Source organism: Lissotriton helveticus, chromosome 2_2, assembly GCF_964261635.1.
Source record: "Lissotriton helveticus chromosome 2_2, aLisHel1.1, whole genome shotgun sequence".
Classification (NCBI taxonomy): Eukaryota; Metazoa; Chordata; class Amphibia; order Caudata; family Salamandridae; genus Lissotriton; species Lissotriton helveticus.
This window is the reverse complement of record NC_136060.1, coordinates 518,630,896-518,702,984: the sequence shown is the minus strand read 5'-3', so window position 1 is coordinate 518,702,984 and position 72,089 is coordinate 518,630,896.

The following is a 72,089-nucleotide window of genomic DNA, read 5'->3' as shown; positions in this document are numbered from 1 at the left end:
GGAGGGCTGGGGGTGTGTGTGGTGAGAGAGGGAGGTGACAGGAGGGCTGGGGCCGGAGGGTGGTGAGAGAGGGAGGTGACAGGAGGGCTGGGGGTGTGTGTGGTGAGAGAGGGAGGTGACAGGAGGGCTGGGGCCGGAGGGTGGTGAGAGAGGGAGGTGACAGGAGGGCTGGGGCCGGAGGGTGGTGAGGGCTGGGGGTGTGTGTGGTGAGAGAGGGAGGTGACAGGAGGGCTGGGGCCGGAGGGTGGTGAGGGCTGGGGGTGTGTGTGGTGAGAGAGGGAGGTGACGGGAGGGCTGGGGCCGGGGGTGGTGAGGGCTGGGGGGGGAGGGGGGTGAGGGCTGGGGGTGACAGGAGGGCTGGGGCCGGAGGGTGGTGAGGGCTGGGGGTGTGTGTGGTGAGAGAGGGAGGTGACAGGAGGGCTGGGGCCGGGGGTGGTGAGGGCTGGGGGGGGAGGGGGGTGAGGGAGGTGACAGGAGGGCTGGGGCCGGAGGGTGGTGAGGGCTGGGGGTGTGTGTGGTGAGAGAGGGAGGTGACAGGAGGGCTGGGGCCGGAGGGTGGTGAGGGCTGGGGGTGTGTGTGGTGAGAGAGGGAGGTGACGGGAGGGCTGGGGCCGGGGGTGGTGAGGGCTGGGGGGGTAGGGGGGTGAGGGCTGGGGGTGACAGGAGGGCTGGGGCCGGAGGGTGGTGAGGGCTGGGGGTGTGTGTGGTGAGAGAGGGAGGTGACAGGAGGGCTGGGGCCGGGGGTGGTGAGGGCTGGGGGGGGAGGGGGGTGAGGGAGGTGACAGGAGGGCTGGGGCCGGAGGGTGGTGAGGGCTGGGGGTGTGTGTGGTGAGAGAGGGAGGTGACAGGAGGGCTGGGGCCGGAGGGTGGTGAGGGCTGGGGGTGTGTGTGGTGAGAGAGGGAGGTGACGGGAGGGCTGGGGCCGGGGGTGGTGAGGGCTGGGGGGGGAGGGGGGTGAGGGCTGGGGGTGACAGGAGGGCTGGGGCCGGAGGGTGGTGAGAGAGGGAGGTGACAGGAGGTTTCTTTCGAAATATCGATGTCTCCACTTGTGCAGCTGGGAAAGGGGGATGAACCTACTTTTGATTTTCAAGGGAAAATGCGGCTGCCCGAGGCCACGCAGTGGCCATCAGGAGGGCGGCCCCTTAGACACAGAGGGCTTCCCCCCCGCCCCTCTCTAGCCTCTCTCCTCCCCCGGGCAGGCGGAGTCCCGAGGGGAGCTAGGAGGAGCTGAGGGTCACGTCCAGTGCGGCAGGCAGGGCGAGGGGTACTTAAGCCCCCCTCGCCATCTTCTCTGCCTCTTTGCCGCACCGGACGCGTCGTAGTGTCCTCGTGGGGACACACATTTTCCCTCCCGACCTCTCACCCTGTGTGTCAGCTTGTGGAGGACAGTTTGAAAGTTTTAATGTTCTAATTTTCGTTGCAGGCGGAGTTACAGGGCAATCCGGAAGCAGAGAAGTTCAGCACTGGACCTCAGCGGGCACATAGGGGTGCCAGAGCCTAAGACCTGGGGCCTCAGGGGAGCTTCCGGGAACACGTGCCGGCGCCCCATTCGTCCTTCGGGCGGTTGTGGGCCTGTGCAACCGGGGGTTTGCCTAGTACGCCCCGCAAGGGGCGTGAGTATTATGTTTACCATAAGGGGCAGCACATGGTGGTTCGCCACGGTGCTGACTGGCTCATCAGGCGGGCAGGTGGCGAGAATGCGGCCTGCCCTTGGATTGCCCGTAAGATAACCCACTATGATTACATAACGTTGTATGTAATAAAATAAACCTGCAGCAGTTTTCTTCCCAATCTAACACTGGTGTCTAGTGTGTTATTTGCGGGATGCATGCTAAGTGTGGGGTGGGGGGTCCTGTTGCCCTGAAGTGTCTATAAACACACTCAAAAAACCAAATGCTTATCTCCCGAGTGGAGCAGGTTAACCATTTTAAGAGTATTGTAGCAGTGTGGCCACAAGTGCGCTTTCGCCCGTTATTGCAGGGAAGCCATCTGGTGGTGTCTAATAAAGCCTCACTGGGGCATTAAATCGCTTGTTATTTCATTATAGCTGTGTGAAGAAAAAAAGGTTGCACGGAAAGCAGTAAAGAAAAAAAAGAAACTTGCTCACATTGATTTAACAAGACCCTTCTCGCCTCCTAACCAAGCTGAGCTGGAAGATAAGAAAGATATTCTGTGCTCCAAGTTTGAGGAGTTGCAACTTTAGCTTCTCCTCCTCGCTGGTTGGAGGAGGCGGCTGGTCGTGATTCTCGTCCAGGTCGGCGGGGAGGGGCCTCCGGGGGTACTTAGGTTACTGCACCACGTTGGAGGGCCTCTTTGCCGCCCCGGACGCCGTCGTGTGCTCGTCGGGACACTCTTTTGAGGTGAGCGAGGCCTTGCCCAGCCTATCCTTCCCCCCCCTTCCCCTCCGCCTGCTCCCTCCGCTGGAGTCGTGAGCCTGGCGAGGCGGCCCATGTTGTGTGGGCCGCTGTGGGGGGGGACGTCCGTTTCCCCGATGTGGCCTCACTCTGGAGCTCGTCGGGTTACTCTTTGGAGGTGAGCGAGGCCTTTCCCGGCCTATATTTCCCCCCCCCTTCCCCTCCGCCTGCTCCCTCCGACGGAGCGTGAGCCTGGCGAGGCGGCCCATGCTGCGTGGGCCGCTATGGGGGGGGACGTCCGTTTCCCCGATGTGGCCTCTGTTTCCTGCCCCCCCTCCCCCCCTCTTGGTGCGGGTGGGGTTTAGCGGGCCGGCCTTTAATTTGTCGGCCTCGCTGCGGCTTTTGCGGCCGTGATGATGGAGTGTCCCCAGGCCGGGCTACCCGGAACGTTGTCCCGTCCTACCGCAGTGGCGACGCTTGTATCCGTAACTTCGTCGCGGTGGGGGGGGGAAACCTTTGGTGGCGGGGTCCAGGGGCACGTTAAACTATGGGTCGTCTCCCTTAGCTCTGGCAGCGGAGTGCTCTCTCAACCCACCCCCCCCCTCTCTCCCACCCCACCACGGTTTTCGACGGTCCCAGCGGCCATTTTAGGAGGGGGAGTGTCGGGCGGCCATGTTAGCGGACACGTGGTCGGGCGCCCGCCCTTCGCTTAGACATGTGAAAGTTTAGCATGGGTGCGTGTTTCAATTTTGTTCTTGGTTTGCTGTTACCCATTCTGTGTTGCCTGTCTAATTTTGAGTTCCGATCCAGGCGGGTTTGGGACACGAATGCTTCAGGTAGTGTTTACAATTGTGCTGTTGCGCTTATTTTCCTGGTGCACAATGAGGTATTCTGGCAATGTTTTCGTATGCCAGGAATGTTATGTTGTCGATGCCCGAATTTAATCGAGTGCTTTCCCCCCCCTACCCCTCCCCCCCCCGACGCGGGCATTCTTGATTTTTACGGCGATCCATCCCTGGCCTCTCCGCACACAGGGTAAGAGTGTGGAGGCCAACCGGCGAGCGCACTGTAGGTGGCTCGGGCTTGGGGGGGGGGGGGCCAGTGGCCCCAGCGTTTAGGCACCTCGTGTGCACTCATGGGTGCCGTGCTGAGGGGTTGAGTTCGGAACGACAGAGAGACAGCCCCTCCATGGCCCACCCATGGGTTCCCCGCGTCTGGCTGCCGCCTGCCCCCGCGCATGGTCAGCGGCGTATTCAGGTTGTGTTTCCAACATTGCGGTTGCGCATATTCTCCTGGGGCCCAATGATGTATTCGTAATGTTGCTAATCTAATCGAGTGCTTCCAGCCCCTCCCCGACAGCCGCGGGCATTCGAGCGCATGGTAGTTGGCTCGGGCTTGGTGGGGGGGGGGGGGAAGGTGGCCCCATCGTTTGGGCACCTTGTGGGCACGCAAGGGTACAGTGCTGAGGGGATGTGTTAGTAACGAGAGAGAGACAGCCCCATCATGGCTCACGCATGTGTTTTCCCGCGTCTGGCAGCCGCCTGCTCCGGCGCAGGGTCAGCGACGTATGTAAATATTTAGGTTTTATGAATGTTGCGTTTTCCTTTAGGAATTGCGTTGTCGCCTGGGATAGGCACTCACTTTACCGTGCCATTGATAACGTGGTAAGTTGCCCGCTGTAGGAAGGTGGCTACCTGACTATGGTTACCCCAGATTTTTTGCCTGTGTTTAGCTGGTTTTTTGACTTAGTTGACCTGGTTCCCTGCTAATCAGGGCCCCAGGCCATCTGCTCTCTCTGTAAAATGGATTCCATGTACCCTAGGTACATACCAATTGGAAATGGACTCCTTGTCAGCCCCTGTAGAATGCACTATAGGTGCACAGGGCACAGGAGCCACTAAGGCCTACCAGGGGCTGCAGCATATCTTTTGCCACCCCTGGCTGGTTCTTAAATTGACACAACTGGCTGATCACTCAGCTGGGGTAAGGTGGTGTACACACCCCTTGCTTAGATATAGTATACCTATGTCTAAACCTATATCTGGACACATGTAAACCTGTGAGCCACTCCTATAGACAGGCCTCACCAATCCTGGAGGCTGGGTGCTTGGTTTTTATGTGAGATGGAGCTCTAGCATGAGCTGAGCCTGTCTGCAGCCGTCGGGAACAAATCCCTAAGCTGTTTCAGGATAATGCCATACCATATACTATTAAGTGCCTTATAATCCTCGCGGTTATTTAGCAACTCTGGTTTGGCTTTATCAAAACATGTCGTGTAAGGTGTCATACGCTTTGGAATACCATCCCCTCGCCAGTTCTGGCGACGGGGATGGCATTCCACCCCTCTAGAGGGGTAAGACATGTTACTTCACTTTAATGCGGTTGATTTCTCCAAAGGCCTTAAGATCCACAAAATGGATGCCTCTGCCACAGACAAATGTCTGGACCCCTGGAGCTGACCGAAACCCAGTCAAGGGGGTCCTGGACAAAGGGTTTCCTGTCACAGGAGGGTGTCACCGCCCTCCAGACAGGAGATAGTGTATTGTAGCAGGGAGGTTTGAAAGAAACCAGACACTGCCTGGGGCGCACAAGGCTGCCCCTTGCATAATCCGGCCAAACCGGTTCTGGGGCACTCCAGCCCTCGTGCCAGGGCGGCCTGGATCAAAGGAAGGGGGTGTATCCACCCACTTCCTGGGTCCCACCCATAGGAGGGGACCTAGCAGGTAATCACGCCCACCAGATTCGAATAAGAGTGGGAGCAGTGCCAATGCACATCAGATTTCCTGGAAGAAACATTTGAAACGATATTCTGGACCCTTCGCCCTCCATCTCAACGTGGAAGCCCGAAGAATCTCCCTTGTGGTCAAGGAGTGACCACCCTGCAGCAGCAGGCACCATCCAGCCCTCGACGTCTACTTAGTTGCAGTTCCCGCCGGAACTCGAGCGACTGAGATCGACGAGATCAAGCCTGCCCAGCTTCTAACAGCCCGATCCACAGTCCCTGCAAAGCTGAGACCCGTGGAGGCGACCGGAAGCGTGGGGCACGCCATCTTGAAGTGACCACGAGACGCTGACCGTGCAGCCCACGAGTGACCCTCGAAGCTGTACACCGGGGTTTGAGAAGCCCCCACCCTGAGCTACTCCTGAGCCGAAGTTCAGCCCTCCACACTCGACGAGTGCTGCGTGGGGCCCTTTGGCACGATTTGGCTCAACGCGTTGGCCCGGTCACTTGCCAGCTGGCTTGTGGTCCCTGTGCCGACGAACTACAAAAGAAGACTCGTGATTCTGGTTGCTCCAGATCCACACCAGCTCCCCTGAAAGGGAGCCCCGACTCTGACCTTCCTGGTCCGAGTGAGACGCCATCTTCCAATCCCACGTGGATTGCTCTTACCAAGGCTTGTTTGCTCCAAACCGGAAGCCGACTGCACCGACGGTGAGAGCCTGCGTGGGACAGATCGTGACCTGCTCCTGGACGTCGCAGATGCCCCAGAGCCCACGTGACAGCGAAGAGAAGCGCCTCGACGACCACCTGATTGCGCCCGACATTGCCTGGTTCCGTCCTGGTTCCACCCTGGTCACTGCTGAGTGACCCAGACTCTGTCCCCTCTGCTTTCAGGTACTCTACAACTTGAGTCCACCCTTGGACTCCACCGGACACTTCGTCTTCACCCTGCCTGCAGCCCTTTCAGCTTCAAGCACCAAGAGCCTGCGTGTCAAAACCCGACGCCACTTCGACCCTGTGCACCCACTTCCTGTGGGTGAGGTAACTTTGCTCCGCCGGTGTTCCCACACTGGTGCACACCTCTAGGGTCTGTGTGTTAAGTTTTGTTCCTCTAGGTTCAGCGGAAGTGTCCTTAAACTTTAACTATTTGACTTTTACGCACCATTGGTTAACATTGGTGCATGCGTGCGCTTTCCGCACATCTCCCGAATCCCGAGGGCCTTTCCCGACTTCAGCATTGCTTGTCCTGACTGCTCCCAGCGATTCCCTAGGCCCTAGGCCTAACCACTGTTCGAGTGGCCTCCCTTATACCACTTGTTTAGTATATGGTTTGAGTGGCCCCCTGCCCTCATCCATAATTGTGCAACTTTGTATGTTTAAACAGTGCTTTTGATTTAACGCTTGTGCCCCTTTATTCATAAAGAATACTGGGGATTGTTTTTAGTAATAAACACATATATTTTTATAATATATACTTGTGTGGTGTCCTTTCATTTGGTATTACAGGATTGTATGTGGTAAAACAGCTCGCTTAACACGACCTCTTAAGTTAAGCCTTTAGGCTGCTTAGTCCATGCTACCCCTAGGATAGCTTGTCTAATAAGGTTGACTTACAACCAGACACCATAAGGGGATTGTTTGGTCAGGTAGTAGGTGGTTCCAGAATTGGAAACATCCCCTACCAGGCCAACTTCTCACATTGGTGAGCAGCGGTGCGGATTTGAGCTTGCTGTTGTTTTACCATTGCAATCTTTATATCAAATTGAAAGATCACATCAAGTACCTCTAGGTACATATAAAATCAAAAGCTTAGCATATTAAGTTCTACTGAACTTAGTAGTTGTAGGTTGAAGGGAGTAGCACACCCCTGACTACAACTCACTAGCAAGGTCCAGTAGGAAAACACTTAGTGTAGGTAAGTGCACCACTTACACCTCACTAGTAACCATGTCCGACACAGGAAAGGCCTCAGGGTCTAGTCCTGTGACAGTTGACCCTACCCAGGCAACTTCTGGATATGACAAACTAACCCGCAGAGACTTGATTGTCTTGTGCAAAGCAAGAGGGTTAAAAAGGGGCAGAAGCCCCACCTGCCTAATCCTGATAGGACTCCTAGAACAGGATGACTTAGAGAGGGCAAAAGCAGCTTCCCTAGATACAGGAACTGAAGGGAACCCCCCTGCAGTTGATCCCCCTGAAGAGGAGGATGATGATGACTTGGATGAGGACTCAGAAGTTGAGGACTTAGAAGTACAGGATCAGGGTAGCCAGGTTCCAGTTGGTAGGCTTAGCCAGGCCAACTTGGACCTACTGGGGAATGGAGAGGGCCAGCACCTCCCCAGAACCCAACATATGATTCCCCCAGGCAACAGAAGAGTGAGATCTCCCTCAGGAGACTCTCATCTTTCTAGTGCCTCCAGGGAATCACAGAGAGGCATGAATGCTTCTCAAAAGTTAGAGCATAGGGCCAGAATGAGGGCTGTCAAACTCCAGATAGAGAGGGAGGAGGTAGCCTTGGCTCAAGCTAAACTTGCCTTGGCAAGAGAGCAAAAATTGTGTGGCTTAGATGCCACTGGTGGCAGCAATATTCCTAAAGAGAAACCCAGGTCCTATGATAGTAGAAACCTGACAAAGATTGTGCCCCCCTACAAGGAAGGGGATGACATCCACAAATGGATGACTGCTCTTGAGAGAGCCTGCATGGTACAGCAGGTTCCTGAGGAACAGTGGGCAGCAATCTTATGGTACTCCTTTTCAGAGAAAGGGAGAGACAAGCTCCTCACTGTTAGACATGAGGATGCAAACAATTACAAAGTCCTGAAGAGTGTTCTGATAGATGGGTTTGGCTTAACCACTGAACAGTACAGGTTCAAGTTCAGAGACACCCAGAAGACACAGACTCAGGACTGGACTGATTTTGTAGATTGTGCTACTAAGGCTCTGGAGGGTTGGCTACATGGCAGCAAAGTACATGACTTTACAGGATTGTATAATTTGATTATGAGGGAGCAGATCCTAAGTAATTGTCAGAACCAGCTCTTACACCAGCACCTGGTAGACTCTGATCTGACCTCTCCCCAAGAATTGGGAAAGAAGGCAGACAAATGGGTCAGAACCAGGATTAGGCCTAAGAATCAGGACAGTAACCAGAAGAAGGAGTCTACCAAGCCTCAAGATAAGGGTGGGGATAAAAGTAAAGAAAAGACTTCCCCAGGGCCCCAAAACTCCAAGGATGGGGGTGGGTCCCAAGACACTTCTTCAACTGAGAAAAAACCCTATTGTTATCCCTGTAAACAGGTGGGGCATTACAAAACAGACAGCTGTTGTCCCAAGAATAACAATAAAGAAAATATACCTCCAAAGCCAGCTTCAACACCTCCTGTTACTGTCAGCAGTAATCCCCCAGGAAGTGGAAGCACACCCAGGAATCTGGGTGGGTTTACTTTTGGAAATCAGGTGGACCCTGGCCTATCCAGGTCCCCATCACCCAATGATCTTGTTTATGAGGCTGGCATGGGGTTTGCCAACTTCTCTGCTTGCCCAAATACTTTGAGCAAGTATAGACAAGAACCCATCATCAATGGTTTAAGAGTTGAAGCTTTTAGAGACACAGGGGCTAGCATCACCATGGTGGCTGATGGCATAGTCCCCTCTAAGCAACTTTTACCTGGTGCCACATACCAGGTAATAAACATTGATGGCATCCAAACAAATCATCCCATGGCAGTAGTAAGTCTCAGCTGGGGAGGTGTCACTGGCCCAAAGAGAGTGGCAGTGTCCCCAAACTTGCCTGTAGACTGTCTACTGGGTAATGATTTAGAAATCTCAGCCTGGGCTGGGGTTGAACAGGAAATCCATTCTAGAATGGTAAATTCCAATGGAAAGGTTAGTGGGGCTGTAATGGCTACAGCCCCAATTCAAGATGTCCTTCCTGAAAAGGTTGGTAGGGCGGAGATACTCCCTGCCCCATCTTTAGCAAAAGCTCTTCCTGAACAGAATAGCAAAGCTGTTATGATAACAGCAGAAACCCAAACTGAGTCTCCTCCTGAAAAGGTTGGTGGGGCTGTGATGGCCACAGCCCAAACTCAAACTGACACGTGTGTTGTGAAACCTGAAATGATGGATAACTCCACACAAACTGAGAGCATGGAGGAGGAAGAGAAATCTCCCCCTCACCAGACTTTAGGACAGGATCAGCCTCCTCAGGGAACTGATCTTACCCCTGATGAAGGAACTGCCCCAGAGGTGGTTGGGCCTAGCCTGACAGAACCTCTGATGTCAGTGGACCCTTCTCAGGTGGGACCCAGTCTGGAGCAGGTAACCTGCCCCTCTCTCCCTTGCCTTAGCCAGCCCAGGGCTGCAGAGGACAAGAAGGACAGTGAGACCCAGAGGGCCCCCTGTCAAATAAAGCACCCCCATCAAAAGATTAGGTGCACCAAAACTAGTAGCCCTAGTAAGGTGAAAACTTTAAAAACAGTTAGGGACCTCCCCCAGATGGATTCTGTTGGGCACAGCCAAACCTGGGACCCAAAGGGCCCAAACCTGAACTGTCCCTCCAGCAAGCCAAACAGAGGGACCCAGCCTCCAGCTTTAGGTAGCCAGAGGTTGACCCTGAGAGCACAGTGCAACTCAGTTAAAGAAAGAAAGGCACACATGGTGGAGGATAATTGGAGGAAGCTAAGCCCTAAATTAGTAGAGCCTCACTTCAATACTCCATATCCAAACCAGCCTTTAACTTTGCATAAACACACCCAAGGTAGTGATTCCCTATGGTGGAGACCCTCTAATACCCAAAGGGTGAGGGACTGCTTAGTGGACCATGAGACAGGGGGTACCCATGCTAGTGCAGGTACTTCCTTATATGGCCACTCAGGCAATATAGGCTTACCTGGCCAAGGATAGCCTTATCTCCTTTCGTTTGGGGGGGGGTTATGTAGGAAGGTGGCTACCTGACTATGGTTACCCCAGATTTTTTGCCTGTGTTTAGCTGGTTTTTTGACTTAGTTGACCTGGTTCCCTGCTAATCAGGGCCCCAGGCCATCTGCTCTCTCTGTAAAATGGATTCCATGTACCCTAGGTACATACCAATTGGAAATGGACTCCTTGTCAGCCCCTGTAGAATGCACTATAGGTGCACAGGGCACAGGAGCCACTAAGGCCTACCAGGGGCTGCAGCATATCTTTTGCCACCCCTGGCTGGTTCTTAAATTGACACAACTGGCTGATCACTCAGCTGGGGTAAGGTGGTGTACACACCCCTTGCTTAGATATAGTATACCTATGTCTAAACCTATATCTGGACACATGTAAACCTGTGAGCCACTCCTATAGACAGGCCTCACCAATCCTGGAGGCTGGGTGCTTGGTTTTTATGTGAGATGGAGCTCTAGCATGAGCTGAGCCTGTCTGCAGCCGTCGGGAACAAATCCCTAAGCTGTTTCAGGATAATGCCATACCATATACTATTAAGTGCCTTATAATCCTCGCGGTTATTTAGCAACTCTGGTTTGGCTTTATCAAAACATGTCGTGTAAGGTGTCATACGCTTTGGAATACCATCCCCTCGCCAGTTCTGGCGACGGGGATGGCATTCCACCCCTCTAGAGGGGTAAGACATGTTACTTCACTTTAATGCGGTTGATTTCTCCAAAGGCCTTAAGATCCACAAAATGGATGCCTCTGCCACAGACAAATGTCTGGACCCCTGGAGCTGACCGAAACCCAGTCAAGGGGGTCCTGGACAAAGGGTTTCCTGTCACAGGAGGGTGTCACCGCCCTCCAGACAGGAGATAGTGTATTGTAGCAGGGAGGTTTGAAAGAAACCAGACACTGCCTGGGGCGCACAAGGCTGCCCCTTGCATAATCCGGCCAAACCGGTTCTGGGGCACTCCAGCCCTCGTGCCAGGGCGGCCTGGATCAAAGGAAGGGGGTGTATCCACCCACTTCCTGGGTCCCACCCATAGGAGGGGACCTAGCAGGTAATCACGCCCACCAGATTCGAATAAGAGTGGGAGCAGTGCCAATGCACATCAGATTTCCTGGAAGAAACATTTGAAACGATATTCTGGACCCTTCGCCCTCCATCTCAACGTGGAAGCCCGAAGAATCTCCCTTGTGGTCAAGGAGTGACCACCCTGCAGCAGCAGGCACCATCCAGCCCTCGACGTCTACTTAGTTGCAGTTCCCGCCGGAACTCGAGCGACTGAGATCGACGAGATCAAGCCTGCCCAGCTTCTAACAGCCCGATCCACAGTCCCTGCAAAGCTGAGACCCGTGGAGGCGACCGGAAGCGTGGGGCACGCCATCTTGAAGTGACCACGAGACGCTGACCGTGCAGCCCACGAGTGACCCTCGAAGCTGTACACCGGGGTTTGAGAAGCCCCCACCCTGAGCTACTCCTGAGCCGAAGTTCAGCCCTCCACACTCGACGAGTGCTGCGTGGGGCCCTTTGGCACGATTTGGCTCAACGCGTTGGCCCGGTCACTTGCCAGCTGGCTTGTGGTCCCTGTGCCGACGAACTACAAAAGAAGACTCGTGATTCTGGTTGCTCCAGATCCACACCAGCTCCCCTGAAAGGGAGCCCCGACTCTGACCTTCCTGGTCCGAGTGAGACGCCATCTTCCAATCCCACGTGGATTGCTCTTACCAAGGCTTGTTTGCTCCAAACCGGAAGCCGACTGCACCGACGGTGAGAGCCTGCGTGGGACAGATCGTGACCTGCTCCTGGACGTCGCAGATGCCCCAGAGCCCACGTGACAGCGAAGAGAAGCGCCTCGACGACCACCTGATTGCGCCCGACATTGCCTGGTTCCGTCCTGGTTCCACCCTGGTCACTGCTGAGTGACCCAGACTCTGTCCCCTCTGCTTTCAGGTACTCTACAACTTGAGTCCACCCTTGGACTCCACCGGACACTTCGTCTTCACCCTGCCTGCAGCCCTTTCAGCTTCAAGCACCAAGAGCCTGCGTGTCAAAACCCGACGCCACTTCGACCCTGTGCACCCACTTCCTGTGGGTGAGGTAACTTTGCTCCGCCGGTGTTCCCACACTGGTGCACACCTCTAGGGTCTGTGTGTTAAGTTTTGTTCCTCTAGGTTCAGCGGAAGTGTCCTTAAACTTTAACTATTTGACTTTTACGCACCATTGGTTAACATTGGTGCATGCGTGCGCTTTCCGCACATCTCCCGAATCCCGAGGGCCTTTCCCGACTTCAGCATTGCTTGTCCTGACTGCTCCCAGCGATTCCCTAGGCCCTAGGCCTAACCACTGTTCGAGTGGCCTCCCTTATACCACTTGTTTAGTATATGGTTTGAGTGGCCCCCTGCCCTCATCATAAGGGGATTGTTTGGTCAGGTAGTAGGTGGTTCCAGAATTGGAAACATCCCCTACCAGGCCAACTTCTCACACCCGCCCTGCCCCACCCAATGACGGTGCGTGGGTCCAAGCTCGGGTGGGACCTCATTCTGTTAGCAGTGTGAAGAGTTGTTTCCGCCCAGGTTGTGCACAGCGCTGTTTTAACGTTCATTTTCTTCAAGGTGTGTGGGGCCGTTAATGCATAGGCGAGTGCGTTGGGTGACATTGTCGAACTTTGTTTTGCAGATTCTGTCGCGAATTCGATTTACGCATCGTGGCCCCCCCCATTTTCAGAGCTTCAGCCCGAACCCCCCCGCCCACAGGGCTAGCGCAAGGTATGTACGTCTCAGAGAGGTGGGCGCTACTTCATTCATCAAAGGATAATGCCCTTCCGTGGGGCACGGGAGGGGTGGGGAGTCGCCTATCGGCCAAATTGAGTGCTGTCATGGGCGTTTGCTTCACGGTTACGGCCGGTACAATATGTTAGGTCCAGTGTTTTATTTTCCTTTGTCTCACACAGTGCACTCAGCCATTGAAGCAGATCCCAGGGCACCCCCTCAGTTCGGACCTTGTGAGCTCTCTCAGGAATAGCAGTTGAGGTATGTACGCATAAGAGTGGGCCTGAACTAAGTATGTTCTTAGATACCTGCGATATCCGATCGTTTCCCAACAGGTACCGAGCGTCCATTTCTCCCCCCTTGGTGGGAGAATACATGGCGGTTTGGGGGGGCGGCCAGTCATTGGGTGGGGCGTGTGTGCTTTCGTGACAAAGATGTTGGAGATGGTGGCTCATGGTTATCTCTTTTTCAGGATACACTTGAAGGCACCATGGAGAGTCAGGGGTCCCCATTGCTCTTTACGCAGACGTCCCAGGTTGACGACTCGGGTCTAGGACCTTCCCAGGACCCTCAGATGAAAGTCTTGTTGGACATGATAAAAGCTAATGGGGTGGCGTGGGCCAGTGAACTTTTGTTGGCCAACCCCCCGAAAGCCCCCGGGCCACCCCCCGCCCCACAGATCTCTGAAATAGAGGTGGCAGAGGACCCGGCCACTGGGAGGCCTAAGCGCACTAGGAAGCCGACAGTGAAGGACTTCCCGGCAGAACCCCCCACTAAGACCAGGGCAGCGGACCCTGTCAGGAATGTCATTGTGCACGCCCCGGCATCCCCCCCAGCGGTGATCCGGGTGTGCCCTCCGTCACCCCCTCGCCCGGCGGTGCCTACTGTGGAATTTGCTACCCGGGAAGATCTGGGTAAGATTACAGACTCGTTGGCTTTGTTCATGTCGGAAATCAGAGCCGGTCTGCGCGCACCTCCTGTGCAGTTCCCTCATTTAATGCACTCTCAGACTGCAGCTCCGTCAGTTGCGGCGCCACCTCACGCCGCTGGGGAGGCAGACGTGGCACGGGTGTGGGGTGGGCTTACAGTTCAAGGGGGGGACACTGCCAGTCCTTTGTCAGGTGTGGTTTTTCTGCCTGACAGCACGCCACCCATCATTGTGTCCTCAGCGCTTCCTACCCAAGTGCTCCCATCGGCCCCAAGTGTGTCCCAGGAGGCCCTTACTCCCGCGGTGGCCCCGGCCCCGACACAGGCGGTGTCCCCGGCTGCTCCTCCCCCTTTGGCACTCAGTACTCCCGCGGCCTCCTCGACTTTGGGGGTGGCCCTTCCTGCGCCCACAGTATTGATGACCATGGCGCCCCTCCTGTCAGGCAAATGTTCCCTAGCCTGGCTAGTTCCGCAGGCAGCGAAGGAGGGCATATGGCGTAGAGAGTTTATAGACATTTTTTCCCTGTTGATGTTGGGGGCGCAGGGGTCGGATGTGACAAGAATGGGCTCCAAGGAGGAGGTCAAGAAGGCCCGATTTCAGTCATGGCCAGAAAAGACAATAAAGAACTGGCGTCAGGCATTCGCTATTCTGGCAGCGGTAATCACAGAGCGCTTCCCTGATCAGGCGCAAGGTTTATTCCAGTATAATAGTATCATAACCAATGAAGCTGAAGCAGCCTCCGGGATGGGTGGTACTCATATGACTGTGAGTTCCGCAAAAAGATGTCTGTCTGTCCAGAACTTGAGTGGGACCAGATTGAAGTTAGACTGTGGATCGTACACATGGCTAAAGGAAAAGCTGAGAGTGGTGCTAATAGTGTTGTCCAAGTTAAGAAGTCAGAAAGTGATAAGTCTTTTTCTCAGAGAAAAAATAATTTCAGGCAGCCCTTTCGAGGGGGGCGTGGGGGGGGAAGTTTCAATAGACAGTATGCCAAGACGAATGTCTCTTCCACTTGCAGGTTGTTCAATGCAGGTAATTGCACGTGGGGGAAAGCATGTAGATTCTCACACGCTTGCAACAAATGTGGTGGCTCCCACCCAGAGTCTTCCTGTGAGAAGCGGTCTTCCTCAGCCAGCGCTGCCAATAAGGATAAATAATGACCCCGAGATCCCATCCCACCTCCCTGGCTCCCCTGCTGTGTCCCCCCCCTCAGCTTTGCCTTCCGCTTCAACCCCCTGCGAGGGGGGTTCAGTCGCTGTGCTGCCTTGTGGGGACCCCCACCCCCTTAGCTCAAAAGGCCCGTCTCCAGTCATCATCCACAGCCTGTTGCGCCTGTTGCGAGCTTATCCCAATGAAAAGGATAGGGAGGTCCTGACTTCTGGTTTCCTGGACGGTTTCAAAATCCCATATCAGGGTCCCCGGGTCAGCAGGGATGCAGAGAACCAGAAATCGGTCAGGGAGCTCCCTGAGGTGGTTGACAAGAAGATTAGCAAGGAGGTGGCCTTAGGGAGGGTGGCGGGCCCTTTTCCTTCCCCCCCTCTTCCTGACTTTGTGGTGTCCCCCTTGGGTGTGGTCCCCAAGAAAGAACCTGGGGCTTTCAGGCTGATTCATAACTTGTCTTTTCCAGAGGGCAACGCTGTCAATTCATGGCTTCCAGAAGCGGCCTGTTCTGTCTCATACTGTTCCCTAGATATGGCCATCGACTTAGTGAGGAGAGCTGGGGAGGGGGCCTGGCTAGCAAAGGCGGATATTGAGGCAGCATTCCGCTTGTTACCTGTACACCCAGACAGCCAGCATTTGCTGGGTTTCAAGTGGAGAGGGGGGTTCTACTTTTATAAGTGCATGCCAATGGGTTGCGCTGTCTCGTGCGCCTTCTTTGAGGCCTTCAGCACCTTCCTACAGTGGGCCCTCACAGAGGAATACAAAGTGTCAGCAGTGTCACATTACCTGGATGACTTCCTCTTCATTGGAAGGGAGGGCACGCAGGAGTGTCAGGAGGGTCTGGACTGTTTTGTTGACCTAGCTAGTCGCTTAGGTGTGCCGCTGGCGCCAGGTAAGACGGAGGGTCCTGCTCAGGTGCTGACCTTCCTGGGTATTGAGCTCGACACAGTTCAGGGAGTGTCTCGTCTCCCGCCGGAAAAGGTGGTGGGTCTGAAGAACGATATCCATGCTTTGCTAGGTAGGGATAAGGCACCTCTGGGGGTCATTCAGAGTCTTCTAGGCAAGCTGAACTTCGCGGCCAGGGTCATTCCGGTGGGGAGAGTTTTTGCGAGGCGCCTCGCCAGGGCTACCACCAAGGTCCACAGACAGTATCACTTTGTTAGGTTGACCTCGGCACTCAAAAAAGACTTGCTAATGTGGGATGATTTTCTCTCTGATTTTAATGGTACTGTGATTTGGAGGTCCCCGTGGGTGGAGAGCCCAGAGTTGAATATGTACACTGACGCTTCTGGTCGCAAGGGATTTGGTGCTATTCTGGGAGAGTATTGGTGCGCGCAGGGATGGCCCAATGCTTGGCGCAGGCGTGGGATTACTGCTAACATCACTGTCCTGGAACTCTTTCCCATTGTGATTTCTCTACACCTATGGCCGGATACCCTGTCCAACAGGAAGGTTTTGTTCTGGTCGGACAATATGGCAGTCGTGCAGGCAATCAATGGTCTATCGGCCAACTGTCCGCTAGTGCTGTCTCTACTCCGGGAATTGGCTAGTAGGTGCTTGCGCTGCAATGTTGAGTTTAGAGCTAGACACATTGCGGGGGTCACGAATGTCGCAGCTGACGCTCTTTCTCGTTTACAGCTGGACTGTTTTCGGGCGGCATGCCCCCAGGCGAGAGAGGAGATGACCCCCTTTGCACCAAGGCTCTGGCACATCTTGGAGTGGAGCAGCAATTGAGAGAATTAGGAGAGAAATCTTTAGCACTGGGTACAAGAAACGCTATGCGAGTCAACGTGCTACTTTCCTTAAAGTCATCGCTGACTTAGACTTGCAGGCCCTGGCATTGGAGGTTAGAGTTCAGGCGTTCATTGTGTGGGCTAGGAAGCAGAAAAAGTCCCACTCTTGGGTTTGCGGCCACTTAGCGGCCATTAGTCATGAGGCTAGGTTGTGCGGTAGGAGCGATCCAGCCAATTCCTTTGTCATTAGGGCTGCCCTGAAAGGGTGGGCTCGGGAGGATCCAAGGGTCCCGGATGACAGGTCCCCCATTGATTTTCCATCGCTTCAAGCTATGCTACAAGTGTTGCGCGCAGTTGTGCACTCCCAGTATGAAGCGGCCTTGTTTTCAGCAGCCTTCTGTCTAGCATTCTTTGGCGCATTCCGGAGTTGCGAGTTGGTTGCCCGCTCTAAGACAGATGTCTCGGGGGATGCGCTGGGAGTGGGGGACATCGCTTTTGGGGATGTGTTGTCAATCACGCTCAGGCGGTCCAAGACTGATCAGGCTGGTAAGGGGTCTGTTATCAGGCTTTCCCCCCTTGGGGATCCTCGCTTCTGCCCGGTAGCGGTCCTACGGGCCTTTTTGGCTATGCGGCCCGCTGGGCCGGGTTACCTGTTTGTCCATGCTGACCTCAGCCCCTTGACTAAATATCAGATGGACAAAATAATGCTGGCCTGACTGGACAGGGCTGGTCTGTTAGTTCAGGGAAAGAAGTTCTCCAGCCATTCCTTCCGCATAGGGGCGGCCACATCGGCCTTCCGCGCCGGCATGCAGCCAGTACAGGTTCAGTCGGTGGGGCGCTGGGAATCTTCTTGCTATAGACGTCACATTAGGCCTTGATTACGCTACATAAGGATGAAAAAAATGTCATGCTTTGATTGCTGTATTGGTGTGGCGTTATTTGTTTTACTTGTGATTTACTCAATAAAGACCCTTGAACTTATTGCGTCTTTTCTTGGCAGGTTCGCAAGTATGGGTCATGGGGCATTCCATGGTCGACAGATTGGCCCGATGGGCAGAGGTCAGGCAGTGGACCAGCACCTTCACAAGTATCCACTGTGTGTGGTGGGGTTTCCCGGGCATGCGCTGGCATAGTCTCCTCTTCAGACTTCGGGAGGCCCTGGCCCGGGGTGGTCCACCTCCCCGCCACTTGATAATCCACCTGGGTGGCAATGACATTACGTATTTGGGGAAATCCACTCTTTTACAAAAAATGAAGACTGACTTGGGCATTATCAGTGGCCTTTTGCGGGAATGCGAGATCTGGTGGTCCGAAATAGTGCCCAGGAGATCCTGGCGGGGTGCTAATTCCTCTGAGGCAATCGAGAGGTCTAGGAGGCGGATCAATGCTGCCATGAAAAAATTCTCCCAGCGCAGAGGCCTAGGTTTTATCAAACATGAAATGATTCAAGATAAAGTGAAGGGTTATTTTGAGGAGGATGGTGTTCACCTCACGCCTGTAGGCTTAGACCTCTTCCTGCTGGACTTGAAGGAAGCACTCATGAGCAAAGGTTGCAGGTAGTAAAGGTAGCAAAGGTGGGGGGGCCTGTGCGGCAGCGGGTACCACCGCACAGGCTGTGGCGGAGTTACTGGGCGATCCGGAAGAAGAGAGGTGCAAACGATGTACTTCAGCGGGCACATGGGGGTGCCAGAGCCTAACCTGTATCCTCATGGGAGGTGCAGGAATTCGTGTCGGCGCCCCAGTAGTCCTTCGGGCGGTTGTGGGCCTGTGCAACCGGGGGTTTGCCTAGTCACGCCCCACAGGGGGGCGTGTCAGTATTTATAATTTTATTATACAGCAGTTGGGTGCTTTGCCACTGTGCTGTTTGGCTCAACAGGCGGGCAGGTGGCGAGAATGCGGCCTGCCCGGGATCGCCCGTAATGTTTACCCACCATCATTACATATGTTGTATGTAAATAAACCTGCAGCAATTTTCTCCCAAACTAATACGATGTCTGTGTATTATTTTGCACGTTTGGGGAACTAGGGGGCGGGAGACTTCCTGTGGCCCTGATGTGACTATGTGTCATGCCCGCTGTTGATCTCACCAAATGCTTTTACAAGAAGAAAGACAAGCTAGGACAGGGCCATTCTAGGGTTTAAGCTCCCCGTGATGACACTGCCAGGGGTTGGGGGGGGGGGTGTGCAGGAGCACACTCAAACTTTCTCCTCCACAAGGACTCAGACTCTCCTGCGAACAAATAAAAGGTGTAGCCAGTCACCCAGACTCTACCCTTCACAAGGATAAAAGGCGGAGTCACCTTGGCGCTGTCATCCACAAAGAAAAAACGTGAAGTCACATTGGCCCTCTCCACTATAGGGAAAAAGGTGGAGTCACCCTGACTCTTCTCCACACGGATAAAAGGTGGAGTCACCCTGACTCTTCTCCACACGGATAAAAGGTGGAGTCACCCTGACTCTTCTCCACACGGATAAAAGGTGGAGTCACCCTGACTGCTCCACACGGATGAAAGGTGGAGTCACCCTGGCTCTCTTCTCCAAGGGGAAAATGGTGGATCTCTTTGGCAACTTACTTAACTATGTCTCGTTTCCAGCCATGGTTTGAAGTAAGGCTAGGGCCATAGGTGATGTATTTAGGGGCACCAGGGGTTAAAGTCCAAGGGTAATGGGACAGAAGAGGGGCATATGCCCAAGTGGTCCCACGTCACGAACTCGCCCTCTCAGCTGGCCCTGACTTTAGTTAACTCTCTGTCAGGGCAGGAGCGTCCGGTCCGCGGGTCTTACGGACAGAAACTACAAGACCCAGAATGCAACGGGGTTATAGTGACAAAAGAGAGTTAATCCTGGCAGCAGAAAGGGGGGCTTCGTGGGTGCCTCATCCCCCTACCTAACTCCTAATGGAAACTACAGAAACAGAGAGCAGAGGAGGGACTGCAGGCCGATGGATGAGGGTAGGGAGAGGGGAGGAGAGACAGGAGGGCTGGGGCCGGGGATGGTGAGGGCTGGGGGGGGTGTGGTGAGAGAGGGAGGTGACAGGAGGGCTGGGGCTGGAGGGTAGGAGGGCTGGGGGTGTGTGTGGTGAGAGAGGGAGGTGACAGGAGGGCTGGGGCCGGGGGTGGTGAGGGCTGGTGGGGGAGGGGGGTGAGGGAGGTGACAGGAGGGCTGGGGCCGGAGGGTGGTGAGAGAGGGAGGTGACAGGAGGGCTGGGGCCGGGGGTGGTGAGGGCTGGTGGGGGAGGGGGGTGAGGGAGGTGACAGGAGGGCTGGGGCCGGAGGGTAGGAGGGCTGGGGGTGTGTGTGGTGAGAAAGGGAGGTGACAGGAGGGCTGGGGCCGGAGGGTGGTGAGGGCTGGGGGTGTGTGTGGTGAGAGAGGGAGGTGACAGGAGGGCTGGGGCCGGAGGGTGGTGAGGGCTGGGGGTGTGTGTGGTGAGAGAGGGAGGTGACAGGAGGGCTGGGGCCGGAGGGTGGTGAGGGCTGGGGGTGTGTGTGGTGAGAGAGGGAGGTGACAGGAGGGCTGGGGCCGGAGGGTGGTGAGGGCTGGGGGTGTGTGTGGTGAGAGAGGGAGGTGACAGGAGGGCTGGGGGGGGAGGGGGGTGAGGGAGGTGACAGGAGGGCTGGGGCCGGAGGGTGGTGAGGGCTGGGGGTGTGTGTGGTGAGAGAGGGAGGTGACAGGAGGGCTGGGGCCGGAGGGTGGTGAGAGAGGGAGGTGACAGGAGGGCTGGGGCCGGAGGGTGGTGAGGGCTGGGGCCGGAGGGAAGGACTGTGGGTAGACAGGGCGGGAGCAATATAGGAGCACAGCAGGTTTATATGTAGTTGCTTCTGAATTTAGAACTTGTTCAATTGTTGCCTGTTGCGCTTTGCGAGAGACAGATAACAGCCTTCTTTTACCTGTATCCCTGCGGAAGTGTTCCAAATAGTAACTCGCATACCGTCTGCAAATGTAGTTATATAAGTAATTAAAAACTGATCTCACGTCTTTCCATTTGCAACCGGAATTAGGTAATTCATTGATATGGGATTAAGTGATTCGCCCAGAATCCCAGGATGATTGAGCCTCCCACCAGACTCGAACCCGCTGCCCCAGCTTCACAGTCGGCCGCCCTAGCCGTTAAGCCACACCCACACAAGGGCGCGTGCCACCGCCGAACTCGAGCCTTTTTTCCAAATTTGTAATCTGGCCTGATGCTGCTGCAGGATTCAGGTCAGAGACAGGACTGAACATATGAATGTCAACGCTGTACACAATCCCAAAACATAAATATAGCAAGGTTGTGCTGGGGCTAGAAAATATAAATGTTCCTTCTTTGGAATAATTCCAGTAAAATCACATTAATTGGTGCAGAGCGTATTTATTGGCACATCAAGTGAGCAGCCAACACGTGTTTCACCCCTGAGCGGCCAGCAGGCCTGGGGCTTCTTCAGGGCGATATTGATATACTTTTATAGTTCCTGCTTTTAGCGTGGTCATGAAAATAAACAGTTAAATCTTTTTAGTCACGGCGCAATGCCTGGTTACTTCAAAATCGGGTCGGATAGCAAGTCATAAATATGTTTATAGTAAAAACGAAAGCAGTATTCACTAATAACACCCGACAAAACAGCTGCTGAAGTGTGGGAAACATCATTTGCTGTTTTAACTCTCCCCTTCTCCAAAGCGCAGCTGTGTCTGTTGTTCTGTTGCTTTAGAGTTCAGACCTTGTTACACAGTCGGTCTGTCCCAGCGCATCCCAGGTAATTGCGCACGCGGCTCCGAGCAGACAGATTGGAACTGGCAGTTTCTGAATATTTACTGCACCGAATTGGACGTTAATGTTAAACTCACAGTTGGAGACAAAAATAAAACACAATACTAGGTGTTCAAACTGTACTGTGCAGATGTAATTCATATGGAGGTTCCACACAAGCTTTCTAATCTGAAAATCCATTACCCTTGGCGAAGCAAGGACGGAATTTAACTCCGATGTTCTGGGGCACTTTGGATGTGAATTGCTTATTTCATATTCTGCTGAAATGCGCGCAGCAGGGGGAGGATGGAACGGCAGCGTCTTTGAAGTGGGAGACAGAACCGTCCTCATTTTTTAAATTCAACAACGTGTGAATCTTCCAATGATGTGACAGCCAGTAGTCACCACATACAGCAGCTAAGCGTGTCTCCAACACTTCAGAATTTTATTACTTCTGATGGAGGGGGAGCTTCATTCCATTGGTAGCTGTCACTCTCCCAGCTGCTTATCAGGAGGGGATGAGTGATAGTAAATACACTTCTATTTCTGAACATTTATGCAGTTAATATGTTGTACTCGACAGTGACTGAGCCCGGGCACCACGAGCTCGCCCTTCCCTCTGCCTTGGCCTCTGCGGCGCTCCGTCAGCCTGGCCCCCGCTCGCACCGTGCGCCTGGTGGTGCTGGGGCAGAGCGCCGTGGGAAAGACAGGTAACTCGCTGCCTGCCAGCTGCGTGCCTTCATTGTGTGTGTTGAGCTGAGGCAGCATGGCCGCTGGAGAGGGAGGGAGGGGTGGGAGCCCGGGGGAGCGACGGAGGAGAGTTGCGGCAGAGGGAGGGGGGAGGCGAGAGCGCGACAGAGGAGAGCCGAGGGAAGGGGGAGGCGAGCGGAGCCGAGCAGCTCCTGAAAGCAGAAGGGAAGGGATGCGAGCAGCTCCGGAAACAACACCACGTTTCTCCGATTCATGGCGGAAATGCCTCGGAGAAACACACAGCCATTTTCGGATTCGGGGGCGTGTTTTTTTGCTGAGTGACGGATGATGTCACTGATTAAAAAATGCAAAAAAACACGCCCCCGAATCTGCTCAAGCCGGGGCCAGAACTGAGTGACGCCCGTCTCCTCCAATGGCTGGTCAGCATTTACGAGGCCAGCCAATGGAGAAGAGGGGCGGGTTCAAGCCCCCATACTGCAAAACATAAAATCTCGGACTCCGCCCACTGCGTGGGATGGTAGTCCGAGACCTAAAAAGAGTAAAGCCATTCACAACAAGGCAGGGAAAAAGGAGATACCTGCATAGCTTTCTCTTCATCTTGTTGCGACAAATGATTGATGATCATGTTGTCGGGCGTAGACCAGTATCCAGGCAGAAACCAGGCTCCTCAGAAGTGTAGTGTTGGACAGGCCCCATGAAGGGCTCGCTCCCTCCCCGCATGACAGGCCCCTGGTACCGGCCTTCCAGGTACTACCCGCAGAAGCAACCCCCAACCCGTCCCCCATGGGACGTCTGCTCCTGGGAATCCCTGTGTCCCGGGCCTGGGCCACCGTCAGCACCCTTGCCCGGGCCAGCCGCCATCTTAGACACTGCGCCACGAGGCCGCGTGGCCTCAGCTCGACCCCAACCCCGGGCCTGGCCAGGTCCCGACATCCCGGCACCACCATCCACCCAGGAGGTGAACGGACCACTTGGCAGGTCAATGGGAGTAAGAAGTGTCGATGGCTCTCTCCCGCCAGGTGCCGATCACCCCCAGCCCCCCCGGGCGCTGGCTCCACCCCCCTGCTGGGTGTCTGGACTCCCTCATCCCGGACCTCCCGACCTCCAAGAGCGAGGGTCCGGACATCAAAGAGTGCCAGACCTATAACTGAGGCAGCCCCAGAACAGGAAGGCAGTTGTATCCTGGAGTCGAGAGACACCGCGACGAACTCATCCTTGACGGACTGCTGGCGCTGCCGCAGCCCTGCCTTGTGAACTATTGTCCTGCCTGCTGGCGCTGCCGCGGCCTTCTGCAACCTTCATCCTCGTGGGACCTGCTGGCGCTGCCGCGGCCCGTTGTAACCTTCATCCTCGTGGGACCTGCTGGCGCTGCCGCGGCCCGTTGCAACCTTCATCCTTGTGGGACCTGCTGGCGCTGCCGCGGCCCGTTGCAACCTTCATCCTCGTGGGACCTGCTGGCGCTGCCGCGGCCCGTTGTAACCTTCATCCTCGTTGGGACCTGCTGGCGCTGCCGCGGCCCGTTGCCACCTACGACCTCTTCGGGACCTGCTGGCGCTGCCGCGGTCTGACCCGTCCGAACACCGAGCTCGAGGATTGTGAGCTATCACCGTTCCACCGCCGTACCTACGGGTACCAAGACTGTCCCGCTACCCCCTTCCCTAATAGAGACTAGAATCGAGAGGATCATCGTGTCCTGATCTCATTGTATCGTACTACCTTACTTCAAGAACTGCCTATAAAAGGTGTTAATCTGATCTTCGTGTGGTGTCCATCTGTGGGGGGGAAGTTACTTGTCTGTACGATCGCTGGGGACGGCCCTCACCGGAGGCCTCTCCCCTTGTGCTCGGCCGACCCTCCAGGTCCCCGTCTAACATTGGTGGCCAGCGGCGCGATCCGAACCAACGCGTACCGTACAGATAGTAACTCACCCTACGACTAAACTACAATGACGACCAAAGAGAGCGGATCGGCAGAGAAGTTCCAGATGGAAAAGCTGGAGGAATACAGCCACCGAGAGCTAAAACAATTTTGCATGGACTTAGGCATTGCTACCACCGGGCTAAGCACAAAAGAAGACTTCAAAAACGCCCTAGAGGCCTGGACAGAGACGAATACTGCCACACCCCGGGACCTCGAAGCCCCGGAAGTCAACACCACCCTGACGGAAGAACGGAGAATAGGTCCCTCCCGAGAAGAGATCCAGGAGCGGGAAAAAAATAGACTACACGAGCTAGACTTGGCACGGCTCAAATTAGACGGAGAACTGAAGCTGGCGGAACAGAAAATAAACTTAGAACACTTACGGCTCAGAGAAGAGCGAGAGGAAAAACAGAGACAGAAAAAAGACTGGCATACGAACACGAGTGCAAACTAGCAGAGCTAGAAATACGCAAACTGAACACAAACCTAGGGGTGCCCGAGCCACCGCGCTCCCCGGGTACTACCGAACAGAAGGTCCACATCCCCAAGGATGTGGTCCGAGAATACCACCGGAACGACGACATACAGCAGTGGTTCAAGGCCTACGAGATCGCCATGACGGCCCACCGGATCGCTCGAAGTGACTGGGGAGCTGGGCTATGGGGAAGATTCGTCAATGAGGGCCGTGATGCCCTGCTGCAGCTTCCGGACCATCAAATGACGTCCTATGACCACATGAAGGCCGCCCTCCTCAGCCGATATGGGCTTACGCCCGAAATGTACCGCCAGAGGTTCCGCAACTGCACCCGGATCCCAGGTACAACTTGGTTGGAGTACGTAAACTATTTCAGCCGAGCCTTCGAGGGGTGGATCAAGGGTAACAACGTAACCACCTACGAACAACTCTTCAATCTCATTGTGTGGGAGCACCTCTCCAACAACTGTTTCGTCGAGCTCAGGCAGCACCTCCTCGACAGTAAATTGACTGAACCCCGGCAGCTCGCCACCGAGGCGGACCGGTGGGAGAGCACCCGAGTGGCCCGGAGTGGGCCGAATGAGCAGAACAGATCCAACCAAGGTCATCATCATCCTCGAGGAGGAGGAGGAGGAGGACCGGGCCGGGGCAGAGACGCTGTCCCGGTCACTCCCGCTAACACCACCCCGCCCCCAGCCGGCCAGGGAAACCCCCCGATGCGCCCGGGTTTCCGAGCCAACGTTACGTGTCACCGATGCCAGCGAGTCGGCCACTACGCCAGTGACCCGACCTGCCCGAAGAACCCGGCTCCCGGGCCCCGCCAGGTGGCGGCCGCCGCCCTAGGAGAAGAACAAGTCTCCGAAGACACTGAAGCATACGAGTCGGAGCAGTTCGAGTGGGAACCTGCCGCCATGACCCTGGCCTGCCTAGGGGGAAGAGACATGGTCCCGCGGACTCCCCTGCCAGCCAACACTCGGAAGTACAGCCAATGGGTGAGCATAAATGGGCGCAAGGGCGAAGCCCTGCGTGACACCGGGGCCAGTGTGACGGCCGTCCGCTGTCACCTGGTGACCCCAGAACAAATCCTGCCAAACGTTCTTTGCCCCGTCCGATCGGCAGACAATTCGGAGAGCCTGTGTCGGATGGCCTGCGTCCCCTTCGAATGGGGAGGAGTGTCCGGCATGCTAAAAGTAACTGTCCGCGACGATGCCCCCGTGGACTGCCTCCTGGGGAACGATCTCGAGAGCTCCCCGTGGGCAGCTGTTGAAAGAAGAGAGCATCTGGGGATGTTGGGTCTCCCGGACTGGGCGTGCGTGACCACCCGGTCCATGGCCACCCGCACCATCCCTAGACCGGAAGAACCCGAATGGTCAGCACCTCCTCCCCCGATCGCTCCCGAAGAAGACTCCATCCATACCGACCACCCGGAACCAACCCCAGAGGGGTCCGCACAGCCCCCCGAACTTCCCGACCTGGCTCAGTGGCGTCAAGAAGGGGGGCCCACCCAAGAACAATTCCGGCAGGAGCAAAAGACCTGTCCCTCCTTCGAGGGACTGCGACAGCAAGCGCTCGCCCAGGGCCAAGGAGACACCACCGGGGCCCACTGGGTTTATTGGGACAATGATCTCTTGTACAGCGAGCAGAGAATCGCAGAGCTGGGGGCCGGTCGAGTGCTGGTGGTGCCCCTCCACTTCAGAGACTTCCTGTTGAACTTGGCCCATGATGTCCCCCTGGCTGGGCACCTGGTGCAAGACAAAACCTACCACCCCCTGGTGACTCACTTTTTTTGGCCCAAAATGAGAAATGACATCTCCAACCACTGCCGGTCCTGCCCGACCTGCCAGGCCAGCGGGAAGAGCGGCCGCAAACTCAAGGCACCCCTACAACCATTCCCCGTGGTGACCACCCCGTTCGAAAGGGTGGGAATAGACATTGTGGGGCCCCTGGACCCCCGAACAGCACAAGGGCATCGCTTCATCCTGGTCCTGGTGGACCACGCCACCCGCTATCCTGAAGCGGTCCCCCTTCGTACTATAACAGCCCCAGTAGTGGGTCGAGCCTTAATGGGGATCTTTTCTCGAGTGGGCTTCCCCCGGGAAGTCGTCAGCGACAGGGGTACGAACTTTATTTCAAAGTATATGAAATCCCTCTGGCAGCAGTGCGGGGTCACTTACCGATTCACAACCCCCTATCACCCCCAGGGAAACGGACTGGTCGAGCGGTTCAACCGCACTCTCAAGGGGATGATCATGGGGCTAGAAGAACCCCTACGCCGCCAGTGGGACGTGCTACTACCGTGCCTCCTCTTCGCCTACCGAGAAGTCCCCCAGAAGTCCCTCGGCTTCAGCCCCTTCGAACTCCTGTACGGACACCCCGTTCGCGGGCCTCTCAGCCTAGTGAAGGAGGAATGGGAAATGGCCCCCCTAAAAACCCCTCCAGACGTCTACAAGTACCTCCTGACCCTCCGCAATCAGACCCGGAAATTCAGGGAGATCGCCAAAGCCAATCTTGAGGCCAGTCAAGAGGACATGAAGAAGTGGTACGATCAACATGCCTCCTCCATCGAGTTTGAACCGGGTCAGCAGGTATGGGTGATGTCCCCCATCGAACCGTGTGCCTTGCAGGACAAATGGACAGGGCCCTTCAAGGTGATCGAGCGCAAGAGTCCCGTCACCTATCTCATCGACCTGGAGTCCCCCCGGAACCCCCTCCGGGTTCTCCACGCCAACAGACTCAAACCCCACTTCGTGCGCTCAGAGCTCAGCCTGCTGATGGCTACCGACAGTGGCGCAGAAGGAGACTCCGAGCCCCTCCCTGACCTACTGAGGACCCGTGAAAGAGATGGTTCGGTGGACGGGGTCCGACTCTCCGAGGCCCTGACCCCAGAGCAGCGTCAAGATTGTCGGGCCCTCCTGCTGCCGTTCGCAAACCTGTTCTCCCTCGCACCCGGAGTCACCTCCTGGTGCCTGCACGACGTGGACACTGGGGACTGTCCTCCTGTCCGACACCGGGCGTACCGAGTACCGGATCGGGTACGTACATGCATCCAAGAAGAAGTCTCCAAGATGCTCGCCCTCGGGGTCATCGAACCTTCGGACAGTCCCTGGGCCAGCCCGGTCGTCCTGGTCCCCAAGGCCGCGGCCCCGGGCACCACACCGGAGCTCCGATTCTGCATCGACTATCGGGGTCTGAACGCGGTCACCCGAACCGACGCTCACCCTATCCCCCGAGCAGATGAACTAGTCGACCGCATGGGGGCAGCCCGCTACCTAAGCATCTTCGACCTGACAGCGGGCTACTGGCAGATCGGCCTCACCCCCAGGGCCCAAGAACGTTCCGCTTTCTCCACCCCGGATGGGCACTACCATTTCAGAGTGATGCCATTCGGCATGAAGAACGCTCCAGCCACTTTTCAAAGACTGGTGAACCAGGTATTGGCGGGCCTCGAAGAATTCAGCGCCGCCTACCTGGACGACATCGCGGTATACAGCCGCCACTGGACATACCACCTCCACCACCTCCGAGAGGTCCTGCAGGCCCTCCAACAGGCCGGCCTCACCATAAAGGCCAGCAAGTGCCAAATCGGCCAGGGGTCCGTGACCTACCTCGGACACCAAGTGGGGAGCGGTCTGGTGGCCCCCCTTCAACTCAAGGTAGCTGCCATTCAGTCCTGGCAACCCCCCGAAACACAAACCGAGGTCCGAGCCTTCCTGGGGCTCACCGGATACTACCGGCGGTTCGTGAAGGACTATGGCAGCATTGTGGGGCCCCTCACGGAACTCACGTCTAAGAACCACCCAAAAAGAGTCAACTGGACTCCCGACTGTCAAGCGGCCTTCGAGAAGCTGAAGGCCGCCATGTGCACCGCTCCTGTGCTCCAGGCCCCCGACTACAGCCGCGAGTTCATCGTTCAGACCGATGCCTCCGACCATGGTATTGGGGCCGTCCTCTCCCAACTGAACCCCGAAAGAGTCGACCAACCAGTGGCCTTCATCAGCAGACGCCTACTGCCCCGAGAACAGCGCTGGAGCACCATTGAGCGAGAGGCCTTCGCAGTAGTATGGGCCCTCAAGAAGCTCCGGCCTTACCTCTTCGGAACACACTTCCGGGTACAAACAGATCATCGGCCCCTGCAATGGCTCATGCAAATGCGGGGGGAGAACCCCAAACTATTGCGATGGTCCATCTCCCTGCAGGGGATGGACTTCACTGTAGAGCATCGCCCTGGTCAAGACCACGCCAACGCGGACGGCCTGTCCCGCTTTTTCCGCCTCGACGAGGAAAGTCCCCAAGCGGATGGGTGACTCTCCCCGCCTTCAGCTGGGGGGGACGCATGTTGGACAGGCCCCATGAAGGGCTCGCTCCCTCCCCGCATGACAGGGCCCTGGTACCGGCCTCCCAGGTACTACCCGCAGAAGCAACCCCCAACCCGTCCCCCATGGGACGTCTGCTCCTGGGAATCCCTGTGTCCCGGGCCTGGGCCACCGTCAGCACCCTTGCCCGGGCCAGCCGCCATCTTAGACACTGCGCCACGAGGCCGCGTGGCCTCAGCTCGACCCCAACCCCGGGCCTGGCCAGGTCCCGACATCCCGGCACCACCATCCACCCAGGAGGTGAACGGACCACTTGGCAGGTCAATGGGAGTAAGAAGTGTCGATGGCTCTCTCCCGCCAGGTGCCGATCACCCCCAGCCCCCCCGGGCGCTGGCTCCACCCCCCTGCTGGGTGTCTGGACTCCCTCATCCCGGACCTCCCGACCTCCAAGAGCGAGGGTCCGGACATCAAAGAGTGCCAGACCTATAACTGAGGCAGCCCCAGAACAGGAAGGCAGTTGTATCCTGGAGTCGAGAGACACCGCGACGAACTCATCCTTGACGGACTGCTGGCGCTGCCGCAGCCCTGCCTTGTGAACTATTGTCCTGCCTGCTGGCGCTGCCGTGGCCTTCTGCAACCTTCATCCTCGTGGGACCTGCTGGCGCTGCCGCGGCCCGTTGTAACCTTCATCCTCGTGGGACCTGCTGGCGCTGCCGCGGCCTGTTGCAACCTTCATCCTCGTGGGACCTGCTGGCGCTGCCGCGGCCCGTTGCAACCTTCATCCTCGTGGGACCTGCTGGCGCTGCCGCGGCCCGTTGTAACCTTCATCCTCGTTGGGACCTGTTGGCGCTGCCACGGCCCGTTGCCACCTACGACCTCTTCGGGACCTGCTGGCGCTGCCGCGGTCTGACCCGTCCGAACACCGAGCTCGAGGATTGTGAGCTATCACCGTTCCACCGCCGTACCTACGGGTACCAAGACTGTCCCGCTACCCCCTTCCCTAATAGAGACTAGAATCGAGAGGATCATCGTGTCCTGATCTCATTGTATCGTACTACCTTACTTCAAGAACTGCCTATAAAAGGTGTTAATCTGATCTTCGTGTGGTGTCCATCTGTGGGGGGGAAGTTACTTGTCTGTACGATCGCTGGGGACGGCCCTCACCGGAGGCCTCTCCCCTTGTGCTCGGCCGACCCTCCAGGTCCCCGTCTAACATGTAGACAGTGTCAATCCCCTTCCCCAAGACAGACCCTCCTCCGTGGTAAAATAACACAAGGGGAAGGTAACTATCCTAGGATAAGTGAGAGATCAAAACCAAGGTCAAAAGAAATGGGGTGGTCTGGCAGAGACCCAAACGTCAATGGAACACCGTTCCTTGCAGAGGATAGAAAAGACAACAAGAAAGAATTCAATAACATGTGACCATGAATGCTATACCTCTAGCTACTCGTACCTATAGGAGAAACATGCTGCCACGCTCTTACCTGGCCTTAGTGATAACCAAACGCATATGGGATTCTCTGAGCACCTAGGGAGCACTCACATAACCAAAACAAGCATTAGGAATGCATTAGGGCTCGGTTTGTTTGAGTTTGAGATAATGGCATTGTATATGGTAATGTGCACTGACAGCTGCTGATGATTGTGCCAATTGAAAGAGTGGCTGGTGTACTGTCAGCTGTTGGTGTGTGTGTGTGTTTAGTGAAAGTTGCACTGACATTGTTTGTTGTGTGCGTGGGTGTTTAGCGGCACGGATGCATGGTGGAGTTTTTTTTTGGTGAAAGCGTATATTGGTGGTTGTTGGTGTTTGTGCATGGTGAAAGCATTCATTGACGGCTGGGGGTGTGGTGTTGTGTGTGTTGTTTTCTGTGTACTGGTGAGTGTGTGGTGGTGAGTCTGTGGGGGTGAGCCTGGGGAGAAAGTGTGGTGGTGAGTGTGTTGTGGTGAGTGGTGACGAGTGTGTGGTGTTGAGAGAGTGAGGTGTGTGGTTTGTGTGTGTGCTATGTGTGTATGGTGTATGTGTGTGTGGTGTGTGTGTGTGTGTGTGTAGTGTTTTCTGCACACTCACACACTGCCCCTACACATTCACACACTGCTCACCCACACACTCCCAATGTCACCCTGCATAGTCACACACTGTTTATACTGCACACTCGTTCTGCACACTCACACAATGTGCACCCTGCACCCTTACACACGGTCTCTGAAGTCACTCTGCACTCACTGTCACGCTACACGCACTCTGCACTCATTCACTATGAATCTGCACCCTGCACTCTGAATTCTGCACTCACTGCACTCTACTCTGAATCTGCAACCTGCACTCTGAATTCTGCACTCACTGCACTCTGAATCTGCACCCTGCACTCTGAATTATGCACTCACTGCACTTTGAATCTGCAACCTGCACTCTGAATTCTGCACTCACTGCACTCTGAAACTGCACTCTGAATCTGCACTCTGAATCTGCCCACTGAATCTGCACTCTGAATCTGAACTCTGTACTCTGCACTCTGAAACTGAACTCTGCACTCTGAATCTGCACTCTGAATCTGCACTCTGAATCTGCACTCTGCATTCTCAATCTGCACTCTGCATTCTCAATCTGCATTCTGCACTCTGAATCTGGATTCTGCACTCTGAATCTGCATTCTGCACTCTGAAACTGCATTCTGCACTCTGAATCTGCACTCTGAATCTGCACTCTGCATTCTCAATCTGCACTCTGCATTCTCAATCTGCATTCTGAATCTGCATTCTGCACTCTGAATCTGCACTCTGAAAATGCACTCTGAAACTGCACTCTGATTCTTGATATTTGATATTTGAGGGGGTATTTATAGAGCGCGGCGTTCGCTCCGGAGGGAGCATCATGGCGCTAAGGATCCTTGAAACCCAGCCTCAAGATGTAAGAAGAAGGCTAGATGGCAGCTCTGGTCCAGTCGTCGGGGAGGTTAAAGATCCACGTTTTAAGAAGTTTTCTGAAGGGCTTTTCTGAAGTCTGTTTTCTCAAATGACTGGGCATGCTGTTCCAGGCCTTGATGGCCAGGTAGCTTAAAGTTTTACCACCTTTTAACTTCAAGTTGAACCTGGCCGAGGTCATGAGATTGTCTTGGGCAGAACGAAGAGAACGAGTCGGATGATAGTGAGGGAAGCGTCTGGTTAAGTATTTAGGGCCGGTATTGTAGAACGCCCGAAAGGCAACAGTAAGAATTTTGAAGAGAATTCTCTTATGAAGGGGAGCCAGTGTAGGGTTTTAAGGGCTGCAGAGATTGAAGATCTGCGGGGCAGTTTGAGAACCAGGCGGGCGGCCGTGTGAAGGACGCTTTGGAGTTTGGTCTGAGTGGATTTTTTAGTCCCGGCCAGGAGACCGTTGCAGTAGTCGATGCGGGAGATTATGAGGGCTACTGTTACCGTTTTTCTCGCCTCCAGAGGGAGGAAGTCAAAAAATTTCCTAAGAGATTTAATGATCCCAAAGCATCTCCCGGCGACATTATTGGCGTGTTGATCGAACGATAAGTCTGAATCAAATAAGACGCCTAGGTTTCTAGCCGTGGAGACGGTCTGGGGAGGGGCAACAGAGTTATCCGGCCACCAGAGGGCTGGGCAAAAGAAGGTGTTCTTCCCAATGGGGAGGATCTCTCTTTTGCTAGAGTTGCAACGGAGGTGGTTAGTGTCCATCCACTGGAAGACTGCAGTGAGGCAGTTCTTGAGATTGAGCTCAGCTGTGTTAGAATTGTTTTCTAGGGGTACGATCAGCTGGGTATCATCGGCATACGAGGTGACAGGTATGCCGAATGATTCAATCAATGCTAGAAGAGGGATGAGGTACACATTAAAAAGAAGGGGACTGAGGATGGACCCTTGTGGCACTCCAGAGGTGACCTTTTTTTCCCTAGATAAAAAAGGGCCAAGGGCGACGGACTGAGACCTGTCGCTGAGGAATGACTTTATCCATGATATGGCAGAATCTGAAATCCCTATATCTAGCAATCTGTTAATCAGGATAGAATGGGATATGGTATCAAACGCTGCTGTGAGGTCGAGGAGTATAAGAATAGCTCTCTTCCTCTGGTCTTGCAGCGTTTTGATTGTTTCAGTTAGTTCAATCAGAGCTGTTTCCGTTGAATGTTTAGGACGGAAACCAGATTGTTGTGGATGCAGTATATTGTGGATATCTAGGTAGGATTTGAGCTCTTTGTAAACTAACTGCTCAGTAATTTTCCCCAGGGCCGGAAGAAGAGTGATGGGGCGGAGATTGGTTAGGTCCGTAGGGGACGTGTTGGCCTTCTTCGTAAGTGGTTTGACGACACCCTTTTTCCAGATGCGAGGGACAGATCCGGAACTGAGTGACAGATTGACTATGTTGCTGATGATAGGGTTGACGACATCTATGATTTGGTGGAGGATCTTGGGAGGACAGGGATCGGACGGGGAACCGGATTTGCAAGATAGAATAGCTTCTCTGGTCTGGGCCAAAGTGACAGGAGTGAAGCTTTTGAGATTGAGGATTCAAGTTGCACAGGACTAGGGAGCCCATGGGGGGTAGGGGGAGGGGGGAAATTTCTTTGTATGGAGGCGATTTTGTCATCAAAGTACTCAGAGATTTTATCGCACAGATCTTGAGAAGGGGGAATTTCAGGTTGGAGGGCTTTTGGCTGAGTGAAGGTTTTTACAATGGAAAACAGGGTTTTTTGTTTCTGGCTAGCTTCTTTGATAGCCTTTACGTAATAGGTTCTCTTGGCTGATTTGATGTTGGAGAGATAGTTTTTCCTCAATAGTATATAGGCTAGACGGTCGTCAGTGTTGTAGCAACGCCGCCGTTTACGCTCAGCTTTCCTGCATAGCAGGTGAGAGGTAGCTAGGTCAGGAGTGAACCAAGGGGCATTATTGGATTTCTTGTGGGTTCTGCCGGGGCGAATTGTGGGGGTCCGGGTTTTAATTTCTTGTGTGACCCACTTATGAAAAAGGTCTGCATCCCTTTCGATGTCGCCGGATAGAGCGGGAAGCAGGGAGTGCGAAATGGGGTTACTAGTGAGGTTTTCCTGGACGGTTTTCCAGTTTACAGAGTAGTCACAGTGGGGATTGTTTTTTTGGGCAGTTTGAGAGTGACAATTAGTGATGTGGAATGGGACCAGGCTGTGATCCGTCCATATCTGTGGAAGGGGGGGTAGAGTAGAGAGGGCGAGCAGGTTAGTACTGACACCATCAAGAGTGTGTCCTTGTTAGACGGGGACCCTGAGGGTCGGCCGGATACCGAGGGAGCGATCCCCGAGGGGGACCGTCTCCGGCGATCGTACAGACAAGTTACCTCCCTCCCCACAAACAGGCACCACACCAAGTCGAGTTCAAGGCTTTATATAGGGTTCCTAAGGCAAGGATATCAGCGATACAGGAGATCTTAGACCCGGGGGTCCTCTCACTTCTAGTCTCTGTAGGGAAAGGGGGTAGCGGGACAGTCTTGGTACCGGATCGGTACAGGTAGTGGTAACAGGCGAGCTCACAATCCTCGAGCTGGAGTGTCTGGGGATCGGGCCGCGGCAGCGCCAGCAGGCCAAGGTGATAGTCTCTTAAAGCAGCGGGCCGCGGCAGCGCCAGCAGGCCAAGACGATGGTTTCACGAGGCAGGGGCCGCGGCAGCGCCAGCAGGCCAAGACGATGGTTTCACGAGGCAGAGGGCCGCGGCAGCGCCAGCAGGCCAAGACGATGGTTTCACGAGGCAGAGGCCGCGGCAGCGCCAGCAGGCCAAGACGATGGTTTCACGAGGCAGAGGGCCGCGGCAGCGCCAGCAGGCCAAGACGATGGTTTCACGAGGCAGAGGCCGCGGCAGCGCCAGCAGGCCAAGACGATGGTTTCACGAGGCAGAGGCCGCGGCAGCGCCAGCAGGCCAAGACGATGGTTTCACGAGGCAGAGGGCCGCGGCAGCGCCAGCAGGCCAAGTCACGGATGAGTTCTTCTCGGGTCTCTCGACTCCAGGATACAACTGCCTTCCTGGTCTGGTCCTGCCCCAGTTATAGGTCTGGTCCCCTTTGATGTCCGGACCCTCGCGCCTGGGGGGCTGGGAGGTCCGGGATGAGGGAGTCCAGACACCCAGCATGGGGGTGGAGCCAGCGCCCAGGCGGCCGGGGGTGATCGACACCTGGCGGAGGAGAGCCGTTGACGATTCCTTTCTCCCATTGACTCGCCAAGTGGTCACTCTGCCTCCCGGGGGGAGGTTGGTGCCTCGATGTCGGGCCCGGCCGGGCCCGGGGTGAGGGTCGAGTTGAGGCCACGCGGCCTCGTGCGGTAGTGGTCCAAGATGGTGGCTGGGCCGAGGCCGTGGTGTGGATGGTGACCCGGGCCAGCTGGGTTCGGAGCTGGTGTCTTGTGGGTGAGGAATTGCAGTGTGCTTCGGGTGGTCGTCGGGGACTCTGGCTGGGGGATGCAGGGGGAGCCAGGGTCCAGGTCCCATTGTGGGGAGGGGGCAGCCCGACCATGCGGCCTGTCCAACAGTCCTAAAGAATGGGTAGGTAAAGTGACAGTTTGTTGTAGATTGAAAATATTAAGTATCTGTGAGAAACTGAGTTTGTGAGTCAGATGAGGACTCCAGGTGCAGGTTAAAATCTCCTAAAAGAGTAAAGTGAGGGTAACGGAGAAGGAAGAGTCCTAGGGCGTCGCTGAGGGAGTCAAGGAATTTGGAAGTATTGCCTGGAGGACGGTAAATCAGGCCTCCTGTGAAAGAGAGGGATTGGCTGAGTTTGATGGAGAAACCCATACCTTCTGTGTCTGTTAGGGGATCTAAGCTGAAAGTATAGCAGTTGAAGGTGCTTCTTAGGATGATAGCGACGCCACCACCTCTACCTTTAATTCTATCCTGTCTATAAAAGGAGTACCCTTGGGGGAGGGCTATAGCAATAACAGGGTTGCTGTCTTCTGTGAGCCAAGTTTCTGTGATCATAAGACAGTCCAAATCGGAGTCTATGATGAGGTCGTAAATATCTTGGCTGTGTTTACACATGGACCGTGCGTTGATCAACCCGCCTTTGAAGGGGGGCAGAGGGACCTTGGGGGGGGAGAGGGTAGGGGATGGGTGGGCCGGCAGGAAAGTGAGAAGCCATCGGCAGTGGATGCAGCAAGATGGGCCGGATACCTCTGATAGGTCAAGTTGACAAGGACAGGTCTGGTTACCTCGTAGACGGTGGAGATCACTAGAGAGGTACCTGATATGAGGGGTGGTTAGGGCAGGGTTTCCTGCGCCTGTCGCGGTCTTGGCGCGGACGGGCGCAGACGGGCTTGCCTTAGGCGCGCCTTCGGCGCGCAAACGGCGCTCGTCCGCTGCGCTACCTGTGCATGCACATGTTTATAGAGAGAGGGCGTGGCCTAAAGGGGCGTGGCCAGCGCGCACGCCTGTGCTGATGGCGGCCGCTGGGTGAGGAAGAGCGCGAGCAGCGTTCAGATCGGCTGTGCGCTTGAAGACTTTACTACATATGCGCGTGAGAACACAGGTAAAGGGCGAGTGACACCACACAGATTAAAAGCAGTTTTTAAAATCAAAGTGCAAGTAATGCTTTACAAAAGTACCTCCAGCTCCCGGCTACTTTGCCTCAGGACTGGGAAAGGGATCTGTCGGGCGCTTGTAGATGCAGCGTTTTATAGTCAAGGCAGGGGGCGTGGCCTAAAGGGGCGTGGCCAGATTCTGCACTCTGATTCTGCACTCTGATTCTGCACTCTGATTCTGCACTCTCAATCTGCACTCTGCATTCTCAATCTGCACTCTGCACTCTCAATCTGCACTCAACACTCACACTCTGTACTCTGAATCTGCACTCTGAATCTGCACTCTGCACTCGCACTCTGTACTCTGAATCTGCACTCTGCACTCTGAATATGCACTCTGAATCTGCACTCTGAAACTGCACTCTGAATCTGCACTCTGAATCTGCACTCTGCATTCTCAATCTTCATTCTGCACTCTCAATCTGCATTCTGCACTCTCAATCTGCACTCTGCATTCTCAATCTGCACTCTGCACTCACACTCTGAATCTGCACTCTGATTCTGCACTCGGCACTCTGAATCTGCACTCTGAATCTGCACTCTGATTGTGCACTCTGAAACTGCATTCTGATTCTGCACTCAGAATCTGCACTGATTCTGCACTCTGAATCTGCACTCTGAATCTGCACTCTGAATCTGCACTCTGAATCTGCACTCTGAATCTGCACTCTGAATCTGCACTCTGCACTCGCACTCTGTACTCTGAATCTGCACTCTGCACTCTGAATATGCACTCTGAATCTGCACTCTGAAACTGCACTCTGAATCTGCACTCTGAATCTGCACTCTCAATCTTCATTCTGCACTCTCAATCTGCATTCTGCACTCTCAATCTGCACTCTGCATTCTCAATCTGCACTCTGCACTCACACTCTGAATCTGCACTCTGATTCTGCACTCGGCACTCTGAATCTGCACTCTGAATCTGCACTCTGAATCTGCACTCTGAATCTGCACTCTGAAACTGAACTCTGAAACTGAACTCTGCACTCTGAATCTGCACTCTGAATCTGCAATCTGAATCTGCACTCTGCATTCTCAATCTGCACTCTGCATTCTCAATCTGCACTCTGCATTCTCAATCTGCACTCTGCATTTTCATTCTGCATTCTGCACTCTGAATCTGCATTCTGCACTCTGAATCTGCACTCTGAAACTGCACTCTGATTCTGCACTCTGATTCTGCACTCTGATTCTGCACTCTGATTCTGCACTCTGATTCTGCATTCTCAATCTGCACTCTGCATTCTCAAACTGCACTCTCAATCTGCACTCTGCACTCAACACTCACACTCTGTACTCTGAATCTGCACTCTGAATCTGCACTCTGCACTCGCACTCTGTACTCTGAATCTGCACTCTGCACTCTGAATATGCACTCTGAATCTGCACTCTGAAACTGCACTCTGAATCTGCACTCTGATTCTGCACTCTGAAACTGCACTCTGATTCTGCACTCTGATTCTGCACTCTGATTCTGCACTCTGATTCTGCACTCTGATTCTGCATTCTCAATCTGCACTCTGCATTCTCAAACTGCACTCTCAATCTGCACTCTGCACTCTCAATCTGCACTCAACACTCACACTCTGTACTCTGAATCTGCACTCTGAATCTGCACTCTGCACTCGCACTCTGAATCTGCACTCTGCACTCTGAATATGCACTCTGAATCTGCACTCTGAAACTGCACTCTGAATCTGCACTCTGAATCTGCACTCTGAATTTGCACTCTGCATTCTGCACTCTGCACTCACACTCTGAATCTGCACTCTGAATCTGCACTCTGAATCTGCACTCTGAATCTGCACTCTGATTGTGCACTCTGAAACTGCATTCTGATTCTGCACTCAGAATCTGCACTGATTCTGCACTCTGAATCTGAACTCTGAATCTGCACTCTGAATCTGCACTCTGAATCAGCACTCTGAATCTGCACTCTGAATCTGCACTCTGAATCTGCACTCTGAATCTGAACTCTGAATCTGCACTCTGCATTCTCAATCTGCAGTCTGCATTCTCAATCTGCACTCTGCATTCTCAATCTGCACTCTGCATTCTCAATCTGCACTCTGCATTTTTATTCTGCATTCTGCACTCTGAATCTGCATTCTGCACTCTGAATCTGCATTCTGCACTCTGAATCTGCACTCTGAAACTGCACTCTGAAACTGCACTCTGATTCTGAACTATGATTCTAAACTCTGAAACTGCATTCTGAATCTGCACTCTGAATCTGCATTCTGCACTCTCAATCTGCACTCTCAATCTGCACTCTGCATTCTCAATCTGCACTCTGCACTCACACTCTGAAGCTGCACTCTGATTCTGCACTCTGCACTCTGAATCTGCACTCTGATTGTGCACTCTGAAACTGCATTCTGATTGTGCACTCAGAATCTGCACTGATTCTGCACTCTGAATCTGCACTCTGAATCTGCACTCTGAATCTGCACTCTGAATCTGCACTCTGAATCTGCACTCTGAAACTGAACTCTGCACTCTGAATCTGCACTCTGAATCTGCACTCCGAATCTGCACTCTGCATTCTCAATCTGCACTCTGCATTCTCAATCTGCACTCTGCATTCTCAATCTGCACTCTGCATTTTCATTCTGCATTCTGCACTCTCAATCTGCATTCTGCACTCTGAATCTGCACTCTGAAACTGCACTCTGAACTGCACTCTGATTCTGCATTATGATTCTGCACTATGATTCTGCACTCTGAATCTGCACTCTGAATCTGCACTCTGAATCTGCACTCTGAATCTGCACTCTGAATCTGCACTCTGATTCTGCACTCTGCATTCTCAATCTGCACTCTGCATTCTCAAACTGCACTCTGAATCTGCACTCTGCATTCACAATCTGCACTCTGCATTCTCAATCTGCACTCTGCATTTTCAATCTGCACTCTGTACTCTGAATCTGCACTCTGAATCTGCACTCTGCACTCTCAATCTGCACTCTCACTCTGTACTCTGAATCTGCACTCTGAATCTGCACTCCGAATCTGCACTCTGAATCTGCATTCTCAATCTGCACTCTGCATTCTCAATCTGCATTCTGCACTCTGAATCTGCATTCTGCACTCTCAATCTGCACTCTCAATCTGCACTCTGCACTCTCAATCTGCACTCTGTACTCTCAATCTTCACTCTGCACTCTGTACTCTGAATCTGCACTCTGATTCTGCACACTGCACTCTGAATCTGCACTCTGAATCTGCATTCTCAATCTGCACTCTGCATTCTCAAACTGCACTCTGCATTCTCAATCTGCATTCTGCACTCTCAATCTGCACTCTCAATCTGCATTCTGCACTCTGAATCTGCATTCTGCACTCTGAATCTGCACTCTGAATCTGCACTCTGATTCTGCACTCTGATTCCGCACTCTGATTCTGCACTCTGATTCTGCACTCTGAATGTGCACTCTGAAACTGCACTCTGAAACTGCACTCTGAATCTGCACTCTGAAAGTGCACTCTGAAACTGCACTCTGAATCTGCACTCTGATTCTGCACTCTGATTCTGCACTCTGAATCTGAACTCTGAATCTGCACTCTGATTGTGCACTCTGAAACTGCATTCTGATTCTGCACTCAGAATCTGCACTGATTCTGCACTCTGAATCTGAACTCTGAATCTGCACTCTGAATCTGCACTCTGAATCTGCACTCTGAAACTGAACTCTGAAACTGAACTCTGCACTCTGAATCTGCACTCTGCATTCTCAATCTGCAGTCTGCATTCTCAATCTGCACTCTGCATTCTCAATCTGCATTCTGCACTCTGAATCTGCATTCTGCACTCTGAATCTGCATTCTGCACTCTGAATCTGCACTCTGAAACTGCACTCTGAAACTGCACTCTGATTCTGCACTATGATTCTAAACTCTGAAACTGCACTCTGAATCTGCACTCTGAATCTGCACTCTGAATCTGCATTCTGCACTCTCAATCTGCACTCTCAATCTGCACTCAACACTCACACTCTGTACTCTGAATCTGCACTCTGAATCTGCACTCTGCACTCGCACTCTGAATCTGCACTCTGCACTCTGAATATGCACTCTGAATCTGCACTCTGAAACTGCACTCTGAATCTGCACTCTGAATCTGCACTCTGAATTTGCACTCTGCATTCTGCACTCTGCACTCACACTCTGAATCTGCACTCTGAATCTGCACTCTGAATCTGCACTCTGAATCTGCACTCTGATTGTGCACTCTGAAACTGCATTCTGATTCTGCACTCAGAATCTGCACTGATTCTGCACTCTGAATCTGAACTCTGAATCTGCACTCTGAATCTGCACTCTGAATCTGCACTCTGAATCTGCACTCTGAAACTGAACTCTGAAACTGAACTCTGCACTCTGAATCTGCACTCTGCATTCTCAATCTGCAGTCTGCATTCTCAATCTGCACTCTGCATTCTCAATCTGCACTCTGCATTTTCATTCTGCATTCTGCACTCTGAATCTGCATTCTGCACTCTGAATCTGCATTCTGCACTCTGAATCTGCACTCTGAAACTGCACTCTGAAACTGCACTCTGATTCTGCACTATGATTCTAAACTCTGAAACTGCACTCTGAATCTGCACTCTGAATCTGCACTCTGAATCTGCATTCTGCACTCTCAATCTGCACTCTCAATCTGCACTCTGCATTCTCAATCTGCACTCTGCACTCACACTCTGAATCTGCACTCTGATTCTGCACTCGGCACTCTGAATCTGCACTCTGAATCTGCACTCTGAATCTGCACTCTGATTGTGCACTCTGAAACTGCATTCTGATTCTGCACTCAGAATCTGCACTGATTCTGCACTCTGAATCTGCACTCTGAATCTGCACTCTGAATCTGCACTCTGAAACTGAACTCTGCACTCTGAATCTGCACTCTGAATCTGCACTCCGAATCTGCACTCTGCATTCTCAATCTGCACTCTGCATTCTCAATCTGCACTCTGCATTCTCAATCTGCACTCTGCATTTTCATTCTGCATTCTGCACTCTGAATCTGCATTCTGCACTCTGAATCTGCACTCTGAAACTGCACTCTGAACTGCACTCTGAACTGCACTCTGATTCTGCATTATGATTCTGCACTATGATTCTGCACTCTGATTCTGCACTCTGATTCTGCACTCTGATTCTGCACTCTGAATCTGCACTCTGAATCTGCACTCTGATTCTGCACTCTGCATTCTCAATCTGCACTCTGCATTCTCAAACTGCACTCTGAATCTGCACTCTGCATTCTCAATGTGCACTCTGCATTCTCAATCTGCACTCTGCATTTTCAATCTGCACTCTGTACTCTGAATCTGCACTCTGAATCTGCACTCTGCACTCTCAATCTGCACTCTCACTCTGTACTCTGAATCTGCACTCTGAATCTGCACTCCGAATCTGCACTCTGAATCTGCATTCTCAATCTGCACTCTGCATTCTCAATCTGCATTCTGCACTCTGAATCTGCATTCTGCACTCTGAATCTGCACTCTCAATCTGCACTCTGCATTCTCAAACTGCACTCTGCATTCTCAATCTGCATTCTGCACTCTCAATCTGCACTCTCAATCTGCATTCTGCACTCTGAATCTGCATTCTGCACTCTGAATCTGCACTCTGATTCTGCACTCTGATTCTGCACTCTGATTCTGCACTCTGATTCTGCACTCTGATTCTGCACTCTGAATGTGCACTCTGAAACTGCACTCTGAAACTGCACTCTGAATCTGCACTCTGAAAGTGCACTCTGAAACTGCACTCTGAATCTGCACTCTGATTCTGCACTCTGATTCTGCACTCTGAATCTGCACTCTGAATCTGCACTCTGATTGTGCACTCTGAAACTGCATTCTGATTCTGCACTCAGAATCTGCACTGAATCTGAACTCTGAATCTGCACTCTGAATCTGCACTCTGAATCTGCACTCTGAATCTGCACTCTGAATCTGCACTCTGAAACTGAACTCTGAAACTGAACTCTGCACTCTGAATCTGCACTCTGCATTCTCAATCTGCAGTCTGCATTCTCAATCTGCACTCTGCATTCTCAATCTGCATTCTGCACTCTGAATCTGCATTCTGCACTCTGAATCTGCATTCTGCACTCTGAATCTGCACTCTGAAACTGCACTCTGAAACTGCACTCTGATTCTGCACTATGATTCTAAACTCTGAAACTGCACTCTGAATCTGCACTCTGAATCTGCACTCTGAATCTGCATTCTGCACTCTCAATCTGCACTCTCAATCTGCACTCAACACTCACACTCTGTACTCTGAATCTGCACTCTGAATCTGCACTCTGCACTGCACTCTGAATCTGCACTCTGCACTCTGAATATGCACTCTGAATCTGCACTCTGAAACTGCACTCTGAATCTGCACTCTGAATCTGCACTCTGAATTTGCACTCTGCATTCTGCACTCTGCACTCACACTCTGAATCTGCACTCTGAATCTGCACTCTGAATCTGCACTCTGAATCTGCACTCTGATTGTGCACTCTGAAACTGCATTCTGATTCTGCACTCAGAATCTGCACTGATTCTGCACTCTGAATCTGAACTCTGAATCTGCACTCTGAATCTGCACTCTGAATCTGCACTCTGAATCTGCACTCTGAAACTGAACTCTGAAACTGAACTCTGCACTCTGAATCTGCACTCTGCATTCTCAATCTGCAGTCTGCATTCTCAATCTGCACTCTGCATTCTCAATCTGCACTCTGCATTTTCATTCTGCATTCTGCACTCTGAATCTGCATTCTGCACTCTGAATCTGCATTCTGCACTCTGAATCTGCACTCTGAAACTGCACTCTGAAACTGCACTCTGATTCTGCACTATGATTCTAAACTCTGAAACTGCACTCTGAATCTGCACTCTGAATCTGCATTCTGCACTCTCAATCTGCACTCACAATCTGCACTCTGCATTCTCAATCTGCACTCTGCACTCACACTCTGAATCTGCACTCTGATTCTGCACTCGGCACTCTGAATCTGCACTCTGAATCTGCACTCTGAATCTGCACTGTTAGACAGGCCGCATGGTCGGGCTGCCCCCCCTCCCCGCAATGGGACCAGGACCCTGGCTCTCCCTGCATCCCCAGCCAGAGTCCACAAACGACCACCCGAAGTACCCTGCAATCCCCCCACTACAAGACACCAGCTCCGGACCCAGCTGGCCCGGGTCACCATCTACCCTACGACATCGACCCGGCCGCCATCTTGGGGCACGGCAGCACGAGGCCGCGTGGCCTCAACTCGACCCTAACCCCGGGCCCGGCCGGCCCCGACATCGAGGCACCAACCTCCCCCCAGGAGGCAGAGTGACCACTTGGCGAGTCAATGGGAGAAGGAATCGTCAACGGCTCTCCTCCGCCAGGTGTCGATCACCCCAGGCCGCCTGGGCGCTGGCTCCACCCCCCTGCTGGGTGTCTGGACTCCCTCATCCCGGACCTCCCGGCCCCCAGGCGCGAGGGTCCGGACATCAAAGGGGACCAGACCTATAACTGGGGCAGGGCCAGACCAGGAAGGCAGTTGTATCCTGGAGTCGAGAGACCCGAGAAGAACTCATCCGTGACTTGGCCTGCTGGCGCTGCCGCGGCCCTCTGCCTCGTGAAACCATCGTCTTGGCCTGCTGGCGCTGCCGCGGCCCTCTGCCTCGTGAAACCATCGTCTTGGCCTGCTGGCGCTGCCGCGGCCCTCTGCCTCGTGAAACCATCGTCTTGGCCTGCTGGCGCTGCCGCGGCCCTCTGCCTCGTGAAACCATCGTCTTGGCCTGCTGGCGCTGCCGCGGCCCTCTGCCTCGTGAAACCATCGTCTTGGCCTGCTGGCGCTGCCGCGGCCCTCTGCCTCGTGAAACCATCGTCTTGGCCTGCTGGCGCTGCCGCGGCCCTCTGCCTCGTGAAACCATCGTCTTGGCCTGCTGGCGCTGCCGCGGCCCTCTGCTTTGAGAGACTATCATCTTGGCCTGCTGGCGCCGCCGCGGCCCGATCCACAGACACTCCAGCTCGAGGATTGTGAGCTCGCCTTTTACCACAACCTGTACCGATCCGGTACCAAGACTGTCCCGCTACCCCCTTTCCCTACAGAGACTAGAAGTGAGAGGACCCCCGGGTCCAAGTTATCCTGTATCGCTGATATCCTTGCCTTAAGAACCTTATATAAAGCCTTGAACTCGACTTGGTGTGGTGCCTGTTTGTGGGGTGGGAGGGTACTTGTCTGTACGATCGCCGGAGACGGTCCCCCTCGGGGATCTCTCCCTCGGTATCCGGCCGACCCTCCGGGTCCCCGTCTAACATGCACTCTGATTGTGCACTCTGAAACTGCATTCTGATTCTGCACTCAGAATCTGCACTGATTCTGCACTCTGAATCTGCACTCTGAATCTGCACTCTGAATCTGCACTCTGAATCTGCACTCTGAAACTGAACTCTGCACTCTGAATCTGCACTCTGAATCTGCACTCCGAATCTGCACTCTGCATTCTCAATCTGCACTCTGCATTCTCAATCTGCACTCTGCATTCTCAATCTGCACTCTGCATTTTCATTCTGCATTCTGCACTCTGAATCTGCATTCTGCACTCTGAATCTGCACTCTGAAACTGCACTCTGAACTGCACTCTGATTCTGCATTATGATTCTGCACTATGATTCTGCACTATGAATCTGCACTCTGAATCTGCACTCTGAATCTGCACTCTGAATCTGCACTCTGAATCTGCACTCTGATTCTGCACTCTGCATTCTCAATCTGCACTCTGCATTCTCATACTGCACTCTGAATCTGCACTCTGCATTCTCAATGTGCACTCTGCATTCTCAATCTGCACTCTGCATTTTCAATCTGCACTCTGTACTCTGAATCTGCACTCTGAATCTGCACTCTGCACTCTCAATCTGCACTCTCACTCTGTACTCTCAATCTGCACTCTGAATCTGCACTCCGAATCTGCACTCTGAATCTGCATTCTCAATCTGCACTCTGCATTCTCAATCTGCATTCTGCACTCTGAATCTGCATTCTGCACTCTGAATCTGCACTCTCAATCTGCACTCTGCACTCTCAATCTGCACTCTGTACTCTCAATCTTCACTCTGCACTCTGTACTCTGAATCTGCACTCTGATTCTGCACACTGCACTCTGAATCTGCACTCTGAATCTGCACTCTGAATCTGCACTCTGCATTCTCAATCTGCACTCTGCATTCTCAAACTGCACTCTGCATTCTCAATCTGCATTCTGCACTCTCAATCTGCACTCTCAATCTGCATTCTGCACTCTGAATCTGCACTCTGAATCTGCATTCTGCATTCTGAATCTGCACTCTGATTCTGCACTCTGATTCTGCACTCTGATTCTGCACTCTGAATGTGCACTCTGAATGTGCACTCTGAAAGTGCACTCTGAAACTGCACTCTGAAACTGCACTCTGAATCTGCACTCTGAAAGTGCACTCTGAAACTGCACTCTGAATCTGCACTCTGATTCTGCACTCTGATTCTGCACTCTGAATCTGCACTCTGAATCTGCACTCTGATTGTGCACTCTGAAACTGCATTCTGATTCTGCACTCAGAATCTGCACTGATTCTGCACTCTGAATCTGAACTCTGAATCTGCACTCTGAATCTGCACTCTGAATCTGCACTCTGAATCTGCACTCTGAAACTGAACTCTGAAACTGAACTCTGCACTCTGAATCTGCACTCTGCATTCTCAATCTGCAGTCTGCATTCTCAATCTGCACTCTGCATTCTCAATCTGCACTCTGCATTTTCATTCTGCATTCTGCACTCTGAATCTGCATTCTGCACTCTGAATCTGCATTCTGCACTCTGAATCTGCACTCTGAAACTGCACTCTGAAACTGCACTCTGATTCTGCACTATGATTCTAAACTCTGAAACTGCACTCTGAATCTGCACTCTGAATCTGCACTCTGAATCTGCATTCTGCACTCTCAATCTGCACTCTCAATCTGCACTCTGCATTCTCAATCTGCACTCTGCACTCTGCACTCACACTCTGAATCTGCACTCTGATTCTGCACTCGGCACTCTGAATCTGCACTCTGAATCTGCACTCTGAATCTGCACTCTGATTGTGCACTCTGAAACTGCATTCTGATTCTGCACTCAGAATCTGCACTGATTCTGCACTCTGAATCTGCACTCTGAATCTGCACTCTGAATCTGCACTCTGAATCTGCACTCTGAAACTGAACTCTGCACTCTGAATCTGCACTCTGAATCTGCACTCCGAATCTGCACTCTGCATTCTCAATCTGCACTCTGCACTCTCAATCTGCACTCTGCATTCTCAATCTGCACTCTGCACTCTGCACTCACACTCTGAATCTGCACTCTGATTCTGCACTCTGATTCTGCACTCTGATTCTGCACTCTGATTCTGCACTCTGAATGTGCACTCTGAAACTGCACTCTGAAACTGCACTCTGAATCTGCACTCTGAAAGTGCACTCTGAAACTGCACTCTGAATCTGCACTCTGATTCTGCACTCTGATTCTGCACTCTGAATCTGCACTCTGAATCTGCACTCTGATTGTGCATTCTGATTCTGCACTCAGAATCTGCACTGATTCTGCACTCTGAATCTGAACTCTGAATCTGCACTCTGAATCTGCACTCTGAATCTGCACTCTGAATCTGCACTCTGAATCTGCACTCTGAAACTGAACTCTGAAACTGAACTCTGCACTCTGAATCTGCACTCTGCATTCTCAATCTGCAGTCTGCATTCTCAATCTGCACTCTGCATTCTCAATCTGCATTCTGCACTCTGAATCTGCATTCTGCACTCTGAATCTGCATTCTGCACTCTGAATCTGCACTCTGAAACTGCACTCTGAAACTGCACTCTGATTCTGCACTATGATTCTAAACTCTGAAACTGCACTCTGAATCTGCACTCTGAATCTGCACTCTGAATCTGCATTCTGCACTCTCAATCTGCACTCTCAATCTGCACTCAACACTCACACTCTGTACTCTGAATCTGCACTCTGAATCTGCACTCTGCACTCGCACTCTGAATCTGCACTCTGCACTCTGAATATGCACTCTGAATCTGCACTCTGAAACTGCACTCTGAATCTGCACTCTGAATCTGCACTCTGAATTTGCACTCTGCATTCTGCACTCTGCACTCACACTCTGAATCTGCACTCTGAATCTGCACTCTGAATCTGCACTCTGAATCTGCACTCTGATTGTGCACTCTGAAACTGCATTCTGATTCTGCACTCAGAATCTGCACTGATTCTGCACTCTGAATCTGAACTCTGAATCTGCACTCTGAATCTGCACTCTGAATCTGCACTCTGAATCTGCACTCTGAAACTGAACTCTGAAACTGAACTCTGCACTCTGAATCTGCACTCTGCATTCTCAATCTGCAGTCTGCATTCTCAATCTGCACTCTGCATTCTCAATCTGCACTCTGCATTTTCATTCTGCATTCTGCACTCTGAATCTACATTCTGCACTCTGAATCTGCATTCTGCACTCTGAATCTGCACTCTGAAACTGCACTCTGAAACTGCACTCTGATTCTGCACTATGATTCTAAACTCTGAAACTGCACTCTGAATCTGCACTCTGAATCTGCACTCTGAATCTGCATTCTGCACTCTCAATCTGCACTCTCAATCTGCACTCTGCATTCTCAATCTGCACTCTGCACTCACACTCTGAATCTGCACTCTGATTCTGCACTCGGCACTCTGAATCTGCACTCTGAATCTGCACTCTGAATCTGCACTCTGATTGTGCACTCTGAAACTGCATTCTGATTCTGCACTCAGAATCTGCACTGATTCTGCACTCTGAATCTGCACTCGCCTTTTACCACAACCTGTACCGATCCGGTACCAAGACTGTCCCGCTACCCCCTTTCCCTACAGAGACTAGAAGTGAGAGGACCCCCGGGTCCAAGTTATCCTGTATCGCTGATATCCTTGCCTTAAGAACCTTATATAAAGCCTTGAACTCGACTTGGTGTGGTGCCTGTTTGTGGGGTGGGAGGGTACTTGTCTGTACGATCGCCGGAGACGGTCCCCCTCGGGGATCTCTCCCTCGGTATCCGGCCGACCCTCCGGGTCCCCGTCTAACATGCACTCTGATTGTGCACTCTGAAACTGCATTCTGATTCTGCACTCAGAATCTGCACTGATTCTGCACTCTGAATCTGCACTCTGAATCTGCACTCTGAATCTGCACTCTGAATCTGCACTCTGAAACTGAACTCTGCACTCTGAATCTGCACTCTGAATCTGCACTCCGAATCTGCACTCTGCATTCTCAATCTGCACTCTGCATTCTCAATCTGCACTCTGCATTCTCAATCTGCACTCTGCATTTTCATTCTGCATTCTGCACTCTGAATCTGCATTCTGCACTCTGAATCTGCACTCTGAAACTGCACTCTGAACTGCACTCTGATTCTGCATTATGATTCTGCACTATGATTCTGCACTATGAATCTGCACTCTGAATCTGCACTCTGAATCTGCACTCTGAATCTGCACTCTGAATCTGCACTCTGATTCTGCACTCTGCATTCTCAATCTGCACTCTGCATTCTCAAACTGCACTCTGAATCTGCACTCTGCATTCTCAATGTGCACTCTGCATTCTCAATCTGCACTCTGCATTTTCAATCTGCACTCTGTACTCTGAATCTGCACTCTGAATCTGCACTCTGCACTCTCAATCTGCACTCTCACTCTGTACTCTGAATCTGCACTCTGAATCTGCACTCCGAATCTGCACTCTGAATCTGCATTCTCAATCTGCACTCTGCATTCTCAATCTGCATTCTGCACTCTGAATCTGCATTCTGCACTCTGAATCTGCACTCTCAATCTGGACTCTGCACTCTCAATCTGCACTCTGTACTCTCAATCTTCACTCTGCACTCTGTACTCTGAATCTGCACTCTGATTCTGCACACTGCACTCTGAATCTGCACTCTGAATCTGCACTCTGAATCTGCACTCTGCATTCTCAATCTGCACTCTGCATTCTCAAACTGCACTCTGCATTCTCAATCTGCATTCTGCACTCTCAATCTGCACTCTCAATCTGCATTCTGCACTCTGAATCTGCACTCTGAATCTGCATTCTGCATTCTGAATCTGCACTCTGATTCTGCACTCTGATTCTGCACTCTGATTCTGCACTCTGAATGTGCACTCTGAATGTGCACTCTGAAAGTGCACTCTGAAACTGCACTCTGAAACTGCACTCTGAATCTGCACTCTGAAAGTGCACTCTGAAACTGCACTCTGAATCTGCACTCTGATTCTGCACTCTGATTCTGCACTCTGAATCTGCACTCTGAATCTGCACTCTGATTGTGCACTCTGAAACTGCATTCTGATTCTGCACTCAGAATCTGCACTGATTCTGCACTCTGAATCTGAACTCTGAATCTGCACTCTGAATCTGCACTCTGAATCTGCACTCTGAATCTGCACTCTGAAACTGAACTCTGAAACTGAACTCTGCACTCTGAATCTGCACTCTGCATTCTCAATCTGCAGTCTGCATTCTCAATCTGCACTCTGCATTCTCAATCTGCACTCTGCATTTTCATTCTGCATTCTGCACTCTGAATCTGCATTCTGCACTCTGAATCTGCATTCTGCACTCTGAATCTGCACTCTGAAACTGCACTCTGAAACTGCACTCTGATTCTGCACTATGATTCTAAACTCTGAAACTGCACTCTGAATCTGCACTCTGAATCTGCACTCTGAATCTGCATTCTGCACTCTCAATCTGCACTCTCAATCTGCACTCTGCATTCTCAATCTGCACTCTGCACTCACACTCTGAATCTGCACTCTGATTCTGCACTCGGCACTCTGAATCTGCACTCTGAATCTGCACTCTGAATCTGCACTCTGATTGTGCACTCTGAAACTGCATTCTGATTCTGCACTCAGAATCTGCACTGATTCTGCACTCTGAATCTGCACTCTGAATCTGCACTCTGAATCTGCACTCTGAATCTGCACTCTGAATCTGCACTCTGAAACTGAACTCTGCGCTCTGAATCTGCACTCTGAATCTGCACTCCGAATCTGCACTCTGCATTCTCAATCTGCACTCTGCATTCTCAATCTGCACTCTGCATTTTCATTCTGCATTCTGCACTCTGAATCTGCATTCTGCACTCTGAATCTGCACTCTGAAACTGCACTCTGAACTGCACTCTGATTCTGCATTATGATTCTGCACTATGATTCTGCACTCTGATTCTGCACTCTGAATCTGCACTCTGAATCTGCACTCTGAATCTGCACTCTGAATCTGCACTCTGATTCTGCACTCTGCATTCTCAATCTGCACTCTGCATTCTCAAACTGCACTCTGAATCTGCACTCTGCATTCTCAATGTGCACTCTGCATTCTCAATCTGCACTCTGCATTTTCAATCTGCACTCTGTACTCTGAATCTGCACTCTGAATCTGCACTCTGCACTCTCAATCTGCACTCTCACTCTGTACTCTGAATCTGCACTCTGAATCTGCACTCCGAATCTGCACTCTGAATCTGCATTCTCAATCTGCACTCTGCATTCTCAATCTGCATTCTGCACTCTGAATCTGCATTCTGCACTCTGAATCTGCACTCTCAATCTGCACTCTGCACTCTCAATCTGCACTCTGTACTCTCAATCTTCACTCTGCACTCTGTACTCTGAATCTGCACTCTGATTCTGCACACTGCACTCTGAATCTGCACTCTGAATCTGCACTCTGAATCTGCACTCTGCATTCTCAATCTGCACTCTGCATTCTCAAACTGCACTCTGCATTCTCAATCTGCATTCTGCACTCTCAATCTGCACTCTCAATCTGCATTCTGCACTCTGAATCTGCACTCTGAATCTGCATTCTGCACTCTGAATCTGCACTCTGATTCTGCACTCTGATTCTGCACTCTGATTCTGCACTCTGAATGTGCACTCTGAATGTGCACTCTGAAAGTGCACTCTGAAACTGCACTCTGAATCTGCATTCTGCACTCTCAATCTGCACTCTCAATCTGCACTCTGCATTCTCAATCTGCACTCTGCACTCACACTCTGAATCTGCACTCTGATTCTGCACTCGGCACTCTGAATCTGCACTCTGATTGTGCACTCTGAAACTGCATTCTGATTCTGCATTCTCAATCTGCAGTCTGCATTCTCAATCTGCACTCTGCATTCTCAATCTGCACTCTGCATTTTCATTCTGCATTCTGCACTCTGAATCTGCATTCTGCACTCTGAATCTGCATTCTGCACTCTGAATCTGCACTCTGAAACTGCACTCTGAAACTGCACTCTGATTCTGCACTATGATTCTAAACTCTGAAACTGCACTCTGAATCTGCACTCTGAATCTGCACTCTGAATCTGCATTCTGCACTCTCAATCTGCACTCTCAATCTGCACTCTGCATTCTCAATCTGCACTCTGCACTCACACTCTGAATCTGCACTCTGATTCTGCACTCGGCACTCTGAATCTGCACTCTGAATCTGCACTCTGAATCTGCACTCTGATTGTGCACTCTGAAACTGCATTCTGATTCTGCACTCAGAATCTGCACTGATTCTGCACTCTGAATCTGCACTCTGAATCTGCACTCTGAATCTGCACTCTGAATCTGCACTCTGAAACTGAACTCTGCACTCTGAATCTGCACTCTGAATCTGCACTCCGAATCTGCACTCTGCATTCTCAATCTGCACTCTGCACTCTCAATCTGCACTCTGCATTCTCAATATGCACTCTGCACTCTGCACTCTGCACTCACACTCTGAATCTGCACTCTGATTCTGCACTCGGCACTCTGATTCTGCACTCTGATTCTGCACTCTGATTCTGCACTCTGAATGTGCACTCTGAAACTGCACTCTGAAACTGCACTCTGAATCTGCACTCTGAATCTGCACTCTGAAAGTGCACTCTGAAACTGCACTCTGAATCTGCACTCTGATTCTGCACTCTGATTCTGCACTCTGAATCTGCACTCTGAATCTGCACTCTGATTGTGCACTCTGAAACTGCATTCTGATTCTGCACTCAGAATCTGCACTGATTCTGCACTCTGAATCTGAACTCTGAGTCTGCACTCTGAATCTGCACTCTGAATCTGCACTCTGAATCTGCACTCTGAAACTGAACTCTGAAACTGAACTCTGCACTCTGAATCTGCACTCTGCATTCTCAATCTGCAGTCTGCATTCTCAATCTGCACTCTGCATTCTCAATCTGCATTCTGCACTCTGAATCTGCATTCTGCACTCTGAATCTGCATTCTGCACTCTGAATCTGCACTCTGAAACTGCACTCTGAAACTGCACTCTGATTCTGCACTATGATTCTAAACTCTGAAACTGCACTCTGAATCTGCACTCTGAATCTGCACTCTGAATCTGCATTCTGCACTCTCAATCTGCACTCTCAATCTGCACTCAACACTCACACTCTGTACTCTGAATCTGCACTCTGAATCTGCACTCTGCACTCGCACTCTGAATCTGCACTCTGCACTCTGAATATGCACTCTGAATCTGCACTCTGAAACTGCACTCTGAATCTGCACTCTGAATCTGCACTCTGAATTTGCACTCTGCATTCTGCACTCTGCACTCACACTCTGAATCTGCACTCTGAATCTGCACTCTGAATCTGCACTCTGAATCTGCACTCTGATTGTGCACTCTGAAACTGCATTCTGATTCTGCACTCAGAATCTGCACTGATTCTGCACTCTGAATCTGAACTCTGAATCTGCACTCTGAATCTGCACTCTGAATCTGCACTCTGAATCTGCACTCTGAATCTGCACTCTGAATCTGCACTCTGAAACTGAACTCTGAAACTGAACTCTGCACTCTGAATCTGCACTCTGCATTCTCAATCTGCAGTCTGCATTCTCAATCTGCACTCTGCATTCTCAATCTGCACTCTGCATTTTCATTCTGCATTCTGCACTCTGAATCTGCATTCTGCACTCTGAATCTGCATTCTGCACTCTGAATCTGCACTCTGAAACTGCACTCTGAAACTGCACTCTGATTCTGCACTATGATTCTAAACTCTGAAACTGCACTCTGAATCTGCACTCTGAATCTGCACTCTGAATCTGCATTCTGCACTCTCAATCTGCACTCTCAATCTGCACTCTGCATTCTCAATCTGCACTCTGCACTCACACTCTGAATCTGCACTCTGATTCTGCACTCGGCACTCTGAATCTGCACTCTGAATCTGCACTCTGATTGTGCACTCGGCACTCTGAATCTGCACTCTGAATCTGCACTCTGAATCTGCACTCTGATTGTGCACTCTGAAACTGCATTCTGATTCTGCACTCAGAATCTGCACTGATTCTGCACTCTGAATCTGCACTCTGAATCTGCACTCTGAATCTGCACTCTGAATCTGCACTCTGAAACTGAACTCTGAAACTGAACTCTGCACTCTGAATCTGCACTCTGAATCTGCACTCCGAATCTGCACTCTGCATTCTCAATCTGCACTCTGCATTTTCATTCTGCATTCTGCACTCTGAATCTGCATTCTGCACTCTGAATCTGCACTCTGAAACTGCACTCTGAACTGCATTATGATTCTGCACTATGATTCTGCACTCTGATTCTGCACTCTGATTCTGCACTCTGAATCTGCACTCTGAATCTGCACTCTGAATCTGCACTCTGATTCTGCACTCTGCATTCTCAATCTGCACTCTGCATTCTCAAACTGCACTCTGAATCTGCACTCTGCATTCTCAATGTGCACTCTGCATTCTCAATCTGCACTCTGCATTTTCAATCTGCACTCTGTACTCTGAATCTGCACTCTGAATCTGCACTCTGCACTCTCAATCTGCACTCTCACTCTGTACTCTGAATCTGCACTCTGAATCTGCACTCCGAATCTGCACTCTCAATCTGCATTCTCAATCTGCACTCTGCATTCTCAATCTGCATTCTGCACTCTGAATCTGCATTCTGCACTCTGAATCTGCACTCTCAATCTGCACTCTGCACTCTCAATCTGCACTCTGTACTCTCAATCTTCACTCTGCACTCTGTACTCTGAATCTGCACTCTGAATCTGCACTCTGCATTCTCAATCTGCACTCTGCATTCTCAAACTGCACTCTGCATTCTCAATCTGCATTCTGCACTCTCAATCTGCACTCTCAATCTGCATTCTGCACTCTGAATCTGCACTCTGAATCTGCATTCTGCACTCTGAATCTGCACTCTGATTCTGCACTCTGATTCTGCACTCTGATTCTGCACTCTGAATGTGCACTCTGAATGTGCACTCTGAAAGTGCACTCTGAAACTGCACTCTGAATCTGCATTCTGCACTCTCAATCTGCACTCTCAATCTGCACTCTGCATTCTCAATCTGCACTCTGCACTCACACTCTGAATCTGCACTCTGATTCTGCACTCGGCACTCTGAATCTGCACTCTGAATCTGCACTCTGAATCTGCACTCTGATTGTGCACTCTGAAACTGCATTCTGATTCTGCACTCAGAATCTGCACTGATTCTGCACTCTGAATCTGCACTCTGAATCTGCACTCTGAATCTGCACTCTGAATCTGCACTCTGAATCTGCACTCTGAATCTGCACTCTGAAACTGAACTCTGCACTCTGAATCTGCACTCCGAATCTGCACTCTGCATTCTCAATCTGCACTCTGCATTCTCAATCTGCACTCTGCATTTTCATTCTGCATTCTGCACTCTGAATCTGCATTCTGCACTCTGAATCTGCACTCTGAAACTGCACTCTGAACTGCACTCTGATTCTGCATTATGATTCTGCACTCTGATTCTGCACTCTGATTCTGCACTCTGAATCTGCACTCTGAATCTGCACTCTGAATCTGCACTCTGATTCTGCACTCTGCATTCTCAATCTGCACTCTGCATTCTCAAACTGCACTCTGAATCTGCACTCTGCATTCTCAATGTGCACTCTGCATTCTCAATCTGCACTCTGCATTTTCAATCTGCACTCTGTACTCTGAATCTGCACTCTGAATCTGCACTCTGCACTCTCAATCTGCACTCTCACTCTGTACTCTGAATCTGCACTCTGAATCTGCACTCCGAATCTGCACTCTGAATCTGCATTCTCAATCTGCACTCTGCATTCTCAATCTGCATTCTGCACTCTGAATCTGCATTCTGCACTCTGAATCTGCACTCTCAATCTGCACTCTGCACTCTGAATATGCACTCTGAATCTGCACTCTGAAACTGCACTCTGAATCTGCACTCTGAATCTGCACTCTGAATTTGCACTCTGCATTCTGCACTCTGCACTCACACTCTGAATCTGCACTCTGAATCTGCACTCTGAATCTGCACTCTGATTGTGCACTCTGAAACTGCATTCTGATTCTGCACTCAGAATCTGCACTGATTCTGCACTCTGAATCTGAACTCTGAATCTGCACTCTGAATCTGCACTCTGAATCTGCACTCTGAATCTGCACTCTGAAACTGAACTCTGAAACTGAACTCTGCACTCTGAATCTGCACTCTGCATTCTCAATCTGCAGTCTGCATTCTCAATCTGCACTCTGCATTCTCAATCTGCACTCTGCATTTTCATTCTGCATTCTGCACTCTGAATCTACATTCTGCACTCTGAATCTGCATTCTGCACTCTGAATCTGCACTCTGAAACTGCACTCTGAAACTGCACTCTGATTCTGCACTATGATTCTAAACTCTGAAACTGCACTCTGAATCTGCACTCTGAATCTGCACTCTGAATCTGCATTCTGCACTCTCAATCTGCACTCTCAATCTGCACTCTGCATTCTCAATCTGCACTCTGCACTCACACTCTGAATCTGCACTCTGATTCTGCACTCGGCACTCTGAATCTGCACTCTGAATCTGCACTCTGAATCTGCACTCTGATTGTGCACTCTGAAACTGCATTCTGATTCTGCACTCAGAATCTGCACTGATTCTGCACTCTGAATCTGCACTCTGAATCTGCACTCTGAATCTGCACTCTGAATCTGCACTCTGAATCTGCACTCTGAAACTGAACTCTGCGCTCTGAATCTGCACTCTGAATCTGCACTCCGAATCTGCACTCTGCATTCTCAATCTGCACTCTGCATTCTCAATCTGCACTCTGCATTTTCATTCTGCATTCTGCACTCTGAATCTGCATTCTGCACTCTGAATCTGCACTCTGAAACTGCACTCTGAACTGCACTCTGATTCTGCATTATGATTCTGCACTATGATTCTGCACTCTGATTCTGCACTCTGAATCTGCACTCTGAATCTGCACTCTGAATCTGCACTCTGAATCTGCACTCTGATTCTGCACTCTGCATTCTCAATCTGCACTCTGCATTCTCAAACTGCACTCTGAATCTGCACTCTGCATTCTCAATGTGCACTCTGCATTCTCAATCTGCACTCTGCATTTTCAATCTGCACTCTGTACTCTGAATCTGCACTCTGAATCTGCACTCTGCACTCTCAATCTGCACTCTCACTCTGTACTCTGAATCTGCACTCTGAATCTGCACTCCGAATCTGCACTCTGAATCTGCATTCTCAATCTGCACTCTGCATTCTCAATCTGCATTCTGCACTCTGAATCTGCATTCTGCACTCTGAATCTGCACTCTCAATCTGCACTCTGCACTCTCAATCTGCACTCTGTACTCTCAATCTTCACTCTGCACTCTGTACTCTGAATCTGCACTCTGATTCTGCACACTGCACTCTGAATCTGCACTCTGAATCTGCACTCTGAATCTGCACTCTGCATTCTCAATCTGCACTCTGCATTCTCAAACTGCACTCTGCATTCTCAATCTGCATTCTGCACTCTCAATCTGCACTCTCAATCTGCATTCTGCACTCTGAATCTGCACTCTGAATCTGCATTCTGCACTCTGAATCTGCACTCTGATTCTGCACTCTGATTCTGCACTCTGATTCTGCACTCTGAATGTGCACTCTGAATGTGCACTCTGAAAGTGCACTCTGAAACTGCACTCTGAATCTGCATTCTGCACTCTCAATCTGCACTCTCAATCTGCACTCTGCATTCTCAATCTGCACTCTGCACTCACACTCTGAATCTGCACTCTGATTCTGCACTCGGCACTCTGAATCTGCACTCTGATTGTGCACTCTGAAACTGCATTCTGATTCTGCATTCTCAATCTGCAGTCTGCATTCTCAATCTGCACTCTGCATTCTCAATCTGCACTCTGCATTTTCATTCTGCATTCTGCACTCTGAATCTGCATTCTGCACTCTGAATCTGCATTCTGCACTCTGAATCTGCACTCTGAAACTGCACTCTGAAACTGCACTCTGATTCTGCACTATGATTCTAAACTCTGAAACTGCACTCTGAATCTGCACTCTGAATCTGCACTCTGAATCTGCATTCTGCACTCTCAATCTGCACTCTCAATCTGCACTCTGCATTCTCAATCTGCACTCTGCACTCACACTCTGAATCTGCACTCTGATTCTGCACTCGGCACTCTGAATCTGCACTCTGAATCTGCACTCTGAATCTGCACTCTGATTGTGCACTCTGAAACTGCATTCTGATTCTGCACTCAGAATCTGCACTGATTCTGCACTCTGAATCTGCACTCTGAATCTGCACTCTGAATCTGCACTCTGAATCTGCACTCTGAAACTGAACTCTGCACTCTGAATCTGCACTCTGAATCTGCACTCCGAATCTGCACTCTGCATTCTCAATCTGCACTCTGCACTCTCAATCTGCACTCTGCATTCTCAATATGCACTCTGCACTCTGCACTCTGCACTCACACTCTGAATCTGCACTCTGATTCTGCACTCGGCACTCTGATTCTGCACTCTGATTCTGCACTCTGATTCTGCACTCTGAATGTGCACTCTGAAACTGCACTCTGAAACTGCACTCTGAATCTGCACTCTGAATCTGCACTCTGAAAGTGCACTCTGAAACTGCACTCTGAATCTGCACTCTGATTCTGCACTCTGATTCTGCACTCTGAATCTGCACTCTGAATCTGCACTCTGATTGTGCACTCTGAAACTGCATTCTGATTCTGCACTCAGAATCTGCACTGATTCTGCACTCTGAATCTGAACTCTGAGTCTGCACTCTGAATCTGCACTCTGAATCTGCACTCTGAATCTGCACTCTGAAACTGAACTCTGAAACTGAACTCTGCACTCTGAATCTGCACTCTGCATTCTCAATCTGCAGTCTGCATTCTCAATCTGCACTCTGCATTCTCAATCTGCATTCTGCACTCTGAATCTGCATTCTGCACTCTGAATCTGCATTCTGCACTCTGAATCTGCACTCTGAAACTGCACTCTGAAACTGCACTCTGATTCTGCACTATGATTCTAAACTCTGAAACTGCACTCTGAATCTGCACTCTGAATCTGCACTCTGAATCTGCATTCTGCACTCTCAATCTGCACTCTCAATCTGCACTCAACACTCACACTCTGTACTCTGAATCTGCACTCTGAATCTGCACTCTGCACTCGCACTCTGAATCTGCACTCTGCACTCTGAATATGCACTCTGAATCTGCACTCTGAAACTGCACTCTGAATCTGCACTCTGAATCTGCACTCTGAATTTGCACTCTGCATTCTGCACTCTGCACTCACACTCTGAATCTGCACTCTGAATCTGCACTCTGAATCTGCACTCTGAATCTGCACTCTGATTGTGCACTCTGAAACTGCATTCTGATTCTGCACTCAGAATCTGCACTGATTCTGCACTCTGAATCTGAACTCTGAATCTGCACTCTGAATCTGCACTCTGAATCTGCACTCTGAATCTGCACTCTGAATCTGCACTCTGAAACTGAACTCTGAAACTGAACTCTGCACTCTGAATCTGCACTCTGCATTCTCAATCTGCAGTCTGCATTCTCAATCTGCACTCTGCATTCTCAATCTGCACTCTGCATTTTCATTCTGCATTCTGCACTCTGAATCTGCATTCTGCACTCTGAATCTGCATTCTGCACTCTGAATCTGCACTCTGAAACTGCACTCTGAAACTGCACTCTGATTCTGCACTATGATTCTAAACTCTGAAACTGCACTCTGAATCTGCACTCTGAATCTGCACTCTGAATCTGCATTCTGCACTCTCAATCTGCACTCTCAATCTGCACTCTGCATTCTCAATCTGCACTCTGCACTCACACTCTGAATCTGCACTCTGATTCTGCACTCGGCACTCTGAATCTGCACTCTGAATCTGCACTCTGAATCTGCACTCTGATTGTGCACTCGGCACTCTGAATCTGCACTCTGAATCTGCACTCTGAATCTGCACTCTGATTGTGCACTCTGAAACTGCATTCTGATTCTGCACTCAGAATCTGCACTGATTCTGCACTCTGAATCTGCACTCTGAATCTGCACTCTGAATCTGCACTCTGAATCTGCACTCTGAAACTGAACTCTGAAACTGAACTCTGCACTCTGAATCTGCACTCTGAATCTGCACTCCGAATCTGCACTCTGCATTCTCAATCTGCACTCTGCATTTTCATTCTGCATTCTGCACTCTGAATCTGCATTCTGCACTCTGAATCTGCACTCTGAAACTGCACTCTGAACTGCATTATGATTCTGCACTATGATTCTGCACTCTGATTCTGCACTCTGATTCTGCACTCTGAATCTGCACTCTGAATCTGCACTCTGAATCTGCACTCTGATTCTGCACTCTGCATTCTCAATCTGCACTCTGCATTCTCAAACTGCACTCTGAATCTGCACTCTGCATTCTCAATGTGCACTCTGCATTCTCAATCTGCACTCTGCATTTTCAATCTGCACTCTGTACTCTGAATCTGCACTCTGAATCTGCACTCTGCACTCTCAATCTGCACTCTCACTCTGTACTCTGAATCTGCACTCTGAATCTGCACTCCGAATCTGCACTCTCAATCTGCATTCTCAATCTGCACTCTGCATTCTCAATCTGCATTCTGCACTCTGAATCTGCATTCTGCACTCTGAATCTGCACTCTCAATCTGCACTCTGCACTCTCAATCTGCACTCTGTACTCTCAATCTTCACTCTGCACTCTGTACTCTGAATCTGCACTCTGAATCTGCACTCTGCATTCTCAATCTGCACTCTGCATTCTCAAACTGCACTCTGCATTCTCAATCTGCATTCTGCACTCTCAATCTGCACTCTCAATCTGCATTCTGCACTCTGAATCTGCACTCTGAATCTGCATTCTGCACTCTGAATCTGCACTCTGATTCTGCACTCTGATTCTGCACTCTGATTCTGCACTCTGAATGTGCACTCTGAATGTGCACTCTGAAAGTGCACTCTGAAACTGCACTCTGAATCTGCATTCTGCACTCTCAATCTGCACTCTCAATCTGCACTCTGCATTCTCAATCTGCACTCTGCACTCACACTCTGAATCTGCACTCTGATTCTGCACTCGGCACTCTGAATCTGCACTCTGAATCTGCACTCTGAATCTGCACTCTGATTGTGCACTCTGAAACTGCATTCTGATTCTGCACTCAGAATCTGCACTGATTCTGCACTCTGAATCTGCACTCTGAATCTGCACTCTGAATCTGCACTCTGAATCTGCACTCTGAAACTGAACTCTGCACTCTGAATCTGCACTCTGAATCTGCACTCCGAATCTGCACTCTGCATTCTCAATCTGCACTCTGCATTCTCAATCTGCACTCTGCATTTTCATTCTGCATTCTGCACTCTGAATCTGCATTCTGCACTCTGAATCTGCACTCTGAAACTGCACTCTGAACTGCACTCTGATTCTGCATTATGATTCTGCACTCTGATTCTGCACTCTGATTCTGCACTCTGAATCTGCACTCTGAATCTGCACTCTGAATCTGCACTCTGATTCTGCACTCTGCATTCTCAATCTGCACTCTGCATTCTCAAACTGCACTCTGAATCTGCACTCTGCATTCTCAATGTGCACTCTGCATTCTCAATCTGCACTCTGCATTTTCAATCTGCACTCTGTACTCTGAATCTGCACTCTGCACTCTCAATCTGCACTCTCACTCTGTACTCTGAATCTGCACTCTGAATCTGCACTCCGAATCTGCTCTCTGAATCTGCATTCTCAATCTGCACTCTGCATTCTCAATCTGCATTCTGCACTCTGAATCTGCATTCTGCACTCTGAATCTGCACTCTCAATCTGCACTCTGCACTCTCAATCTGCACTCTGTACTCTCAATCTTCACTCTGCACTCTGTACTCTGAATCTGCACTCTGATTCTGCACACTGCACTCTGAATCTGCACTCTGAATCTGCACTCTGAATCTGCACTCTGCATTCTCAATCTGCACTCTGCATTCTCAAACTGCACTCTGCATTCTCAATCTGCATTCTGCACTCTCAATCTGCACTCTCAATCTGCATTCTGCACTCTGAATCTGCACTCTGAATCTGCATTCTGCACTCTGAATCTGCACTCTGATTCTGCACTCTGATTCTGCACTCTGATTCTGCACTCTGAATGTGCACTCTGAATGTGCACTCTGAAAGTGCACTCTGAAACTGCACTCTGAATCTGCATTCTGCACTCTCAATCTGCACTCTCAATCTGCATTCTCAATCTGCACTCTGCACTCACACTCTGAATCTGCACTCTGATTCTGCACTCGGCACTCTGAATCTGCACTCTGATTGTGCACTCTGAAACTGCATTCTGATTCTGCATTCTCAATCTGCAGTCTGCATTCTCAATCTGCACTCTGCATTCTCAATCTGCACTCTGCATTTTCATTCTGCATTCTGCACTCTGAATCTGCATTCTGCACTCTGAATCTGCATTCTGCACTCTGAATCTGCACTCTGAAACTGCACTCTGAAACTGCACTCTGATTCTGCACTATGATTCTAAACTCTGAAACTGCACTCTGAATCTGCACTCTGAATCTGCACTCTGAATCTGCATTCTGCACTCTCAATCTGCACTCTCAATCTGCACTCTGCATTCTCAATCTGCACTCTGCACTCTGCACTCACACTCTGAATCTGCACTCGGCACTCTGAATCTGCACTCTGAATCTGCACTCTGAATCTGCACTCTGATTGTGCACTCTGAAACTGCATTCTGATTCTGCACTCAGAATCTGCACTGATTCTGCACTCTGAATCTGCACTCTGAATCTGCACTCTGAATCTGCACTCTGAATCTGCACTCTGAAACTGAACTCTGCACTCTGAATCTGCACTCTGAATCTGCACTCCGAATCTGCACTCTGCATTCTCAATCTGCACTCTGCACTCTCAATCTGCACTCTGCATTCTCAATCTGCACTCTGCACTCTGCACTCACACTCTGAATCTGCACTCTGATTCTGCACTCGGCACTCTGATTCTGCACTCTGATTCTGCACTCTGATTCTGCACTCTGAATGTGCACTCTGAAAGTGCACTCTGAAACTGCACTCTGAAACTGCACTCTGAATCTGCACTCTGAAAGTGCACTCTGAAACTGCACTCTGAATCTGCACTCTGATTCTGCACTCTGATTCTGCACTCTGAATCTGCACTCTGAATCTGCACTCTGATTGTGCACTCTGAAACTGCATTCTGATTCTGCACTCAGAATCTGCACTGATTCTGCACTCTGAATCTGAACTCTGAATCTGCACTCTGAATCTGCACTCTGAATCTGCACTCTGAATCTGCACTCTGAAACTGAACTCTGAAACTGAACTCTGCACTCTGAATCTGCACTCTGCATTCTCAATCTGCAGTCTGCATTCTCAATCTGCACTCTGCATTCTCAATCTGCATTCTGCACTCTGAATCTGCATTCTGCACTCTGAATCTGCATTCTGCACTGTTAGACGGGGACCCTGAGGGTCGGCCGGATACCGAGGGAGAGATCCCCGAGGGGGACCGTCTCCGGCGATCGTACAGACAAGTACCCTCCCTCCCCACAAACAGGCGCCACACCAAGTCGAGTTCAAGGCTTTATATAAGGTTCTTAAGGCAAGGATATCAGCGATACAGGATAACTTGGACCCGGGGGTCCTCTCACTTCTAGTCTCTGTAGGGAAAGGGGGTAGCGGGACAGTCTTGGTACCGGATCGGTACAGGTAGTGGTAATAGGCGAGCTCACAATCCTCGAGCTGGAGGGTCTGTGGATCGGGCCGCGGCAGCGCCAGCAGGCCAAGGTGATAGTCTCCTACAGCAGAGGGCCGCGGCAGCGCCAGCAGGCCAAGTCGATGGTTTCACGAGGCAGAGGGCCGCGGCAGCGCCAGCAGGCCAAGACGATGGTTTCACGAGGCAGAGGGCCGCGGCAGCGCCAGCAGGCCAAGACGATGGTTTCACGAGGCAGAGGGCCGCGGCAGCGCCAGCAGGCCAAGGCGATGGTTTCACGAGGCAGAGGGCCGCGGCAGCGCCAGCAGGCCAAGGCGATGGTTTCACGAGGCAGAGGGCCGCGGCAGCGCCAGCAGGCCAAGACGATGGTTTCACGAGGCAGAGGGCCGCGGCAGCGCCAGCAGGCCAAGACGATGGTTTCACGAGGCAGAGGGCCACGGCAGCGCCAGCAGGCCAAGTCACGGATGAGTTCTTCTCGGGTCTCTCGACTCCAGGATACAACTGCCTTCCTGGTCTGGCCCTGCCCCAGTTATAGGTCTGGTCCCCTTTGATGTCCGGACCCTCGCGCCTGGGGGCCGGGAGGTCCGGGATGAGGGAGTCCAGACACCCAGCAGGGGGGTGGAGCCAGCGCCCAGGCGGCCTGGGGTGATCGACACCTGGCGGAGGAGAGCCGTTGACGATTCCTTCTCCCATTGACTCGCCAAGTGATCACTCTGCCTCCTGGGAGGATGGTGGGGCCTCGATGTCGGGACCGGCCGGGCCCGGGATTAGGGTCGAGTTGAGGCCACGCGGCCTCGTGTTGCAGTGCCCCAAGATGGCGGCCGGGTCGATGTCGTGGGGTAGATGGTGACCCGGGCCAGCTGGGTCCGGAGCTGGTGTCTTGTAGTGGAGGGATTGCAGGGTACTTCGGGTGGTCGTTTGTGGACTCTGGCTGGGGATGCAGGGAGAGCCAGGGTCCTGGTCCCATTGCGGGGAGGGGGGACAGCTCGAACATGCGGCCTGTCCAACATGCGTCCCCCCCAGCTGAAGGCGGGGAGAGTCAGCCATCTTCCTGGGGACTCTCCTCGCTGAGGCGGAAAAAGCGTGACAGGCCGTCGGCGTTGGCGTGGTCCTGGCCTGGACGATGTTCCACCGTGAAGTCCATCCCCTGCAGGGAGATGGACCAGCGCAACAGCTTCGGGTTCTCCCCCCGCATTTGCATCAGCCATTGCAGGGGTCGGTGGTCTGTTTGCACCCGGAAGTGGGTGCCGAAGAGGTATGGCCGGAGCTTCTTGAGTGCCCAGACTACGGCGAAGGCCTCCCTCTCAATGGTGCTCCAGCGCTGTTCTCGGGGCAAGAGGCGTCTGCTGATGAAGACCACCGGATGGTCGACCCCTTCGGTGTTGAGTTGGGAGAGGACGGCCCCCACACCATGATCGGAGGCGTCCGTCTGCACAATGAATTCCCGGCTGTAGTCGGGAGCCTGGAGCACGGGGGCTGTGCACATGGCGGTCTTTAGCTTCTCGAAGGCTGATTGGCAGTCCGGGGTCCAGTTGACGGTTTTGGGGCTCTTTTTGGAGGTGAGCTCTGTGAGGGGCCCCACGATGCTGCCATAGTCCTTCACGAACCGCCGGTAGTATCCGGTGAGCCCCAGGAAGGCCCGGACCTCCGTTTGGCTCGTAGGGGGTTGCCAGGCCTGGATGGCAGCACTCTTGAGTTGGAGAGGGGCCACCAGCCCGCTTCCCACTTGGTGTCCCAGGTAGGTCACGGACCCTTGGCCAACTTGGCACTTGCTGGCCTTGATGGTGAGCCCGGCTTGCTGGAGGGCGTGTAGAACCTCCCGCAGGTGGCGGAGGTGGTCGGTCCACTGGTGGCTGTACACAGCAATGTCGTCCAGGTAGGCGGCGCTGAAGTCTTCCAGGCCCGCCAGTACCTGGTTTACCAGCCGTTGGAACGTTGCCGGGGCGTTTTTCATGCCGAAGGGCATGACTTTAAAGTGGTAGTGCCCGTCTGGGGTAGAGAAGGCGGATCGTTCTTGGGCCCTAGGGGTGAGGCCGATCTGCCGGTAGCCCGCTGTTAGGTCGAAGATGCTCAGGTAGCGGGCGGCCCCCATCCGGTCAATTAGCTCGTCTGCCCGGGGGATGGGATGAGCGTCGGTCCGGGTAACTGCATTCAGCCCTCGATAGTCCACGCAGAACCGGAGCTCAGGGGCAACGCCCGGGGCAGCTGCCTTGGGAACCAGGACGACTGGGCTCGCCCAGGGACTGTCTGAGGGTTCGATCACTCCTAGGGTCAGCATCTTGGACACCTCGGTCTGGATGCAGGCTCGTACCCGGTCTGGTACGCGGTATGCTCGGTGTCGAATAGGAGGGCTGTCCCCGGTGTCCACATCGTGGAGGCACCAGGGGGTGACTCTGGGGGTGAGGGAGAACAGGGAGGCGAACTGCCTCAGGAGCGTTTGGCAGTCTTGGCGTTGCTCCGGGGACAGGGCCTCGGAGAGCTGGACCCCTTCCACTGAGCCATCCTGCTCGAGGGCCCTCAGTAAGTCCGGAAGGGGTTCGGAGTCTTCTTCTGTCCCAGTATCGGTAGCCATCAGGAGGCTGAGTTCGGATCGCACAAAATGGGGTTTGAGCCTGTTGGCATGGAGGACCCGTAGGGGGTTCCGGGCAGTCTCCATGTCGATTAAATAGGTGACGGGCCCCTTGCGTTCGATTACCTTGAAGGGCCCGGACCATCTGTCTTGGAGGGCACAGGGCTCAACCGGGGACATCACCCAGACCTGTTGTCCAGGTTCGAACTCAATGGAGGACGTGTGCTGATCGTACCACCTCTTCATGTCCTCCTGACTGGCCTCGAGGTTGGCTTTGGCGGTGTCTCGGAACCGCCGGGTCTGGTTGAGGAGAGCCAGGAGATACCGGTAGATGTCCGGGGGAGTTTTCTGGGGAGGCTGCTCCCAACCTTCCTTGACTAGGCTGAGGGGGCCCCGGACGGGGTGCCCGTACAGTAGTTCAAAGGGGCTGAAGCCGAGGGACTTCTGCGGGACCTCCCGATAGGCAAACAGGAGGCATGGAAGCAGTACGTCCCACTGGCGTCGAAGGGGTTCTTCTAGACCCATAATCATCCCCTTGAGGGTGCGGTTGAATCTCTCGACCAGTCCGTTTCCTTGCGGGTGATAGGGGGTCGTGAATTTGTAGGTGACCCCGCATTGCTGCCAGAGGGACTTCATATATCTGGAGATAAAGTTCGTGCCCCTGTCACTGACGACCTCCCGGGGGAACCCCACCCGGGAGAAGATCCCCATCAGGGCCCGGCCCACCACGGGGGCCGTCACAGTCCGAAGAGGGATGGCCTCGGGATAGCGGGTGGCGTGGTCTACGAGGACCAGGATGAACCGGTGTCCTTGGGCTGTTCGAGGGTCGAGGGGCCCCACAATGTCTATTCCCACTCGTTCAAACGGGGTGGTGACGACAGGAAAGGGTTGTAATGGTGCTTTGATTTTTCGGCCACTTTTTCCGCTGGCCTGGCAGGTGGGGCAGGCCTTGCAGTGGTTGGTGACATCCTTCCGCATGTGGGGCCAGAAAAAATGGGTCACTAGGCGGTCGTAGGTTTTATCCTGCCCCAGGTGTCCGGCAAGGGGGACATCGTGGGCTAGGTTCAGGAGGAAGTCTCGGAAGCGAAGGGGCACCACCAGCACCCGACTGGCCCCTAGTTCTGCAATTTTCTGCTCGCTGTAGAGCAGGTCTTGGTCCCAGTAGATCCAGTGGGCCCCCGAGGTATCCCCGGTGCTCTGGGCCAGGGCTTGTTGCCGGAGTCCTTCGAGAGAAGGACAGGTTTTTTGCTCGGCCCGGAATTGTTCCTGCGTGGGGCCTCCCTCCTGCCGCCATTGTGCCAGGTCAGGGACGTCCCGAAGCTGGTCGGGTCCTTCTTCGGTTTGGGTCAAGGGAATGGCTTCTGGGGCGGCCTCCTCTGGGAGGAGCGCGGGAGGAGGTTCTGGCCACTCGGGCTCTTCTGGGCTGGGGACCGCGCGGGCGGTCATGGACCGGGTCGTGACGCAGACCCATTCGGGGAGGCCAAGCATCCCCAGGTGCTCCCTCCGTTCGACAGCTGCCCAGGGAGAGCTTTCAAGGTCGTTTCCTAGGAGGCAGTCCACGGGGGCATCATCGCGGACAGTTACTTTTAACATCCCTGTTACTCCTCCCCACTCGAAGGGGACGCAGGCCATGTGGCATAGGCTTTCGGAGTTGTCGGCTGATCGAACAGGGCAAAGAATGTTCGGCAAGATTTGGTCTGGAGTGACGAGGTGGCGTCGGACCGCCGTTACACTGGCCCCGGTGTCGCGGAGGGCTTCCGCCCGGCGACCATTGATGTTAACCCATTGACCGTACTTCTGTGTGTTGGCGGGAAGGGGGGCCCGCGGAATCATGTCTCTCTCCCCTAAGCAGACCAGTGCCATGGCGGCGGGTGCCCATTCCGAGGGATCGGTCTCGTACTCCTCTTGGTCTTCCGGGATTATTTCTTCCCCTAGGGCCGCCGCTGCAACTTGGCGGGGAGTCGTGTTCGGATTCTTTGGGCAGTTGGGATCACTGGCGTAGTGGCCGGGTCGCTGGCACCTGTGGCACGTAATGTTGGCCCGGAAACCGGCCCGGACGGCAGTGCTTCCCCGGCCAACCGGGGTCGAGGGGTTTCTGGGGGGTGACGAGGGGCCGGGGTCTCTCCCCCGACCCTGACTTCCTCCTCCCCCTCGGGGGCGATACGATCTGGATACTTCGCTGGGTGCGCTCCGGCCAACTCGGGTGCTTTCCCACCGGTCGGCTTCGGCGGCGAGTTGTCGAGGGTCGGTTAGCTTGCTGTCCAGGAGGTGTTGCCGGAGCTCCACGAAGCAGTTGTTCGACAGGTGTTCCCATACGATAAGGTCAAAGAGTTGTTCGTAGGTGGTTACTTTGTTGCCCTTGATCCACCCCTCGAAGGCTCGGCTAAAAAAGTTCACGTACTCCACCCAAGTTGTACCCGGAATCCGTTTGCAGTCGCGGAACCGTTGGCGGTACATCTCAGGTGTGAGCCCGTATCGAGTGAGGAGGGCGGCCTTCATGTGGTCGTAGGAGGTCATTAGCTGGTCCGGGAGTTGCAGCAGGGCGTCCTGCCCTTCGTTGACAATCCTCCCCCATAATCCGGCTCCCCAATCGCTTCGGGGAATCCGGTGGGAGGTCATTGCCACCTCATAGGCTTTAAACCACTGCTGGATATCATCGTTCTTGTGGTATTCCCGGATGACATCTTTGGGGATGTGAACCTTGGGCTCGGTCGAGGCAGACGGGGTCGGTCGTTCGGGGAGCCCGAGGTCTTTATTCTGTTTCTGAATCTCCAGTGCTTTGAGATTGCGCTCATGTTCGTACTCTAGTCTCTTTTCCTCTAGCTCCCTCTGTCTTTGCTTGTCTTCCCGCTCTTCCCTGAGCCGTAAGTGTTCCAGGGTTATTTTTTGTTCTGCCAGCTTGAGTTCCCCATCCAAGCGAAGTCGGGCAAGTTCTAATTCGTGGAGTCTGGTTTTTTCTCTTTCTCGGATCTCTTCCAGGGAGAGATCCGCTCTTTCTTTAGTTGGTGCGGGGCTCGTTTCGGTTGTTTGTGTTCGGGGTACGGCCGTACCTGTTTCTGCCCAAGCTTCTAGGGCTCGTTTGAAGTCTTCCTTTGTGCTAAGACCTGTGGTTGGAAGTCCAAGTTCTATGCAATATTGCTTCAGTTCCCGGTGGTTGTAGTCTTCCAATTTTTCCATCTGAAATTTTTCCGTTGTTCCGCTCTCTATTGACATGGTTGTTGTGTGTGGTGGGGCGAGTGACTTTCTGTACGATTATGCGTAGGTTCGGATCCCGTCGCTGGCCACCAATGTTAGACGGGGACCCTGAGGGTCGGCCGGATACCGAGGGAGAGATCCCCGAGGGGGACCGTCTCCGGCGATCGTACAGACAAGTACCCTCCCTCCCCACAAACAGGCGCCACACCAAGTCGAGTTCAAGGCTTTATATAAGGTTCTTAAGGCAAGGATATCAGCGATACAGGATAACTTGGACCCGGGGGTCCTCTCACTTCTAGTCTCTGTAGGGAAAGGGGGTAGCGGGACAGTCTTGGTACCGGATCGGTACAGGTAGTGGTAAAAGGCGAGCTCACAATCCTCGAGCTGGAGGGTCTGTGGATCGGGCCGCGGCAGCGCCAGCAGGCCAAGGTGATAGTCTCCTACAGCAGAGGGCCGCGGCAGCGCCAGCAGGCCAAGTCGATGGTTTCACGAGGCAGAGGGCCGCGGCAGCGCCAGCAGGCCAAGACGATGGTTTCACGAGGCAGAGGGCCGCGGCAGCGCCAGCAGGCCAAGACGATGGTTTCACGAGGCAGAGGGCCGCGGCAGCGCCAGCAGGCCAAGGCGATGGTTTCACGAGGCAGAGGGCCGCGGCAGCGCCAGCAGGCCAAGACGATGGTTTCACGAGGCAGAGGGCCGCGGCAGCGCCAGCAGGCCAAGACGATGGTTTCACGAGGCAGAGGGCCGCGGCAGCGCCAGCAGGCCAAGTCACGGATGAGTTCTTCTCGGGTCTCTCGACTCCAGGATACAACTGCCTTCCTGGTCTGGCCCTGCCCCAGTTATAGGTCTGGTCCCCTTTGATGTCCGGACCCTCGCGCCTGGGGGCCGGGAGGTCCGGGATGAGGGAGTCCAGACACCCAGCAGGGGGGTGGAGCCAGCGCCCAGGCGGCCTGGGGTGATCGACACCTGGCGGAGGAGAGCCGTTGACGATTCCTTCTCCCATTGACTCGCCAAGTGATCACTCTGCCTCCTGGGAGGATGGTGGGGCCTCGATGTCGGGACCGGCCGGGCCCGGGATTAGGGTCGAGTTGAGGCCACGCGGCCTCGTGTTGCAGTGCCCCAAGATGGCGGCCGGGTCGATGTCGTGGGGTAGATGGTGACCCGGGCCAGCTGGGTCCGGAGCTGGTGTCTTGTAGTGGAGGGATTGCAGGGTACTTCGGGTGGTCGTTTGTGGACTCTGGCTGGGGATGCAGGGAGAGCCAGGGTCCTGGTCCCATTGCGGGGAGGGGGGACAGCTCGAACATGCGGCCTGTCCAACATGCACTCTGAATCTGCACTCTGAAACTGCACTCTGAAACTGCACTCTGATTCTGCACTATGATTCTAAACTCTGAAACTGCACTCTGAATCTGCACTCTGAATCTGCACTCTGAATCTGCATTCTGCACTCTCAATCTGCACTCTCAATCTGCACTCAACACTCACACTCTGTACTCTGAATCTGCACTCTGAATCTGCACTCTGCACTCGCACTCTGAATCTGCACTCTGCACTCTGCACTCTGAATCTGCACTCTGAAACTGCACTCTGAATCTGCACTCTGAATCTGCACTCTGAATTTGCACTCTGCATTCTGCACTCTGCACTCACACTCTGAATCTGCACTCTGAATCTGCACTCTGAATCTGCACTCTGAATCTGCACTCTGATTGTGCACTCTGAAACTGCATTCTGATTCTGCACTCAGAATCTGCACTGATTCTGCACTCTGAATCTGAACTCTGAATCTGCACTCTGAATCTGCACTCTGAATCTGCACTCTGAATCTGCACTCTGAATCTGCACTCTGAAACTGAACTCTGCACTCTGAATCTGCACTCTGAATCTGCACTCTGCATTCTCAATCTGCAGTCTGCATTCTCAATCTGCACTCTGCATTCTCAATCTGCACTCTGCATTTTCATTCTGCATTCTGCACTCTGAATCTGCATTCTGCACTCTGAATCTGCACTCTGAAACTGCACTCTGAAACTGCACTCTGATTCTGCACTATGATTCTAAACTCTGAAACTGCACTCTGAATCTGCACTCTGAATCTGCACTCTGAATCTGCATTCTGCACTCTCAATCTGCACTCTCAATCTGCACTCTGCATTCTCAATCTGCACTCTGCACTCACACTCTGAATCTGCACTCTGATTCTGCACTCGGCACTCTGAATCTGCACTCTGAATCTGCACTCTGAATCTGCACTCTGATTGTGCACTCTGAAACTGCATTCTGATTCTGCACTCAGAATCTGCACTGATTCTGCACTCTGAATCTGCACTCTGAATCTGCACTCTGAATCTGCACTCTGAATCTGCACTCTGAAACTGAACTCTGCGCTCTGAATCTGCACTCCGAATCTGCACTCTGCATTCTCAATCTGCACTCTGCATTCTCAATCTGCACTCTGCATTTTCATTCTGCATTCTGCACTCTGAATCTGCATTCTGCACTCTGAATCTGCACTCTGAAACTGCACTCTGAACTGCACTCTGATTCTGCATTATGATTCTGCACTATGATTCTGCACTCTGAATCTGCACTCTGAATCTGCACTCTGAATCTGCACTCTGAATCTGCACTCTGATTCTGCACTCTGCATTCTCAATCTGCACTCTGCATTCTCAAACTGCACTCTGAATCTGCACTCTGCATTCTCAATGTGCACTCTGCATTCTCAATCTGCACTCTGCATTTTCAATCTGCACTCTGTACTCTGAATCTGCACTCTGAATCTGCACTCTGCACTCTCAATCTGCACTCTCACT